This window comes from Microtus pennsylvanicus, chromosome 9 (genome assembly GCF_037038515.1).
Source record: "Microtus pennsylvanicus isolate mMicPen1 chromosome 9, mMicPen1.hap1, whole genome shotgun sequence".
NCBI lineage: Eukaryota > Metazoa > Chordata > Mammalia > Rodentia > Cricetidae > Microtus > Microtus pennsylvanicus.
The window spans coordinates 32,611,275-32,683,363 of record NC_134587.1 but is presented as its reverse complement, the minus strand read 5'-3'; the positions used below and the strand labels follow the sequence as shown (position 1 = coordinate 32,683,363).

Below are 72,089 nucleotides of genomic sequence, written 5' to 3'. Positions count from 1 at the left end.
ACTGGGCTGACCTTGAAGATCACAGAGATCTTCCTGCCTCCTCTGCCTCCCTTGGATTAAAGGTGTAAGCACCTCAATCTTGCCTGAACATTATCTTTATTGACATAAGAGAAAGCGGGGACGAGGTCTTTGTGTTTAAAGGACATGTGCAGAATGTCTTGAGTTGTGGCCCTTAGCTACACCTTGTACAAGGGGTTGATGTTGGTGGACACATGTCACCAACAGAAACATCCTTCTTACTCTGGTCTTCAGAGGCTTCCAAATTCTCGTGATCTAGAATGATTCCTTGCTGCTGTAATTCTGTTTGTTCACGGCAAATGAAGAGATTCCCCCCTCCCCCCATTTAAAAGGTGTTTTTCTTTTAGATAGGAGCATCCTTGGGGGCATCAGTAGGACAATGCATCACTTCTATTAATTGTTCAAAAATTTAATTCAGAAAATATTTAAAATGGACAATAGTTGATATGTAGCTACATATACATACATATCTCTGTATGTAACATGTACATTTACACACACATATGTATATACTATACAAAATGGAATTGTAAGGTAGGAAATAAAAATAGTTTACTTCTATCTTGAGGGGATTCAATGTAGTTGGATGGAAGGTATCTAAATGTTTTTAAAAATTGGTTGTTTTATGTTCAGCATCTATTCATCAACAAAAGTCAATAAAATATCTTCCAAATACAGAGATGAAGAAGGCTTCATTAAATCTTTGGAGAGGTTTTATTTTTTTTGGTTTTTCTAGACAGGGTTTCTATGTGGTTTTGGAGCCTGTCCTGGAACTAGCTCTGTAGACCAGGCTGGTCTCGAACTCATAGAGATCCGTCTGCCTCTGACTCCCGAGTGCTGGGATTAAAGGCGTGCGCCACCATTGCCCGGCTTTAATTTTCACTTTTAATGGGGGATATGAACCTACAAAATGTACCATATGTGCAAGACAGGGGAGTCTCAGGCCCCCCTCATGAAGCACAGCCATACTAGAAAGATGCTGCCTCTTCCACAAGCAAGACCACCGGACTGGCAGAAGAATGCCAGTCCTTGTTTTCCTCAAGGTGGTGGTGACTTTAGGTGTGTTGCCTTCCTGAATCCCTTTTTAAGGCAGCGGCTTTCTCTGGCTTGTTTCCCCAGCCCTTTAGGCTAAAGGAGGAGAGAACAAGTTTTGGTAATTACCCCAGAACGTCTCATGACAGAGACGCAGCAGCCTGACCTCCTGACTACAGGAAACACAGATAAAGTCTTTAAGAGAGGAGTGGTCCAGACTGTTTCCCTTAAAAATAGGAACCTTGAGAGGAGTCTTAATGGATTGGCAGAGCTGCAGGAGGTGATGCTCCAGGAAGGGGTTCCAGTTGGAGGCCATGAGCCAAGAGGTGGAAATCTGGTTGGGTAGCACCGCAAGCGATGACATTAGAATACGCACTGGGGAGAGTTGGGAAGTGAAGCCATAGGGGATTGGAAAAGTCTATAAGAGTGGAATCTCATTTAAATTTGGTAGTCTTACATGCTGAAGTAGAGTTCATAATAACAAATGGGAAGAACGGGTATTAGTAAAGGGTATCATTATGAAGATTAACCAGAGAAGACTAAGACTACTTGGTTCTTAAGATGGAGTTTATGGGAACAGAGCTGAGAAATGGGCCAGTATTGGGTTACCGTGACACAACAGGAGATAGGAAAGAGCTGCACAGAGTTATGAATCCAAGGCCTTCAGAGGGATGAGGTAAAATAAGTGATTTTCTACCTCTTGAGACCTTCTGGTCCCTACAAGTGTCTACATGATACTTAAGGGCCCACCATCTTCTCAAGAGATGAAATAAACATTATGGAAACTCCATTGCACCCTCCTTCCCGTCTCAATTTCAAACATTTCCTGACTCTGCCTTGTTGCATTTGGTTCTTCAGGATGTCAGCACGGCTGTCATGCCAAGGCATGTCCATGTCTAACATCCTCTGCAGGCTGACCACTGTGTCTGGAATAAATTCTAGCCCCTAAGTGCCTCGAATTTCCAGCTCTCCTTTGCTTACTTAATTCATTATGCTTCAGCCTTCTGACTTCTTTCCTGTTTCTTCAGCTCACCTCCAGACATTTCTACCTACTCTCTTCTTTTCCTGAGTGTCTCTCTTAAAAAGGACTGAAGTGTCCAGGGCTTCCCAGGGCGACTAATCTTAAGAGCTGTGTCTGGACTACTTCATTTTGCCATTAAAAAAAATTATGTGTGTTTGTGTGTGTGTGTGTGTGTGTGTGTGTGTGCGTGTGTGTGTGTGTGTGAGAGAGAGAGAGAGAGACAGAGAGAGAGAGAGAGAGAGAGAGAGAGAGAGAGAGAGAGAGAGAGCGCATCTGTGCACACATGTATGTGTGCAAGTATATCCATGCACATGCGCAGACTACACATGTGTAGAGGTCAGAGGACAGATCGCATAAGTTTGTTCTCTTCTTCCACCATGTAGGTCTATGTCTAAGGGATTAAACTCAGGTGTTCAGCCCTGGCAGAGAGCGCCTTTAACAGCTGAGCCAATTCTTCTGTCATTTCTTTAGAAGCCGGGTTGCTGCCTTCACAGTTAGAAAAAGTAAAATGTCTCCAGTTCGGTCTTTATTACTTTTCACCGAACAGCATCTTCTCTGATTACGCGTTTGAAGTTCAGAGTCTGGCCGCCTCACTTCTGTGTTCACACCACCTTGAGAATTAAAGCTGGAGGACATCTCCTTTGTCTTATCTGGCGCTGAGAACTCTGAACCGGCCAAGGGCTTTGAGCATAGTAGGTGCTCAGTAAGTGTTTGTTAAGTGACGGTGGCTGAAAAGAAGAGCGAGTGAGGGTGTGGCAATAGGGAGAAGCTTGCCCATTGCCAAGCAAATGGTACAGGGGACAGGATAAACTGTATAGAGATTTCTCTATGTGAGCTCAGTTGTTGTATTTTTACATACCAGCTTATTGATGGTAGGCAAACGGATTAAAAGTCTTTTGGTAGTAGTGAGGTTGTGGTTGTTGTAGAGGAAAGAAGACTGCCCTGAGATAAAAAAAAAAAAAAGAAGAAGTCTTGGCTAAGGCACTGGGTGAGAGAGCTCAGGCAGCACTGACTCTGGAATTCCGACAATTTCATGACAGAAGCACAGGGCACAAGTGTTGGCGAGGTCAGACGAGTTGAGTTTGCGACACGTACAATAGCTCGTGTTACGCTTGGTTTTTCTGTAGCGTCTCACAGTGCATTATGTTTGAGCGGGGATAGCCTTCTCGTTTCTACTGCCTTCCCTTGCCAGTATAGGATTGATCCTTCAACACACATTGGTATGCTCTGTGGGGTCTGATTCTCAGGCATCTTAACAGATGGAGTTTACAAGTTTATTTTCTAATAGAAATAGGAATTTCAAGACAAGGAAGGGGTTGCAGGAGCTATTTATTTTCACTTTTTAAAAGTAATACCTTCCTGGCGAGCACGCACATAAATAAGCAGGCGACTCCACAGCTTTCTTGGAAGGCGACAGCCACTGTAGGTATGGGAGAAGCTCTCTGGCCAGCCTCAGCTTTCCAGTGCCTGTCTTGCACTTGTGCTGGCACCGTTGGCAGATTTTATTATTAGCGGTGTGTCTTACAAGCCATTCATTCATGGAATATGGCCCTGGGAGAGGAATTTGAATGGGAAAATAAAATTGTCATTGTTTATCAGGGGCTTTGGGAGTACATCCCATAATGGAAGAGCATCCCTAAATAGTGAGAGACCTCAATTCGGGAGAAGAGGTGAAGGGAAGGAGATATCCTCAGTGGGCTCATTCGACACTGAAAAGTGAAGGTTTTGCTGTGTGCCCTGCTAGTTGCCCGGCCAGTCTCAAGCTGGCACTGTGGGTTTGCTGTAGTTGCTACGTCTGAGCTGAGGAGAGCAGACAGCTGCTTGCTTGCATTCCGCAGCCTCACAGTGTGTTTTTGATTTCGCATTTTAAAAACAAGGTGAATGGTCTCAAAAGGAAATCGTTGCCGGCGATTTTCTGTTTTGCCTTTTTCTAATGGACAATTAAACAGCAATCCTGGTCCCATTCCAGAGATTTTCTCATTTCTTAGTACAGCTGTAATTTAGGCACATTGAATAGTGTAATGGTGTTATTAGATATTATCGAGTTTATTTTATTCATGGAAGTATGTGACACACCTTGTTTGCATTCTTTTAGAGGAAATGTCCTGGAATGGGTTTTGTCTTAGTTCCTTTTTGAGTGTGTCATAAGGTATGTGTTGGAATTGGACTTCCTAAGAACAAGAATAGAGTTTCTTTCTTTTCTTCTTCTTTTAACTTTTGGAGCACACACTGGCTTTTAAGCTCCGAGGAGTTTCAATGACTATTGTTGCTTGTTTTCTCACAGAATTCCAAGTCCTACTGTGACACACTTCCTATCTAGTAGCAGATTTTTTTTTTATATATTTCAAACTAGGATAAACTCTAATTAGTTTTCTTCAGAAAATGTTTTGTAAGTTTGTTTTTCACCATCTTGGAGGTACTTGGAGGTACTCTAGGCTTCTAACAAACCAGAGCAAAGGATCACTGCCTTAGCTAGTTGTATGTTGTCAGCGCCACCCTCCCCTTGCAAATATCAAAACTACAATCTAGAGTTTGATATCTGATTACACTTCAGTATAATGTCACGTGTTACCAAATGCTCACAGAGGAGGTTGTGGATCCCAAAAGATGGCTTTTGCAGGAGGCTCTTACACAACTTAATCCAAAGAGCAAGAAGAACAGAGAACATTAGTGTATTGGGGCAGAAGGAATAAGGTAAATCAATTAAATGTTAGAGAATTCTCCAAGAAAATAAGATGGCTTAACCCAACCCAGTCCTAACAATAGCATTCTCATCATTGAAACCAATAATCCCATCATAAATGCATAATGACTTGAAAAAGGACTCTCTTATTAAGTATTTTTTTTTGCCTGATTGGTTTTGAACCAATTATTGAAACCAGATATTGCTTTAAGAATGATAAAGTTTTCTTCCAAGTATGTAAGGAGAATCTCACACGAGCAAGCTAAAAGGAGTCATTTGCAAATAAATTCACCTGCTGAATTTGTGCCTGGAGCCTCCCGTCTTTACCTAATTCATTTTTGGCTCTTGCTTAGCTCTAGCCATGGCGACACACTGAGAAATTCATGCCAAGTCTTTGCGGTTTGCTGGAACAGTGGCACAGGGCCATGGTGAGTGAGAGAGGAGAGAACAAGCCCCCAGGTTTGGGTCCCACTCAGTAAGGGTTCCTCCGATTTGGTCCGTGGCAGGTCCTGAAGACCCATTATGTAACGGGCTAATTGGTACTGTTAGCCTGTTGCCTTTACAGAGATCCAGAAAGGCGATTTCATCTCTCTCTATATTCAGAGATTTTCTCTCTCTATATTCAGAGCTTTTTTTTTTTTTTTTTTTAAAAACACACCAGCAGTCCTGGACTGTGAGTTCAGGATCCATTAATTTGATACTCAAATCTAGATCTGCATTGTGCCTTCAGGGTAGAATCACAAAATTTTTGTGGTGTCCAGAGATCTTCTACAGCTGTATCCAAAGTTCAAAAAGAGATGTGGGTAAGCAGGCAGGTAGAAGGAGATGTCACACTACTCAGAAACCAAATGTTTTTTTGGCAGGCAGGTCTGTTTTGGGCTTCCTGCATCTATTTGCCTGGCGATCTGCAGGGTGGTTGCATTCCAAGAGATAGCCTAGGCTGCCTTCCTGCTCAGACTGGAGGAGGTGTCCCTGTGTGACAGACACCTCTGGCCCTAGTCTCCTTGAGGAGGCCGTCTCTTATCACCTAGTTAATTTGGGGGACATCTGATGGCTACTCCTGTGAGTTTGAATTTATTTCCACTCTATCTTTCTCCAAGAAATAAGGGACTTTCTTTAAAAGAGGGTGTCTGACATTATTTGGAGAGAAATCTCCTTTTTTTGTTGGACATTTCTTATTTTGCTATGTAGAACAAATACAAGCGGAACTTTTCTTCATTCAACAGTGTTGCTTGAAGTTCTCAACTTTGGCTTACTTTGGCCTTACACGTTTTGTTCTTTCAAACTGAATGTTTATTTACGCATCTTTCTTCTTCGCTCCCTCTTATTTTTGTGTCTGCTTACGTTTTAGGATTGGCTAGGAGAACAAAATGAGTTTCGAACAACACACAGAGAGACTAAAACTTAATGAAGTTGTGAAAAATAGCCCTTTCTTTCCTATTCCAGACTGATTTAGAAGGAACTTTGATTTGCCCCATTCTTCTTTAGGCTACTAAGGTTTTCATTCAAGGGGCTCTGTTCATTTGCACCTGATTTCTTTTGCTGGTGCCAAGGTCAAGGGCTTGATCCTCGTAGCGGCTGCACATTTTCCCAAGAGTGTATGGAGAGCTAGCATGGTCACCGGAAAATAATGCAGGAGCTGGAAGGGACCAGGAACTTGAGGGGTGGGTTACACTGCAGAGAGCTCCTGTCATTCCTTATATCTGTACAGAATGTGCCACTCAAGATGTGAGCCTGTCATTCAACCTCCTTGCATCTCTGTCTCCTCATCCTCTGTTGAGTGGAGATAAGATTGCCTCCTTTTCTACCTTACCAGGATCTGAGAAGATTAGATACTGTCCTCCAAGTCCTTATACAAAGGTACTTGCGTTATCCTAAACAAGATTAGTCAACAGATAGAAGAAAAAAAAAAAGCCCAGCATTTAAAGGCTCTTCCCCCAGCGTATTGCTTAATACTTTTGAATACTAGTAGTTAGCAGCCCAGTCCACCGACTTTGGTTTGGTTGGGGAAGGTTCAGTGTGAGGCCTTTCTATTAATTTATAAGGTTAAAAATTATTTGATAGCGAACATTTGTATTAATAGAAACAAAGTGTGCTTTTAATCTGAAACAGGTTTTATTTGAAAAGAAGGTGTAGGGGAAGGTCTCTAGGAACATATATGTCACTGAGGGATATTTGCATATATTTGATCTGCAAGCACGCTCCAGCGATTTTCACAGTAAACCTTGGAGTTTGAAGTTGTGTAGCAAAGAGCCGCTGCCATAGCATGGCAATACAGTCGCTCTCTCCAGCTTTATTGCGGCATACAGCGACAACTTCATTTTTACCGTTAAAAAAAAAAATTCTCTTCACTTAATTCAGACAGTGACCTACAGGCCTCATTCTGACTGAAGGAGCCATTCAGAATACTTCCAGACAAAAGCCGGACTTTTTCCTAGCAACCAGATCAAAGGCAAATCTCCCAGAATAGCTCCCGCCCAGGTTTCCTTTGGCGCTTAGGTTCACAAGGATTCTGAGGCCCGTGGTATCCAGTTCAAACTGCTCTTTCAAACTGAAATGGAAAGGAAAACTCCTGAGGAATTTTCTTAGCCTCGGAAAGCTGGCGAGCCTTGCAACGCCACTTAATCTTGGGAGGACGTGGTGGTCGTTCGCAGCATCTCTAACTTGGTTATCGCTTGCATCTGCGTGTACCTTCTGCCGGGCTCCCAGAGAATGGACGCTCTGTTTCCTCTCTGTCGGTACCTAGTATCAGCTATGCCCAGGAGCCGGCTGATGAAGACTTCCTGTTTGTTTTGAGTCATTCTTAGGGTGATAAATATACTTTAGCTTTCTGCTAAGAGAAGAAAGAAACCAGCTGCCCTGAACTAAAAAGGAAAAATGCAGAAATTCCCTGAATGGCCCTGTTATCATAGAGTTTCAAGGGCGGCCTCAAAATGAGAACTGTAAGACCGGGCAAAGTAAATAATTTCCATACTAAAGCATCTTGCCACAGGCTTGGACCTAGGCTGTTTGTCTTTAATCATTTGGGCAAGCCATACATTTTTCCCTCTTCTAAGAGCAGCAGCATTGTTTAGAAATTTTGTAAAACGTAAACTTACACTACGGGAGTAATGGTGAGCTATATAAATAAACAATTACAGTTGTGGTTTTTTGATCTGACCACAAGCTTTTAATGCCATTTGTGTATGAACATATAATGCTTCTGGATAAACAATAATGTTTACACTGTTGGGTCATCCACTGGCATAGCGAGCCATTTGCATACACGATTGTTTGGGTTCAGATGAACCCAAGAACAAAAGAATATTATAAAATTACTTAAAGCAAGAATGAAAGGAAATTCTTTATAGCTCAAATATCTCTGCTTAAGTAAGGCTGTGGAAATTTTGTCCCGTTTTAATCTCACTTTTGTTCTTTTGTTTCTGAATAGGTTCAGGGTTTGGTGACCAGAGTGTCCTCAGAGGGAGTTTTTACTTATAGTCTAGAGAGTTCAGGATTTTTTTTTTCAAATCTGAATGTCCTGTTCGCCCCCCTCTGATGCTCATCCTAACTTCAGTAGGGGTGCCTAAGAGTTGTGAGCTACTCATTAGGGTCTGTCTTCCATGTGCTCCGAGGGAAAGGCTTACCTCTTTCCTCCAGTCAGTCTCAATGTGATTTCAGCAGCAGAAGAGAACTTTGCTTGTAAGTTTTCCAGTCCAACAGAAAGGAAATGCTTAACAAGTACGGTTCAAAATGAAGTTACCCTTAAGAGTTTCGTGGTGTCCAACTAGTGATGCAGGTATCCAAGCAGGGTAGCCCATGTGGCCTTGTGAGTGGGGTGCTTTTTGCGTTTGTAAGCTAAGGTTTCTAAGACTGTAGAAGTTCATGTGAACAGCTGAGCCCTAACCCACTGGTGCCAATGATTGAGTGACTGGGACATAAACAGAGTGGTTTCTCGAAGCGGAGAATCACAGTGGTAAAGGCTTACTGGAGAAGGGATCCAAAGCTCACATTAAAAAAAAAAATAAAATGACACTGGCTACTTAGAGATGATTGTGCATATACTTATGTATGTAGATATATATTAATCTATACATTCATATATATGCACACACATATACATTAACAAACAACTAATAAAAAAAGAGACCTCAATTTTGAAAGAGAACAAACAGGGATTCATGGGTTTAGAGGGAGAAAAGGAAAGGGGGAAATGATGCAATTATCTTATCTCAAAATGTAAAATAAATAATAAAAAGGTTAAAGAATAATCTGGAACTTGACTTGGGTGGAACCTGTCACAAGAAATATAAAAAAAAGGTGCGAAATAACCTTTACTTTTTTAGTTCTATTTAATGTCGTGTGTCAAGCACTGAAGTGAGACTTTTATGCTCTCGTTGATTCGACACATGTGGATTGTCTTCTCAGCAACAGCACTTGCTCAGACTGGTCTCAACTAGCTGTGCCTGTGATAGCGTATTTGAAGGCTAATCTTAAGGGAAGGAGAAAACTGGAGGCATTTTTTCCACTTAGGAGCAAGTCATAGTCATATTCAGATAAAAACCTGATATTCACATTTTATATCAGTGCAGCCCTACCGTTCACAATTTGCTTTCCCTAGTGATGCTTTCTAGGACCCTTGGCTGTATCTAAGTAGGGAGAGCAGGTGCTGGCAGCCATCTCTGCAGCAAGGCAGCTCCGTCTTATGGAGCGGAGGTCATTCCCCACGCTGTGCAAGAACATCTCAAGAGAATCTTCCTGCGACACACAAGTAGGTGGCAAGGAATATTTCTGCATATGGTAACGTGGAGCAGAGGGAGAATTGAGTATGTCCCATAGCAAATGTCCCTGACTATCCTTGAACCCATCATGACACCAAATTTCTGATCCCAAGAGTTTCCAAAAATTCTGTTTTAAACGGTAAGGAATTGGCATGAGAAACAACAGGGTATTCTGGTCGAGCAATGCCTTTAAAGAGGGGGGTAAACCAAATTATTTATTAGATGAAATTAGGGTGGAAGGGGGAATGTTTTTCACACCCATTTTCACACTTCTGAGGTGATAAGTCCAGCCCTTACAAAGTAAAATGGCAGGTTTCACACTAAACCCACCCAGACAAATTCTCGTAGTACCTACTCATTTAGGTCTTCAAGAATAAAGAGGCACCAAATGAGCTCAGAGCGGGCATCTAACTACTTGACTTTACCCTGTTGTCTTTTTAGGCTCTACAGTTACTTAATTTTATCAACTGGGCTTCAAGCTTGTACTTATCTTAGATTCTCTTGGTTGCCAGTTTTTGTTTTTCCTAAGCTGCTCATTGGCACGAATCTAATTTATTTCTCACCACCTTCCACCTTTCAGGAGGGGTTATTTGGTCCCGATGTGTAAGTACAGAATGCTGTCATCTGAACCAGGCTTAAAGATTAGGCAGGATCATATCTGGAAGCCAAGCAAGTCTAAAACATGACCATCGCCATTTTTCTCCACTCAGGGGGACACCAGCCTCAACTACAGAGCTATTGATAAGGGAAATGCCTGGGACTCATCCAGGAGCCCTGATACTTTCATTCAGTGAATCTTACCCGTTTGCTATCCTGAACCAACTTAGTTCTTTTTCAAACCGAGACAACCATGTCTTGATGTGGTAAAAGCAAGAACTGTCTCTCTTCGCTGTCTATGGTGTCAGCCTTCCCCGGGTTAGTTTTTCTACCTATCGGTTTCTGACTTCCATTATGGAACTGCTGCCTTTGCAACTTTCTGGTCTTCTCACCCTTTCCCAAGCTGTAAGTCTCAAGAGAATGGAGCCTTGGGAGTAGAGTGTGACTTTGTTGGGTAAACAAATCCCCTCCTTTCTTAGTGGTAAGGATAGGACACAAAGAAATTAAGTTAGTTTGTTAGCCTCACAAGATTAGTAAATCTGCAGCTAGAATTTTTGGCTCTTGACTCAGTCTAGAGCTATTGTAATTATACCATACCGAGTCTACTATTGTGATTACTGTCCAAGACTATATGATATGAACTTAAGGAATGCAGTCTCAGAGCTCCTGGCTTGCACTGTAGGCTGTCTGGACAGTCAGCGTAACTAATTATAAGATCAGTAACTAAGTAGCTGGCTAAAGTCCAGGAAACATCCATGGCATCAAATTCTACCCTAGCAGAGTTTGAACAAGTTACCCAGCGCTGCTGGGAAAATCTTATAAACTTTAACTTTTAGGTTACCAGACAATTTCATTTCACTTGTATTGTTATTTTCAATTACAAAACCATTCAATTTTTTTTCTCTTTAAATTGAAAATAATCTTTTCCAATGCAATATATTCTCATCACAAACTTTCCTCCTTTGTCTCTTCACAGATCCTCCCCCATATCCTTCCAGCTCCACGTTTTCTCTCTCTCTCTTTCTCTCTCTTTTTCTTTCTCTCTTTCTCGGAAACAACCAGACAAATAAAAGTAGAATAAAACAGAAACAAAGAAGAAGCACAAGAAACACACGCACACACACACCCCATAAAAACACACTGTTGGCAACCATACTATACAAGCAAAAGATTAGTAAGGTAAAAAAAAAAATGCCCAAAGAAAACAAATTGAGACATAAAAAAAAGCCTCCAAAAATATTACTGAGTTCATTTTGTGTTGGTCATCTACTTCTGGGCATGGGGCCTGCCATTAAGTGTGGTTTGTGTATCCACTGGAGAAACTAAATCCTAAAAATGGATCCCCCTCCCCATTTTATGTGCCGTTGTCGATTGGAAACAGCTTCTTGGTTAGGGATGGGAGCTCCTACTCACTTCTCTTTCAATGCTGGGACCCCATCTGGCTCGAACCTGTGCAGGTCCTGTGCATGCTGCCACAGTCTCTGTGAGTTCATATGTGCATCGGTCCTTCTGTGTCTGGAGGGCATGTTTCCTCGGAGTTCTCTATCCCCTCTGGCTTTTATAGTCTTTCTACCTCCTCTTACACACAGCTCCCTGACTGCTGCGGGAGGGATTTGATAAAGACATCTCATTTAGGACTGACTCGTCCTAGTCTCTCCTCTTCTTCTCATTGTCCAGTCTTGGGTCTCTTTACTAGTCACCATCAACTATAGAAGGAAGCCTCTCTGATGATGGCTGAGCCAGACACTGATCTACATGGCTACAAGCCATTTTATAAAATTACCTAATTTTTAATTTGCTATATTTATTCTACTTCTGAAAAATATATTTACACCCTTTAAGGTTCTTTTGTATTTTAAATGCAGTCTCCCAGGTTCCTTTGTACACCTCCATTTTCTACTCTTTTTTATCTCTATAACGTAGTGCATGGGCTATAGAACCTGTAGGTCTCCGTTGAGCCCAAGGCCTACCACTTAGTAGATTTAAAATGCACACTGTTACTATTTTACATGTATGCAAGCTTTTCTTGCATGTATGTACATGTACCATGTGAGCACAGTCTTCTTGGAGGGCATAATAACCATTGGAACTGGAGTTAAAGATAGTTGTGAACCTCCATGTGGATGTTGATGACCTAAACCTAGGTCCTCTTCAAGAGCAGCAAGTGATCTCAGCTGCTTAGATATTGCTCCATTCTTGGCTTATTAGATTTTTGACAGTGGACAAATTGATTACCTTTTCTGAACCTTGAACCTTGATTTCTTTTTCTTTCTCCCCTCCCTCCCTCTTTCTCTCCCTCTCCCATCTCTTCTTTCTTTCTCTTTTGGGACGTGGTTTTTTTGTATAACAGCCTTGGTTGTCCTGGATCTCATTCTGTAGGCCAGGATGGCTTTGAACTCACTGAGATCCTCACGCCTCTGCCTCCCAAGTGCTGGAATTAAAGGTTTGCACCACTGACGCAAGGTGAAGCTTGATTTCTTTAAGGAACTAAGACAGGTATTTGTATACCTTACATAATAACATATGCACGAAGAACTTTCTGTTGCATGTGACTGGGATGTAGCTCAATTGGATATTGTTAGTCTAGCATGTGTAAAGTCCTGGGCTTAATCTCTATGACTGTAAGTAAATAAAAACAAATAAAAAGTTTCCTAGGTAAACTATATATTAGTAATATTAAGCATTATAATAAAAAATTAGGTTTTCTTGTCTGGGAAAAAAAAGCATCAACAAAATTGAAAATATTTCTAAACTTCTCTGCATAATTTTTCTTCCTGGGTAGAATTCTTTAAAAACCACATTCTTTATTCTTTCTTCTATTTTATAGTACTGTTGAATTTGTATAGACCGGGTCCTGTGTGCTATTCAGGGTCAAAGGTTATATTCTTGCAAACCATGGTCATTATTAGGATTTTCTGCTTCTCATGAAACTCTGTTGTCTGTGCTCCTCTCTTGTATGATGAATTCCAGTCTCTTAGGATAATGAGACAAAGGTCACTAAGCCAGCCCGCTGGCCCAAGAGAATTATGGTCTTTTCTTTCAGAAGAAAACCTCTACAGTCTTGCAAATACAGTTGACAAAATTGTATGAGGCACTGAATAACCTAATTAGGTGGAGTTAGTTGGCGGAGAGCATTTCAGTCATGACTAACATAGTTAAAAGTTAGGACAGGGGTGCCAGTATTTGGGAGAAACCTAACCAGAAAGTTAGAAGGAACCAGATCACTAAGATATGACTTATGCCTCATGAGGTTCCTCAGAACGAGGTTCTTTTTTTTTTTTCATTGTGGTTAAGGTTATTGGTAGGTAGTGCCCTTTATTAAAAGAACAAACAGAAGTTTAGTAGGGAGTCCCGACTGAGCCAGTTATTATAGTAAATAAACTTTTTAGGAAAAGTAAGATGTAAGCCTTGTCATATCATGTATGAAGATCTGCCTATGGGAAGAGACCATCTCTTCTAGGTCTATGTCCCACAGAGGACATGGTAAAGCCATCCTGAGAAGATGGCAAGAAATGATGACTTTTTAGATTGTTGGTGTTCTTGCTTTTAATGAAATGTTTACCTGCTACAAGGTAGTCAGAGCACACGTGTAACCTCCAAGCATCTGTGGTGGGCTCAAAACTAAAACCGCGTAGAAGGCTAGGAGTTTGCCTGTTTTTCAGTACCACAAACATCTGGACATCTGGAAAAGGAAGCAGAGCTCAGGCGGAGTGTCCCCAGTTGCACTCCGTCTTACCAGACTTGGGTTCCTCCAGCAGGACAAGCTGCTCTGAGACTGTGCTCCCCAGCCCATACTTAGTGACCAGCAGACCTGCACGCATTTTATCCTAACAACAACTCTCTGGAGAACAACATTTCAGTGCTTGGTCTTGTTTGGAATAATGCAAAAGGGTAGGTCCTACAGATGAAAATGGGCCAACCTCCCTGGGCCAAGGCCCTGTTTAGGTCTCTGGAGGGTAACACAGACACTTTGAGATCTCTAAGGTGCCTCTTGACACATGGTTTCTCAGAGGTTTGCCCTGCGACTGGTGTGAGTTTGCCTGGATAGAGAATCTCTCTCCTTTTTATTGTTTTGTGTAATATTTATCATCATCTTATAGTCACTGTGTGCCAAACAGTTTTCCATGAAATGATTTATTCTAATAATTAAAAGAAGGCAATATTCTTTTGCTGGATGGCTGTTTTGTCTGAGTTATTAAATACAATTTGATTTTTTCTTTGTACCATTGTTGCATAAAAGATTCATCTTTAATTAGTTTGAGGTGTACTGTGACTTACCTTTGTCTCCAAGTAAAAGATTTTTCTTCTTCAAAAGTAAATGAATTCTGAGTTGACAGGCTAAAAAGAACTGCAGTGAGATTAAATTTACTAATTTTTTCCAGTAAGAAGTAACTGCTAATCTGCTATAACTGAGTATTTTAGGTATTGACCATCTATTAAAAAATACTTATTTGCATTATGTTTCGATGTAAATTAGATGACTCACTTTTTTTTCCATCTCATTCTCTGTGTTTATTTTTAATCCTGTTCTCAAGCAGGAACTAGGTCCAAGTGAAATTAAAGCATTGTTCTAGCCTGATTGGTCTAATACTCTTCAGAGAGCTGAGGCAGAGTCAAAGATTGGCCCCTTTAATTTGTAATTAGACTAAGACACTAAAAGAGTATAGACGCTCAGATTGATTATTACCTAACACTTCATGATTAAACTGGTATTGTTCAGTATTGCCATCAGATAGCTTTAATATTTGATATTAAAGGTTAGCTATAGTAAGGTAAAGTAATTACAAACAGCCATTTCCCCTCCTTTTATCTGCGTTGGAAAGAGGTTTTCACTTCTAGTGGGAAATACTTAGGACAATTAATGTGCTTATGAATGTATATTACTTTTGCTGTATTTACACATTTCTTCTGTAGTTTGAAAGTAGCCATTTTTGCTTTACTGAAAAGCACATTCTGGAAACTCTAGGAAGTATGGATAAATAAGATGGAAAAAAATTGAAATCTCTCGCTGTTGTTAGTATTTTCGTGCACAACCTTCTAAACATTTCATCCCTGTAAAGTAATGTAAATCCTACCGTAATTTCCAAATCTTCCCTTTCAAATAAGAACGCCTACTGGATCTATCTCAGTGTTATCGGGTATTCCGTAATGTGTCTTTTGTCTTAGCTGCACTGTTATTTACTTAATCAATTCTCTATTGTAGAGCATAAGGTTGTTTCCAGTCTTTTCGAGAATATAAATAGGGCTGGCATAAATGTTCCATGTAACCAAACATATGTTCACATGCTTGATTATTTTCTTAGAACATATTTCTAGAAAGGGAATTACTGGCTGGAAAAAAATGTATATAAACTGTAAGCTTTTCATTATAGTAACTAACCGCTGTAACCACTTTCCTTAGAAAGATTATACTATTCAAACATTAACTTGGTTGCTGCTTATTAGCTTACTATTCTCAAACCTCACAGCTACTCCCCTGTGGCGTCCAAACACACTAAGTGGTGTTGCAAGTTGGCAATAAGCGAGTCTCAAATAATTGGCTAGATTCTACAGCGCTTACTACTTCAGATTGATTAATTTGGCATAATTATTTTTCCTTCTCTGCTATTGGCTGGTTATGTTGGGATCTGTCATATGTTTCAGTATTTTTTTTTGTCTGCAAAATGTCTCTAAGAAATTGAAGACAAGAATCTGGTGCTGTGTTCGACTAGAGTATATTAACACTCACTCCAAATTTAGACAATTGACCCCCACCAATCACAGCCACAGCCAGAGGTGGGACTTGCGATGTGGTTAGCAAGGAAAAGGTGCAAAGAGGGCTTTGGGGCACAAGCTGGTCCCTCTTCACCCATCTCACAAGTGTGTACACTCTGCTGTCACTGGCAAAGGTCCCCCCCCCCAACTCAGGTGACTGCTAAGTAGCATCCAGAGAAAAGGCCACACTTTTCTTTACCTCTCTTTACCTCTTTGAATAGGATTTTTTTTTCCTCTACAAATTTTCCTGTGGTGTTTGGTTGATATTATAAATCATTTGATACATTTAGATCGCAAATTATGCGAAAAACATCAAGGCTATAGCTTGGCATTTTCAGTAGAGTCCATGAATGCCCCGTGAAGCGTCCAGAGCGAGCTTCAGTGAGGCAGATAGGTGCCCAGGACATCAGCCGATGCATCACCGTGCAGTCAGCTCTGTCCCTGCTTTTACTATGAAAAAAGTTTCTAGCCTCAAAAGGGAACTTAGTTCTCGGCAACCTTAGCATAAAATGCTTCCTCAGCTTTTCTTAGCTCCGACCTTCTCAAAATGCAAGTGCAGTCAAAGATTAATTTTTCGTGATTGCACTTACACCTTCAAAACTAAGCGGTTTCACTTCCCTGTGAGAAAACAAATTTCTTGAAGTTAGGTTTCCATTTCCCATTATTATCCTTGAAGTGCCTAGTTTTTGATGAGCATGTTTGGGAATGACTGAAAGTGTCCTTCATCTTCCCCAAAGCCAACTGTCAGGATTGCCGGTAGCAAGCTGTGGTGGATGCACGCAGGTGGGCATGGGTCCAAATGGCTCTCCTTCTAGCAGGACTGGCTACTGGCTGCCAGGCCACTTTCTAATTTTTTTTCTCATCTTTGGTGTTCATGGTTATAAAATGATGATACAAATAAAATTTCTCCTTTAGAGAACAGGTTGTTGTTCTTGAGATCAAAGGAAATACAGTGAGAGACTATTAGGTTGACTGGTCAGTCCATTTTAAGTAAGATTATTGTAATGCTGTTATTACTATTTTGGAGGCATATGTTACTGTTCTGTGAACTCTTGTGAATCTATCTCCCTGTGTGTTGGCTGCAATAAAAACCCTAGCTATAGTCAACTTCACTTTCGAAAGTTCTTAATGTTCTTGAATTTTAACATCCAGAGGTTTTATCTCTAATTACAGTGAATACATCTTTTTTTTTTTTCCAATCGGGTCTACTCTTTTTTTTTTTTTTCCTGTTTTGAAACCAGAGCCTGGAGTGTGTACCTGTGTACCTGTCATACCATGGAGCTGCATCCTAAGCCCTCCTTTCTTAGCTGAGAGAAAACATATGCCAGGGTCATGTGGGGGCATACCCTAGAGACTGAAGGCTCAGAGAGGTGGAAAGTCCCCCCTTGGGAACCTGTCCTCGTCTTCTTTCACCTTTGCCTTTTGCCTTTCTGTTTCTCCCTGGCATCTTGTTTTTGTTTTTATTTTGTCTTTTCTTCTTTTGTCTCTCCGGCTCTGAGATCTTGCTATGTAGCTCAGTCTAGTGTGGGCTTTCACCTGCAATCGTCCTGCCTTCTCGGACCATTTTCAAGCTCCACTTTAATCCTTCTACTAAGACAGAGACCAGGATCCTGATTTCTCATATTATCACTTACTTCTCCATCATATGGTACCCAAATAGGGTGGAACCGGGTTCAGTTTTGTTATTGAAAACGTGAGGGGGTTGGTCAGGGATGGACCTTGGTCAGGTAGAGCACTTATCTAGCATGCCAAAGCCCTACACTGAGCGCCAACACTGCATAAAAATCGGGACTAGTGGCTGCGGCTGTACGTGCCTATAATCCTGGCCTTTTGGAGGAGGAGACACGAAAATCAGAATTTCAAGGTCGTCCTTAGCTAAACGAGGAGTTCAAGACCACCCTGAATGACACGGTTCTGTCTTAAAATAACTGAGTAAACAGATAAACAATTAGCTGGTCAGTGGGCATGGCGACTTATGGCGCATCTCTGGGATCCTAGTGCTCAGAAGGCTGAGACAGGAGGATTGCTGTGAGCCAGCTGGGCTACATAGTGAGTCGGAAGCGACTCTGGGCTATGGAGTGAGAACCTATGCCGAAAAGAAAAAAAAAAACACTAAAAAAAAAGGTTTTAAAAAAGTCATTTTTCACTTCCATGTCTGATGAATCGTCTATAGAGCATCCTACGTGACAGTCAGCGCTCTTTGAATAAACACCTTCTATGCTTCGTCAGCTCGGGGGAACTTGAAGAAGGTATCTTCTAAAAGAGAGGGAGCCAATCTACTTTGTCTTTGCTCTTGAATATTGCCAGTTTCCTATCTTCAGGGGCTCAGGAGGGCTCTGTGAGAGAGGACTGATGGCTTCCAAGAAAGGGGGCTTCCCACCTCACCCGCGAGGCAGGAGGATCTCTGTCAAGCTCCTCAGAGGTCTTGCTGATGCATCAGGCAACTGTTTTGGCTCTGACACCCAGGGTGGGGTGAAGGTGGACTTCTGCACTTGACAATCCATGTCTCGGGAGGGCAGCAATGCAGATGGCGTGGATACTTAAAATCCGCTCTTGCCTTAGCCATACGGCATCAAGAAGGAAACCGTTGTTTTGTGACTTCTTCCTCAGAAATGGGTGAGATGAGGAAGAACAGACTAGGGATACTTCCTCCTAACTTCGAAACAGTAAGCATGGCTATCCCCTTCAGTCTTGTGACACACGGTTCTGCTCCGTCGGAACTTTTATAGCTCCGAGAGTCTCTTCTTCACCACAAGAGATATTTTAAACGAGTCTGTGATCTCTGAGTTCTGACTGACTTTTTTCAAAGGTAAGTTTTAACTTCTAATGCAATTGAGAAGAATTATTGAAATTTTACTTTCCAAGAGGCCTGGTACCCTAGAGACCTAATGTTCCTAATGGAAAACGCATAGGTCTCCAGGAACTGGGCCCGATTACGGAGTACTTCCTATTCCAGGCCTGCAGCAGGACGCAAGTTTCAGTCTCTGACCCAAAGTAAACTGTTCTTCAAGATGCTTGTGTGGTGAGGAATCGAGTCCTTTCCTTGTGAAACACTTGTTAAAACCACATGGCCCAAAGACTAAGAGGAACACAGCTGTCCAAGCATGGTGACCCGAAGAAAGCCTTCAATTCACGGTCATGGCTGCCCAGGACATGGCTTTGGGAACCACAGTCTCCCTAGGTCCTACGTTACACATAGTACCACCATTGAAGAAAAGGCGAGAGCCATTCTTAAGTACCACTTCCCAGTCCTGATAAGACTTCACCATGGAGGAAGCTTTTTCTCCTGCTTCAATGAAGTCACACTGCTATCCAGTGTTGCCCCTGAGGCCTCCAATGTCCAACAAGAGGCCTAAACCTCAGATGTAAACACTGGACAAGTAGTTGAGAACTAAAAATAAGTTTTCAAACTCAAAACTCGTGTGCCTCTGGGACTGCAAATCTTTCTTCTTAGCGCGTGGGAGTTGCTGGCCGTCCTGGTGGTAGGCTGTTGTCTCTGTCTCCTGGCAGAGGAGTTTTCTAGGGTATTTTTCAAACTTTCCAGCTTAGCAAAGCACAGGCTAAAATTAAAAGGAGAACTAGGCGTCGGTCAGAGGCAGCGTTGCCCTTGGTGGGGAGGGGCGAGGAGAGGAGATTGCTGACACAGCGAAAATAAGACAAAACGTTTGAAACTTAAGGCTCGGTACTTCTCAAATGCCTCTTTTAGAAATCGCTTAAGTCGTTATTAACATCCACCACCCACCTTCCCTCCTCAGTCTTGACACTTGGTAATAATAGATAATGTTGACATATGTTCCCTGCTGGTCAGAAATACTATACTTCTCTGAAAGGTAACATTTTCAAGCTATGACAAAATGTATTTTACTTGGACAGAACATTAGTTATTGGACTAATGTCAGAATGTGGGCTGTGGGGTAAAAGTTTTAACATTTTAGTTGTGGGAGAAAGTTTGTTGGGAGAACAAGGCATCAGCCCTGGGTGTGTTTATCTTTCACCGATTCTAAAGGTACTGGCTTAGTGTCAAACACTTACGTCCCAAGGAATGTAAAGAAAACATTCCCAGTATGTATGAAGAACAGCTGCCCATGGGCACAGTCATTTCTAAAAGCGATTATACCCAGATTTACTGTAGTATGGGGTATGGAATCGAAAATATTTTTTTCACTGTGTACCAAAGAATTCTGTTTACGGGCCAGTTCTGCATAAGACATATGCCGCAGGTCTGTCGTTTGTTCTCCACGAGACGTACGCTGAAATATGTTTTTAAAAAAAAAGAAGAGAGAAAGGGAGCAGGGAGGGAGGAAGCAGAGAGGAGAGGGGAGACTGATTTCTGATGGACTATGGGCCTCAAAACTACTCTTGAAAGTAATTTAGGGAATGAGTTAGGAAATGCCCCAGCTGGCTTCCAAACCTCCGAAGTCGGAGCGGCCCTATGCAAAACTGGAAAAATTGATTTTGTTTTGAAGGCTCACGCAGACTTAACTGTTGTGGAAGTTGGACAGGGTTTTTATTGAATCTGGTCCTTTGTGTTTTACGACAGTCTGAATGGGTGTTAAGATTCCACGAATAAATCTCCTGCCGTTTCTGAAATCTCTGATACAAACAGGAACTCAGTCAATTTGTGCTCGGCACAAATGTCTTTCAGAATGTTAACAAACATGGTGCATTGATGGGTGGGTTGGCCCATGGGAGAGCAGTCTGCCTTGCTTGGTAGGACATTCTGGTTTGGTTTTTCTTTTGCTTCTTACTGTTGTGGTTACTGAGACGAGGGGATGTTACAGTTTGAATTTGAAATGTTCTTCATCTGCTCGTGAGCTTGAACACCTGGCCTCCAGCTTGTGGAGCTGTTTTAGAGGTTGAGGAACCCTTGTGACTGGAAGTTGGCAGAAGTGTGTCATTCAGGACCAGCTTTTGAAGGTTATTTCCTCCCTGATTCTTGCCCGCACCTCTGTTTCCTGTGTTCCACCATGTGAGGAGTTTATTGTAAGGTTCCTTCCCTGCCATGGTCGATGAGCAGGGTCCTCTAAAACCATGAGCCAAAAATAAGTCTTTCATATCATGGTCTGCTCTGGTGAATATTTTGGTTACCATGATAAAAATTAAAAAAAAAAGTTAACTAATGCAGGGAACAAGTAGAGATGAGCGGGGGATGGTAAAAACGAAACCTTTGGAATAGGGAAGAATCATCTAGAGACTGTTTAAGAAGTGGTATAGCTTTCCACTGAAAGTTTCCACGTCCAAGTCAACAGATGAGATGTCTTAGTCATTTTCCTCCGGCCGCAGGTGAATTACTGAAGGGAACATTGACAGCAAAGAGGAGAACGTAGCTTTAAAACATCGTTTCATCCATTTGAGATGTTCTTAGTATACTTTAAACTCAAATGCAAAATTGGTAGTAATCTAAAATTGGTTTCCAACTGAATACTGTAATTTAAAGCCAGCAAACCGAGGAGGGAGAACCTCTCCATTTTTATAATAAAAATTAGGTCATCACATGCAAAGTAAATACTTTTTGATGGAAATTCGTGATAGAATTTCAAGGATCTTATGTTACATAATTAATGGTGGTGAAGAGTTGTATACTGAGTAATTGGAAGTTTTATAATGTATAGCTACCATTATAGTGATCATTCTGAATTAAATATTGGCTTCTCATTTTGAAGCATGAGCTTAAGTTTTAGTGACTTAATCTTATTCTTCAGATACTTAATGCTGTGGTGGCAAAAATTTATCATGTGGTTCAAGTGCCAGCAGCATCCAGCTCTTTACTTAGTTTGCACACAGTTGCACTTCCAAGCGGGTTGTCTGGCATACAGAGCAATGGCTTAGGTGTGCTCCATCTATACACGGCTTTTCATGCAGCCTGAGTAAAGAACGTGGGTAGTCACTTTGGTAGAATTTACATTCATGATGAAATGGATGCCCTAACAGGGCAAGTTTCCTGGGAAATTTCAATGTATTCTTTATGGGCATTATAAGTTGAGGCAGTCAGTTGTCATGCTTCTTGTTGAGGGCCAAATTCTGCCCTCCGTTTCTTACTTGAGGTTTTCACTGAAGTAGCAATTACCAAGTAGAAGAATACCAATAATGTTCTGCGAAATTTTGTTCTTAAGTTGCTATCCTATAATTCCCAATGCAGTTAATTATGACTCAGTTAAGACTTGGTGATACAGTGTCTTAAGGGCTCTGGAACTCTGTGATCTGCCGTCCAAGACACCAGGCCAACGGTGCTTTTAAAGATCACTTTTAAAGAGGGGAATCGAATCTCCTGAAGGTAAGAAATGGCTTTACTAGCAACTACGTATGTAATGGGCCTTAAAGAGTAGAATTTAACATCTTTGAACTTAAAGAAATTAGATATTTTTGTAGTTTCCTTCTTTGGGGGAGACTGGTTTATACAAGATTGAATTTTCTCCAGTTTGTTAAGAGTACATTGGTATAAGTTGCCCCTGTCTTATTCTCTTAGCATCTGTTTACTGTTAATAATATGTAATTTTTATTTTCATTAATTGTAAAGCACTTGCTCAAGTCCACTGCTTAGCTATTGTTTCATGTAGCTAATCCATTATCTTCCTTAAACTCCATTGTTTATATTTTGTATAATATAATTTTTACTGTAAGAATTCATTTTAGCTTTCAAAAATACTTTGGCTCTCATTTAGCATATGTCACTGTTTAGACATAAAAAATGGGTTAAAAGGTCCCATGACCTTTTGGATAACAATTTAGTATGTGTCACTAAGTAGGCTCCTCATAGGATTTTGTAACTGCACAAATCGAGTTTTAAGGAAAGAGGCAAGGCTTTGCTCATGGCCTGGTGTGAGTCGAACACTTTGTAATTAGTATCATCTGCTGAGATGTCTGAGAATAAGACTATCCGTGCTCTTAAAAGTCAGCACGTGGGGCTTTCCAGACTCCATGATATTCTGGTTAGTCCCTGAGAACCCTGGTGGCCCAGTACAATTATAGTGTACCCCTTTTCAATTAAACATTAAAGTAATGGTAAGCCATAAAATTAGCAATGAAGACCAACAAAGTTTTGGTTTACCTAGCAGAAGGATTTTATTGCTTTCAAATAAAAAAGAATGAGTTTAATTCTCTGGTGTGGGAAGTCCTTCTGTATATGTGTTTCTTTTATTGGTTAGTGAATAAAGAAAGCTGTTTTGACCAGTGACTTAGCAGAGTAGAGTTGGGCAGGAATTCCAAGCAGAGATAGAGGAGAAAGAAGGCAGAATCTGGGAGAAGCCATGTAGCCACCTGCAGAAGACAGACACACCAAAACCTTGCCGGTAAGCCACAACTATGTGGTGATACACAGATTAATAGAAATGGATTAATTTAAGATATAAGAGTTAGCCAAAAATACGTTCAAGTTACTGGCTAAACAGTACTGCAAATTAATACAGATTTCTGTGTGATTATTACGATTCTGGGCAGCTGGGAACAAACAAGCAGCCTCCGACTACAATTCTCTTCTTAGTTTTTGGATGCCCCTTTTAGTGAACACGTAATGGGCCTGTTTGATCTTCTAGCAGTGGAGAACTGCTGATTGAGACTGAGCCTTCAGAGGCAATTTGGAAGACTAGGTTGATTATGTTGATTAAATCATATAAAGTTGCAGTTATGTAGGCCACATTCTAGTTGGAGGAGTGTGTTAGCTGGCTCTATGGAAAAGGGTGAGATTTTGGGATTGGTACATGTTATTGTCTGGCAAAGTTTTTCATACAGATGCACCCACAGTTTGGTGTTGTGTTGCTTACAAGGAGGTTTAGTGAAATTCGGCCCTATTATGCATATTTCAGAACAACAATTTGGCCATCTTGGAAAGAGGTTTGGAGACAGTACTTGTTGAAAGTACAGGTAATAGGTTACCCAGGACGCTACTGTTACATTCTCAGCAGATGGTAAAGTGAGTAAGGAGACTATTACAAGCCTGACTACCATGGCATGTGAAAATGCAAACATGGGAGCGAAGTGTCGACTTGAAGAATGACATTCGTGTTATTGTTTTTTGTGTGTATGTATGTGGTTTATGTTTTATTTGTTTGTTTTGGGTTTTGGTGACTTTCATTCATTGAAATTTGGAAATCACATGAGGAAACCTACCCAGCATGGAAAGGACATTCTGATCTATACAGATTAGATTTGATGATTTTCTAAGATAATAAGAAGAATGTTTTATTGAATTAGCCTAAAAGGAATATATATATATATATATATATATATATATATATATATATATATATATATATATATATATACTGAAACTAGAAAGTTGTGGCTCAAGGAAAATTACATAATTCTTTTCTTTATTTTTTTTGTGTGTATTTATGTATATGAGCTGTTGTATATGAGCTGTTAAAGGATTTGGACATTATTTTTGTCTTCTGTTTCATTTATTCATATCTGACTAATTTACTCATCATTTCCAAATATCTACTTACACGTGTGTACATGTGTCAATTGTTTTGAATCTTTGCTGACTATGAAATCCTCTTTATCTACCATCAATATCGTATTTATACTGGACTAAGCTCATCTTTTAGTTTCTGTGGCAATGATCTACCCTGGTCCATGTCTTCTACTCTCATGTAATTGCAGAAAATGTCCTACTGTTGCCTGCCTCCTCTGGCCTGGTAGAGAAGATATATGTAGGGGGTCCGATCTGGACAGTGACCTAGGTGTTTTCTTTGTATCATAGTGTAGATATAGTTTGTAGTATGTAGTATATAGTATGCAGTATCTCTATATACTGGATCTAACCCTTTTATCAGAAATAAGAGCTAGGAGGCAGGGTGAGTAGTGTTCAGCCGTGGTTCATGATCAACCAGAACTACACTCTCACGCAGATACTGGTTAAGAACATATGTGTTCCTTGCAATCAGATTAGGCTAGGGTTCCAGTTCTGAAATGTAACGGCTACATTTATTCTTTGTGGATAGGAATGATGATTATAGTAGGCTTATTGGGCATTTGCTGGGGTGAGGTATAATAGGACATGATAGACTGCTCAACTAAGTCTCTGACAAAGCATGCATTAAAATGAGCTAGTTTTAGATTTTTGGATGGATTTCGGGAAATTTGTGAACAACTAGTTGGACACATTATTTTGTGAGAATTCTGAGAATGCAGGGAAGGACATATTATTCTTTCCTTGGGAGAGACTATGATTGTGTGCAGCTTGACAATGGGATATCTTGCGAGTAGCTCATTAGATAGTTTCATTGTTTGAATATCACAGAGCGTACATACTCAAACCTAGGTTGTACAGGACAGTCACTCAGCAGGACCTTTCATTTTAATTTAAACGTTCTTCATTTTTGTTCTTATCTCTTGGTATTTTTATTAATTTTTTATTGTTTAAAAAAGCATGTGTCTATGTATGCAGGTGTCCATTGCTGCTAGAGACTTTGGACCCCTGGAGTTGGAGTTAACAGGCAGTTGTGGGCCATCAAACATGGCTTCTGGGAAACAACTTCAAGTCCCTTGCAAGAGTGGTCTGTGCTCTTGACTGCTGAGACATCCATTCCTGTCCTGATTTCCTGATGTTTTCAAATATATTTCATTTTCATAACAATATATTAATGTAGGAAACAATCTCAATCTTAAAGGTCTTTGCCAGACTTCCCATAGTTATGACACATACCCAAGAAAAATGACTAAAAAGTCAGAAATATCAAATTTTACTCACTTTTTCAGAGGTTTCAGGCCATGGCTAGCTGGTTCCATTGTTTGTAGGCTATAGAGACAGAACACTGGTAGAAGGGCATGCCAGAACAAAGCTGCCCTTATGGCAGCTTAGCAGTGTTATGCCCAGGCTGTGGGAATCCCAAAAGACCACCAGGGATAACAACTTGCAGAAATGCAAAAGCAAGATTTATTGTGTGCACAATACAAACAGGCAGGAATGTTGTCAAAGCAACTGAAGCAGTAGCAGCAAGAGGAGGTACCCCATCCTTCTAGAAAAAAAATTATTTAAAGGCAAAACCCAGAAAAGTTATATTATCAGGGTGTGGGGTGATGGGTCCAATCCTGATTGGCTCATGTCTAGGGACTTTTCAGAAATTTTATTTTTGAACCTCACCTGTTGCTTGTCAAGTTTTCTTACCAGCTGACCTTTGAATAATCTGTTATATTCTGAGGTTATCTGTACTTTAGATGGCCACCCTGTTGCTTTTGCCCCTAGCCAATTCTGAGGACTGGAATGTCTTTCAGGAAATGGCTTAGACAAGACACAAGTTGGAGGCGGAGGACAGAATGCAGGAACTTTGGTTTTTTACACCCCTGCTTCTCCTGTTCTAGTTACTATAGTGAACCCAATCATGAGTTCCTGACAGTTAACTCTTAAGTATCTTCAGTCCTGAGGGGTCTGTAGATTTGTGATCTCTGGACCATAAGTTGTGCTATATTCAACCTATCTTTCATGAATTTTGTTTTCTGGTTAAGAATGTAAGACCCAAAAATCAGTAACAAAAGTCGAATTACCAGGGGTCCCAATAGAGTATAGATGAGAGTGGTCAACCAAGGGGAGCTATTAAACCAGGTTTCAAACCAACCCTGGCTGGCCTTACAGTTCTCTTTTCCACTTTAGCCATGTTGTCTTTGATTATTCTCGAATGATCAGTGAAGGAACACCATTCTTCCCCTAAAGCTGCACAGAGCCCACCCTGGTATAAGAAGAGATCTAATCCCCTCCTGTTTCATAAGACTGCCTCCGCCAGGGAGGATAAGGACTCCTCTAGGTGGGAGATGGATTTTTCTATACGCTCTATATCCATATCTATGGCAACACGTAGGCTGGAGTAATATTGATTCTGGGTTACTAGTGCTGAGATTCCCATACCTAATGCCCCCAGGCTAGCACCTAAAAGTAGGCTAAGGGTGAGGGCTGTCATAGGCTCTGCCTTATGTCTCCATAGCCATAAAGGCTGGCTCCATCCTTGCTGCACGAGGTCTAGGAACTCCTGATCAGTGTGATAGGTGTTCTTGGAATGAGCCTGACTAGTACACAATATTCCCTGGTCTGGACTAAGACTTTGATACGCACACAAGGGGTAAAGCCCCATGGAGCAGACCCACCAGATGTTATTGTGTGGGAGCAAGTACTGATCCTGTGTGAAATTGTGAGTAGACAGTGAAGAATTAGAGATGGAAGCTTTGTCTGGGGGACCTTGCCCTATACATAGTCCCTGCCCAGTCACTTGTTGTAGGGTAAGGCCTTGTTTACTCTGTTGCCACCAGCAGTAATTGATGTCAGCCATCATGGAAATAGTAGCCCTAAGTTCTAGGCCCTCAGAGTAAGGAGGAGCTATATCATAACAAAGCCAGCAAGTTTTGGTCAAATTGGGTTGGGAAGCGTTCGATACCATGCGCAATCTATCCAACAGATCTATTAAACGGTGCTCGTGTCCCATCAATGGGTTGATGGTTGACATGATCATGAGGCTAGAGCTGACATTTGTTTGAGGTGGTTGTGGAGTCATCTCCCAGATGGAACTCGGGTTGGCGGGTTAGGGGCCTGAGGTAGATTAATGACCCTGTTGGGTCCTATTGAAAGCTTAATGGTGAGTGACTGGGGTCTGTGGATAGTGAATGTCAGTACTGGGTCATAGCCAGTGCAGTAGAGCCATAGGCTCCTGGTCTTACTGGCAGTCCAATCAGCCTTTTTGCCCTCCTCCTCAGTGAATGTGATGACAAGCTGGTTGCAGCACCCTCCAGCAGTAGCCCAGGGTTGTATGGAGTATCATTCTTTATTGTAGCAGGGTCTACAGTCAACTCGTTTGCTGCCTACAGAGCAAATTCTTATCCTTGCTGTCTTCATATCCCCTGCCCTGTTGTAGGGAGCTGCTTGTTCATTTTCCAGTCACCCAGACTCCTGAAATAACCACATAGAAATTGTATTAACTGAATCACTGCTTGGCCTATTAGCTCCAGCTTATTGGCTGCTCTTACATCCTAATTTAACCAATTTCTATTAATCTGTGTATTGCCATGTGGCTGTGGCTTACTGGCAAGGTTCTGTCTTGTCTGTTCCTGGTAGCAGCTTCATGACATCTTTCTGACTCCACCTTTTTTCTCCCAGCATTCAGTTTAGTTTTTCCCACCTACCTCTATTCTGCCCTGCACAGGCCCAAGGCAGTTTCTTTATTAATCAATGGTAATCACAGCATACATAGGGGAATCCCACATTATGCCCCTGTTATGAGTTAAAAAGCCTTACACCAATAACTACCCCCCCCCAGTACAGGACTTAAGGGAAGTGAACAAGAGGGTTATGGACATACATCCCACTGTTCCCAATCCTTAAACACTTTTGAGTACCCTGCAATTGGCAATGGTACACTGTCCTGTATTTAAAAGATGAATTCTTTAACCTGTCACTGGCCCCTAAGAGTCAGACCTGTTTGCCTTTGAATGGCATGACCCAGAGATAGGGATCAGCTATCAGTGGGCAGCTAACCTGGACCCATTTGCCTCAATGATTTAAGAACTCTCCTAACATCTTTGATGAGGCACTACATAAAGACCTGGGTGAGTACCGATGCCAGAACCCAGAAGTAAGTCTGTTACAGTATGTGGATGACCTATTAATTGCAACCGGGGATCAGGAAAGGTGCCTGAAGGGAACCACTGCATCTACTCTGTTCCCTTGGGGACATGGGATACCAGACCTCTGCAAAGAAGGCTCAGATCTGTCAACAGCAGGTAATGTACCTGGGACACATCCTTGAAGAACGCCAATGATGGCTTTCCGAGGCCAGCAAGGAGACAGTACTAAAAATCCCAACTCCCACTTCTGCCAAACAATTAAGGGAGTTTTTGGGGACTGCCGGGTTCTGTCGCCTCTGGATCCCTGGGTTTGCCAAAATAGCTAAACCTCTGTATAAAGCCACCAAGGGTGACGTCAACTGGACTGAGGAAAGGCAGAAAACATTTGATACTCTAGAACAGAAACTCCTGGAGGTTCCAGCCCTCAGACTCCCAGATGTAAATAAGCCCTTCTACCTGTTCGTGGATGAGCACAAGGAAATAGCAAAAGGGGTGCTTATTTGGGCAGTGGGACCATGGAAGCACCCAGTGGCTTACCTGTCCAAAAAGTTAGACCCTGTGGCAGGGTGCTGGCCTCCCTTTCTCTGCATTATAGCAGTTGTAGTCCTGCTGGTAAAAGATGCAGACAAGCTAACTCTGGGACAGAATCTGACTATGCTCCCCCCCCCCCCACATGCATTAGAGGGGATTCTTAAGCAGCCACCAGATCGGTAGCTGAGCAATGTCCACATGACCCACTATCAGGCTTTACTCCTGAATCCAGCTCCGATTATATTCCAAGTCCCCAAAACTTTTAACCCAGCCACGTTGCTACCTGACCCCAACCACTATCCTCTGTTGCATGATTGTTCTGGAATATGGGCACAAGCACATTGCATCAGACTGAACCTGAAGGATATCCTACTGCTGGCTGTGGGGGACACCTGGTTCACAGATGTAAGCAGTTACATTCTAAATGAGCAAAGGTACGTGGGGGCAGCAGTCACAACGACTACAGAATTTGTATATGCAGAACCCTACCAATGGGAACATCTTCACAAAGGGCAAAGTTGATAGCTCTCATTAGAGCCCTAAGACTGGGAAAAGAAAACAGACAAAACATCTACACAGACAGCAGGTATGCCTTTGCCACTGCTCATGTTCATGGGGAAATCTATAAGGAGAGAGGCCTCTTAACAGCTGAAGGAAAGACAGTCAAGAATAAACAGATCCTTGATTTCCTACAGGCCCTTTGGGAACCCTCAGAGTTGGCTATTTTTCACTGCCCTGGACATCAGAGAGGCTCAGGACTCATACAGAAGGGAAAAAAACCTGGTTGATAGAACTGCCAAAGAGATAGTGATGGCCCCCAGTGTTACAGCAGTCTTAATAGACCCAGGGGCAAGAAACTTACCCTTGGTTCCCAATTACACGTCTGAAGACCTGGCATGGAGCCACACCTTGCTTATGGCTCAACCCCTAGAAGACTGGTGGAAAACAGCCAGTGGGCAGGTCATCCTGTCACGGAACCTAGGGCATGACATACTCAAAATGATTCACCAGTCCTCGCATTTGGGAATGCGCAGAATGTAGGACCTACTGCATCAGGCCAAAGTTAATTCAGAATGACAGTCAAGTTATTGAACAAATTGTGCCCCAGTGTTGTGCCTGCCAATTGACCAATGACATACCAACCCCCTTCAATCCTGGTGCTAGATAGAGGGGGACTCAGCCAGGTACATATTTGTAACACGAGGGCCTGCTCATTGGTGTTTCTGCCCTGCCCAATTCCCACAGCCAGTAAGCCCCAAAGAAATTACACAGAAGTCTATATTAATGATAAACTGATTGGCCCATTTGCTCAGGCTCCTATAACTTATATTAGCCCATTATTACCTATGTTAGCCACATGGCTCGGCACCTTTTTCAGCGGGGTGGGTTACATCCTGCTTCTTCAGTGATCTGGGCAGGACTTGGGAAGAATGGGCTTCCTCCTTCCCAGCATTCTTCTGTTCTCATTGCCCCACCTCTACTTCCTTTCTGGTTGACCCACCTATACTTTTTGCCTGGCCAATCAGTGTTTATTTAAAAACATAATTGACAGTATACAGACAATTCTCCGGCACCACTTCCCCCTCTTTTTTTGTAGCAAAATTAATACAAGTGCAGAAAGTTCCCTTAGATCCTCTTCCTTCTGCACTCACAGATTTCCTTATTATCCATCCCACAAGGCTGAATAATTCATTTGCTATCATGTATGTATCTACATTGACACCTTATTGTGCTCTCATTTCTACTTATTATTTTAGGGTTCCTTCTGGCTGCTGGTACACATCCTATGGCCTGCCAAGTATACCATGACCTGTATTTTTCATTGGAGTGTATTGCTTAGTCTCACCGCCTAAGAACTCTTGTGTTCCTACTGTCCATTCCCCTCACACCTCACCTCTTAACTCTGTCTTTTCATTCTCTTTTGTGTTCACACTTGCCTTTTTAGAATGTCCTATGCTTGGAATTATGCAGTAGCTAGCTTTGTCATGTGGCTTTTTTGGTTAGGAAAATGCATTTAAATTTTCTTCATGGCTCTTCATGGTTTCATAGCTTATGTGTATTTCATGATAAATATTCTTCCTCTGTCTAGATTTATTCCCTTGGTTTAGTTGTTTCCACATTTTGAAATTAAGACAATACCTGCTATAAACATCTCTATCTGGGCTCTCCTGTGCACATGCTTTTCTGACTCTGGGTAAAGAGCAAGTACGTGGCATGGGACAGACCTTTTCCCGTTGTGTTTCTGAAATCTTCAGTGCAAGTATCCTTTTCCCTGAAGATGTCCAATGGTGCCCATCGTGCCTGGATTGGTTATTTCTTACCATTCTTTGCCCCATCTTTGTCATTCAGGTGCCAGGGCCCTACGACTATCCTTAGCAGTCCAAGATCTCAACTAGTGTGTATAATGTCCCAAAGGCTCTACACTGAGTACTTTCCGCCCTTAGTGTCCACTGTCACTTTCTGCCCTGGACCCTAGTCTCTGTGGGTCCTGGTCATTGTTAGGAAACTAAGAAATAAGTCCATCCTACTGAGCTGATGGCTGGCATTGTTATTCCTCCAAGGTATGAGATTTACATTTTAATGGGAGCAGTGCTTTACTCTAGGGTGGGCGGTTTGCGCTGAGGCTTTAAGCCACCTGGCTGATTAGTTACTTGGGGTCTGGCGGCTTTATGAACTGCCGAAATCCTACGCTGTGATTGACTGTTTCCTCTCTTGAATAAGAGCCACACCTGTGAGTTTCCATTCACCTAGAAGGAGGCAACCTTGGGAAAGCCATAAATTTACCTCAGTTCTTCTCTGAGCCCAGTAGGAACGTACCAGTCTTTGCTGCTTAAGAATGGATGTAGATGGAAGCCTCCATTTTCTGTCTTGTTGAACGCACCTAGAAGACACAGTGTGAAGATCTGTGAAGGATGAGATTTAGAATGCATGCTATCACTGAATTAATAGGTAAATCAGATTTTTCAAGAAATCCCTTTGGGGAAGTTTAAACTTTCGTTTATACCATGTAAGCAATTTTCATTTCACTTCTTAGCATTATTTCGTAACATGTACCTTAGTTTTCTTCTTTGAGAAGCACTTCTCAGGAGTGAAATCATCTTGGTAACATTCCGCTTTGTGTGGCATGTGAAAAGAGAATCCTGGAAACACATGTTTATTTTTTCCAGTTCCTGACCACTGTGTTTGGAAAAACTGCCAAGTGTGACTTAAAACTTGCAAATGCAGAAACTTGCTTTGAAATTTGGGCGCATAACGTCTTTGACTGCTGTTTGTAGAAAGGAATTGTTATGTCAACTCTGACTTCTGACCACTCTGCTGCTCAGCAATCAGTTGCATGCAGATTAACAGTGAGACCAGTGAATGGGTACACTAAATGGAACTGACAGTCCTTAATACACAAATACCGAACGGGGGACATTATCAATTTTCCAAGAAGTAGTCTTTATGCGTTTTTACAGGCACACCAGAGCAGACTTAAAGGAAGCATAGTGAAACCTTGGCAGGCTTTCTCTGTTTCTGCAAAGTCCACACCAGGACGGGTGGTAAATAGCGTAGAGTATGGGAAAAAGGAAAGCGGCAGCCCTGTTTTCTTTCAAAGATGAAAAGAGAGCTCCAAGGAAGAGCCCCACAATCTTTGAAATATGTGCATGCTGTTTAATGAGTTTGAACAAATGACCACTGCAGATTTATTATTTCGTCTAACTAGACAGAATGACTCACTAACTACTGTCTCCACTTTTTGAAAAAAGGGTAACTGCTTATTTTATTGAAGGCAAATTTTATTTCTATTTTACCTAAGTTGCTAGTTATAGATAGAGTGGGATAGATGTTAGTTTTGAATTTGCAAAATTAAGAAAGGATGTAACTCTCTCTCTCTCTCTCTCTCTCTCTCTCTCTCTCTCTCTTGCATTCCAAGTCTAAACACATCTGTGTTTATTTTTTTAAAATACAGTAGTTAGTTATTAAATTTTTTCTTCTCAACTCTGCACTCTATCTCAAAGACACTTGTCTGCGAAATATTGACATATTAATTGTTTTTTGTGTTTCGTTAATAGGCATTGCTGCTACATTTTTTTAAATTCTTTTTTTCATTACTTAATTTTTTCCCTTTATTTTACATACTGACCACAGTTTCCCCTTCCTCCCCTCCTCCTCTGTTCCCTCCCCATGCCCAACTCCCATCTACTGGTCAGTTGTCTCTGTGGGTTCCTCCATCATGACCTCGACCTCTTCTGGCTTCTATAATCCTTCCTCCCTTTCTTTAGGAGGACTTCCAGAGCGTGGCCCAGTGGAGCCTGGCTATGGACCTCTGCCTCGGTTTTCATCAGCTACTGGATATAGGCTCTGTGATTACATTTAGGGTATTTTTGACCATCATGATAGAATAAATGTATTTGCAATATTTTCTGTGATCGAGCAGTGGCCATGTGCTAACGTCCTGAAGCTTGAGGCGGCTGCTGATTTATCAGTTGTCTATGCAATAAGAATGAACTTTAAAAACAACCATACCATACTTTAGGAGTTTAACAATACCCTATACAACTGACCTATTATTTTCTTTCTATAGCAGAAGAAAGGACACAAATTCAGTGTGTAGGTAATGATGTATCTTCTTGCTCTCCCTCTCCAAAGCTCTTACTGCCTTTAGCAATTAAAAAACAAAATAAGCAAACAAACTTGTGCTTTTAAGTCTTTACTTTCATCCTTTTTTTGGGAGATAAGAGTTGTTAGGCTGCACCGTGTCTTTATATTACTGGTCCCTAATGAGGAAAAGAAGGCAGAGGGATTTGACTGTGACGACGACCTACTGATACCCATTGCTGTACGTACTGCGGTACTGCTGATGTAACAAAGATTTCTCTTTTCTTTTTCTTTTTTATTAAGAGTTTTTTTTATAATATGGTTTTTTTTCTCATTTTACATAACTATCCCCATTTCTACTCCCTCTTCTCCTCCCACTTTCTCTACCTTCCCCCACCCTACCTCTACATCCACTTCTAGAGAAGGTAAGGCTTCCCATAGGGAGTCAACAAAGTCTGACACTTCACTTTGGGGCAGGACCAAGGCCCTCCTCACTACATCTAGGCTGAGCAAGGTATTCTCCCACTTTCTCTACCTTCCCCCACCCTACCTCTACATCCACTTCTCAGAGAAGGTAAGGCTTCCCATAGGGAGTCAACAAAGTCTGACACTTCACTTTGGGGCAGGACCAAGGCCCTCCTCACTACATCTAGGCTGAGCAAGGTATCTCCAAAGAGAATGTGCTCCTAGATGCCAGTTCAAGCACTAGAGACACATTCTGGTTCCACTGCCACTGGTCCCACAAACTGCCCAAGCCTCACAACTGCCCCCACATTCAGTGGGCCTAGTTTGGTCCCATGCAGGTTCACCCGCTATCAGTCCAGAGTCAGTGAGCTCTCACTAGCTCAGGTCAGCTGTTTCTGTGGGTATCACCATCATGGTCTTGATCCATTTGCCCATATTATCGCTCCTCCTTCCCTTGGACTGGTCTCAGGTAACTGGGCACAGTGCTTCGCTGTGGATCTCTGTATCTGCTTCCATCAGAAGATTCTAAGATGACAATTAAGGTAGTCATCAATCTGATTACAGGGGAAGGCCATTTTATGTGTCCTCTCCATTGTTACTTAGAGTCTTAGAGTCATCCTTGAAGATTCCTGGAAATTCTCTAGAACTATGTTTCTCAATAGCCCTTTAATGGCTCCCTCAATCAGGATATCCCTTTCCTTTCTCTCCCTCACTGTCTTTCCCCATTCTTGAGCAACCCATTCCCTCATGTTCTCCTCCTCCACCCCCTTCTCTCCTCCACCTCCCCTTCCACCCTCCCTTCTCCCCACCTCCTAATTTTCTTAGAAGGTCTTGTCTGTTTTCCCTTCCCAGGGAGACTGACAAAGTTTATTTTACATGTGCTCAAATGCAACTTCTTCTTCCTCTTCTTCCCCTTCTTATTCCTGTCTCCTCCTCTTCTCCTGTCCTCCTTTGTTCTCTTATTCTTCCTCTTCTTTTTCTCTTCCTTTTTCTTCTTCTCCCCCTCCTCTTGCTCTTCTTTTTTCCTCCCCATTGCTCCTCCTCCTCCATCTCCTCCTTTTCTTCCTTTTCCTACTCTTCCTTCTCCTCCTCTTCCTTCTTCTTTTTTTCTTCCTCCTCCTCCATCTTTTTTCTTCTTCTTCCTCCTCCTTCCTCCACTATACAGTACTGGCCAGGCTAGAACTCACTGTGTAGACCAGCCTGGCCTCAAACTTACAGAAATCTGCCTACCTCTATCTCCCCAGTTCCAGGATTAAAAGCTAGTGCCTGCATGTTTGCCTGTATGAGAATGTTAGATCCCTTGGAACTGGAATTACAGATTGTTGTGCCATGTAGGTGCTAGGAACTGAACCCAGGTCTTGTGTAAGAATATCTCTTGTTTAGACCAGCCTGTCTTGGTTAAAGGTGGAAACTTTCAAATGACTATGGACTAATTAAGGACCTTATGAAAATGCTGATTCGGGCTCAGTGGGTCTGTAGTAGAGTAAAAGTTCGGTTTTCTAAGAAGTTTCCAGAGTGGCACACAAATAACACATTCATTGCCCATAGAGGCACTCAGCTGCCTTGCCTCCTTTTCCTAGGTTTTTCCTCCAGAAGTGTGTTTTGTTCTACACGTTTCCTCTTCTCTTGGTAAGGTCTACCATTTTCTAGACTTTTCTGCCTGTGGTAAGGAGATGAGCTGACTTAAGACACCAGGAGTAGGAGAGAAGCCATGTTCTTTTGTGACCAGAGGACATAGTCTCTAAGCACCTTACCAGGAAGAAGGAAACGCCATTAGTTGGCTTCTTCTGACCACATTTCCCCTTTCCTGATTGGCTCAGCTGGGAAGGGAAAGGGAGTCTCTCTGTCAGGGTCAGACTAGCAATCCTGTCCTCTTGCTCTTGAGTAGTTTGCATTCTAGCAGAGGAAGACAAATGGTGAACATATAAATAAATGTCTGGTGTATCAGGTTGGTTGCTCAGGGCTTTGCTGAGGTGGATGAGGATGAACGTCACTAAATGGAACAGCCAAATATTGTCTCAGATGTGACCAAGGGACTTGATTAGCCTAGTGAAAGGTGGGTGCTGACAAGATGTTAATTCTTTTAATTCTCTGCCTTCAAGGCGTGGCCTCTCGTGCTTCTTCTTCCTCTCCTTCTCTGATGACCCACAGCTATAGTGTCTCCTTGGCTGTGGTTCCCAAGTCCACTCATGGTTAGAAATATTCCACCGGGGTCTTCCCAGGTTTGGTCTTTACTTTGCTGTGACATACAAACTTCCCATGGTTAATGACAAATGATAATCTCCTTGAAGAAATTTGCTCGTTCTGGAAAAGAAGTCAGCAAAAAATTAAATACAGGTTATCCTGATGAAGAAGTCAAGGAAGGCGTTCAGTTCCTTCACCGCTCCATGTTCCCTGGGGCTCTTTAGGTTTTTCAAGGTGACAGAATGGGTTCTGGAAATTCTGGGGTGATGGGCTTTTTGGAGGGGATTGCACAGTTCCTGGCAAGGATTCAAGAATTGTTATTTTATTTCTTTAATGAAAAAGAAAACCAACGATTACATGTCAATCTGACACTGTGCCCTAAACAAAAGACACTTAAGTGTTCTTTCTCACTCTGGACCACTGTTCGTGGTGTGGCCGGGAAGTAGGATTCTGGTTTAAATCAGTGACATGCTGCTATGAGCCTCACTGCTATGATCAGTGCGGGTCTATTAGTATGTACACCTATTCCAGCGTTCTGTAATTGTGCCATAAATTAGACTTGTCGCACTTAGATGGGGTTTTCACAGAGTCATCACCGAGTCACGGAAGAACTTGCTCTGAAATCCAGTGTAATAGCTATTTGTTTTAGGATTGACTCTTTGCTATTTGAATATGTCTTTCCTTCTGTTTGCATTATAAATGTATTGCACACATTTCTGGGTTAAGATTAAAATAATGCCCAACTAACAGAGCTAATTTGGCACTGTGACACACTCTGCTTTAAAGGGTTATGCTCGGAGTCTCTTGCTCGGGGATCTAAAATGGCCAGCTGAAATTCGCTTGACTCTTTGATTTCTTCATCTGTAAACTGGGCAGAGTGTTTCACTCCTACAGAGGAGGCTGTGACCGTCAATTAGGTATTTGTTTAAATGGCTTTGATAGCTTGAAAGAATGACCTTTTATAATAACAGGATACATTGTATTTATTCTTGCAGTATTTTCTTGATTCTAATTATAACTTACGTTTTTTCCTAACTCACAGAAGGAGACAGGAAGGGGGAAAATGCCAGCACAGAAAGTGGCCCTTATTTCCATCACAAAAAGATTTTTACAAAGCTGTGGGAGAATGTCACACTACTGCCTAGACTGATCCTGGGTGGGTCTCATACTAACTTACCGTGTAAACACAAGAGAGTGGGTTCCTTAGCAACCTCCTCGACAGTAGGGGAAAACTAGTAGTTGGTATATGACTCTGTCCATATAAACTTAAAACTCAGGAGCCGTCATGAGGAGGGGGCCTTTTTGCAGATCTTTTATTATAATTTCTTCCTTTCCTAAGCAAGGAAATAGGGATTTTTAAGTCATATGACATTCTCCACACTGCAGCTATTATTCTAATTTTATCACATTGATTAATACTTTGCATATGGAATGGTTGTTGGGTGCTAAAATCATCATTTCCAAAACACTTAAAATTAAGATGAATTTTAGTGAGCCGCCCTGGGATTTTGACATCCCTTTTAGTATAGCAAGGGAGTAAGATTTATTTGATGTAAGTTTCCTTCCTCCATGTTATTAGGGTCCCTGTATCTTTTAGTGTCCTGGGGTTTAGAAGTGGGCACTGGCTAACTTAATATACATGAACAAAACCACATATGTAAGTAAGCATGTTATTGGAAAGATATAAGATGGTCATAAGGAAGAAGACAAATAGCGTTCAGAGAGTTTCAGAGCAGTAGAACCATGGGAATCCATGTAACAGATTTAAAAAAAAGTCTTCTCATAATCCCGTGGTAGGCAGAGTACTCAGCTCCTGCATCTTGTCATACCAAGGAAAGCTTCGTACTTCAGAGCCAGAATAAACTGTCCGGGAAGATAGTCCTATACCCGAATCAGGTAAAGATGGATGGACAGGGAATGAATAGAATATTTTGATGGACAGAGCACCAAGATTGTCCAAGATGCATATGGAATGAAAACAATTGCTTGTCCAAAACTAAAACAAACCAATAAATAGCCTTCACCCCCCCCAACCCAAAAAACCATCAAAAAGAAAGTAAAACACAAGGAAAAAGAGACTAGTTATGAAGGGAGGGGTCAGGACAGATGTAAATGCAGGAGAGTCCTGAAGAGCTTCATGAGTGCAGCTTTCCCCTTGGGGAGGCACTGAGAATCTGGTTGATTGGTGGCATGCAGTCTTAGTGCTTAGAAATTTTTCGCTACTTTATTTATCTAGCTATATTTAGATTTTCATATCTCATTCAAATTAGCAAGAAATACCACGATAATGACAGTATTCAGCTGGGCTGCACACACATTCATTTACTCATTAATTCTCTTTATCATATGGCCGTGAACTTAGGTGACTTGTGGGATCATGGTTCCCTAGGAGCTGTATCAGAAGGTGGACTGAAAACCAATCCCTCTATCTCTACCTTTACTTACCAGCCTCTCACCTCCCTCTTTCCCTCTGCATCAGCTAGAGGGGCCTTAGCCTTAATGGTTGAACAAGGAAAAGATGTTGGTAAAGAACTGGACTGAAGGAAACGTGTTATCATAGTAACTAGTAGCTTACTTGTTTGGCTTTATTTAGTCATAGAGATCCCCTCTTGATTTTAAAAACAAACGTTCTGGACAAATTTTGACTAAACAAATAAGAACACCCACTATGGGAAATAATAAAAACGGAAATGCATATAGCTAGCTTCTTAGTTTACTGGTTTTTTTTTCTAAACGTATGCAGTAATAAACATTGAAAAACTGATTTTGGTAGGCTATACCAAATCATTATGTGCTGCCACATTGTCTTGGACTAAAGGGCTTGGGAAGAGTTGATATGTGATCAAAAAAGGCCAAGTGACCCTCTGGGAAGAGTGTATTATGCCCGAGTTTAGGCATCTGTGAGTATAAACTTAAGGATTGGACATCAGGAAGGCCTTTTATGCTTGGGGTAATTTCTGCATCTTCAAATTATCTAAATTTTTAAGATTCTTTTGGGGCCACTTTTAGGAAATTAAAAAAACATTTAAAATAATATTCACATATATGATTTTCCTTTTCTTGAATATGGAATTGGTAACTCTGAAAGGAAAACAATGGAATTCTATTCGTGTGTTAAACGGGTTCAATGTTTTTAATCTGGACTGTGGCGCTTACAGTAAGAATATGAAACTAATGAGTATCAAAAATTGCACAGAATTAATATACTTGACTGTGGATTCTGTTCAAGGCATTGCCTGCTGATTTTGATTTTATGGTTTTCTATTGTGTTCATGCTCAAAAGGCTTATATCTTCCTCTGTTTTAAAAAAGATTAAAGCTAGGTTGCAGAGCATTCTCCTAAAGTGAACCAACTCAGTTCAGAAGGAATTCCAGAAGTAATCTTTCTGTCCTTGATGTGATCATGCTTTGAGCTGCTTCAATAGTCGTTGTGTTTCCATGGGCAAAGGAAATTCTCCCAGACACCTGCTTGCCTTGGTAGCTGATACAAGGGTGCCTCAGAGGAAGATACTTAGGAACATGATTCCTTAAATAAAGAATGCTATCTTTTGACAAAATGGTAGATTGTAGAGCAGGATATATACACACACACATATATCTTATATAGATAATACATATATACACGTATAGATTGTATATATATATATATATATAAGCACACACACATATATGTATATATATAAAATTTTAAGAAATGTTCAACACAAGTCCTAAGCAGACAGGTTCCGGAAAGCAGTCTAGTGAGATGCTTTGGTGCCTCCTGCGCTAGTTCTCTGTCACTTCCGGACCTGGAGTACCAGACTGAAAGTGATGTTCTAGTGAGTGAGCTGCCAGTTCACCTGACTCTCATGTGACTTGCTTTTCTAGAAATGATTCTGTCTTAGAAACTGAGCTAAAATTGTTTTTTTTTGTTTTTGCTTTATGCTATGTCAAACACGGTTTTTGAAACTCTTTTTGCTTTGCATATTCTAGAGTTTCCCCCAAGAAAATCCTTTGGCTCTAGAAGTTCCTTCCAGATAACATGAACCCCAGTGTCTGAGGCGATCCACACGTACATAACTGAGCTCAGCTTGCTTAGCCTCCTTGGCTCGGCAGTTCCAAAGTCTTCACATCTGGTTGCATCTGGGGTGAGTTTGTATAAAAGCAGATTGTTTGAGTTAATCAGTGAACTCAGTGTTCTACCTGGACTTCGGGAAGAGCTGCCAAGGCCTCTCCCAGTTGTCATGCAGGGGCAGAGGTGCCACGTTTTTCTCACAGGCCTATGAATCTAAGTTTCTTCATTCTTAAGGAAGACAATTCTAATTTTCTGGTTTATATTTTCACTACATTTTGTCTAAAACGTCTTGTAAAGAATTTTTAAGACAGATTTTATATTTTATAACTATACATTGACTAAGCATATTGATTAAGAAGGCACATGCCCTCAATTTTGGTCAGCGTTTGCATTGTGGGAATTTAGTTGACTAGCTATCACCTGAAATACCTTGGAGAGAGGCAAAGAACATACCATCAATAATCAAAAAATAGTAACAGCCTAGCATGTGCAAGACTCTGGGTTTGATTCCTAGCATCACACATATGCACAAAATTCAGTAACTATCTAAATAATAAGACATAAATTCAGTAATTATCATAAATGACCACTAGAAGCGCCACCCATCGTCCCCTAAACTGTGGGGCACCACTCTGTATCAGGTCAGGTGACTGAATGTGGGGGCTGTGGAAATTTTGGAAACGGTAAAAGATTTCTGAATGTACCAACTTAATATTAATATTCATTCAAAATGGTGCATGATAAATCCATGGTGTTCCCAGAAGCATGATCCCATTCTGTGCACGGTGTGACAGCATTTCAGGCCTGGTTCTTGGTTCTTGTGTATTCAGCATGGACACTTCTCGTTGTTGGCACATCCCATCATACCCCAGCTTACCAAGGGCTCAGGCACCGAGGCTCCTAGTCAGGACTACTGGGTGCTGTCATTTGGAGCACCTGTGCTACGTCCACAAAGCTTTCTGCTTTCATAGACGCCTAATGATTTAATTCTATTTAATATTTCACTACCACCATTCCTCAGTATATAAGTCGCAAATTAGTGCCTCTTCAGATTGTATTGTGTTGGAATATCCGATTTAAAAAATTACTGTTCGAGTGGCTGACAAGTCAAAAAATTGCTAAAATGAATTTTAATTTGGACTTAAGGCGGAAATTATACAATTTCTGAAATGGCCCTAAAATGACCTCTGTCATTTTTATGTATTTCTGAGAAGTGGCGTTCTCTGCATTGATGATCATAAAACTAAATTATCAGTCTCTGAAAATATTGAAGATGTTGTATGTCCTGCATTATCAAGTATTCATCCAAGTTTTAGCTCTTTATGTAAAAGCAAAATAAGTATGCCTATCTCATTAGTATACAAAAATTATTTCATATTTAAGATTATATATATCACATTTTAAAGTTCATTTCTTTATTATTTATTATGAGTGAATGTTCAGGTTGTATCCCTATTATGTATAGTGATATACCTCAGTTTCTTGGGCAAAGGCTGTCCCAGTGGACAAAGTTTAAGAATCCCTTGGCTATACTACCTGAAGCAATTATTTGACAAAACCTAAATCATGGTTCATTCATGGTGGATCCAACTCAACTGTTTTCATGTTGAAATGCAGAAGCCCCAAAGATAGGAAATACTGGACTAAATCTCCCTCTATTTCTTACTGTTTATGTGATATTGACATAGTTACTTCATAGTTTCCTCTTGTCCACTTCATAGAAAAATTAACGTGTTTAGTATATTGCCTGTCTAAAATGAGAGTTCATTAAGTGATATTTTTCTTGTGAGTGTATCAAATTTATTATATTTGTTACTAAATGTATTTCCCTACTTGAAAATTACTTCTTATAGAAATGTTTAGTCTGTTTTTGGATATCAATTAAGAACACAGTAGACATTGGTAACCGTCTTAAAATATTAGGACTCATTCATTAAATAATGCTTAAATCCAAGCAGGGACAATTATCAGTAACACACTTGCAAATTCAATTTAGATTTTTTTTATAAATATGCTTGACATTTATTTTAAAAGTATGGCTTATAATGCGTATCTAGTTTTCTGTCTTTGAAAACAAACATTTTAGATGACTAAGTATTTCATGTTACCCAGAATAGGAAGAACGTAACCAATTTACATATCTCTTATTGGTGGGTATTTAGCTTGTTTGTAATTTTTTTCATTATGAGAAGCATTGCCACAAACATCCTTCTACATGTGTATTTAAAGTATAATTAATATTGTATTAAATGTATGAATATTTTAAAAGGAATTTCGTTTAAGTGCTTTTCTGAAAACTTGTAGCAATTTATCTGCACTTAATGCAAGTTTTAAAAGTTTTGACTTCTCTAAGGGAATGGACGGAGGGCCTGCTGTCCTTGCCTGGGCCCCACGCTGAGCAAACTCTGAAAGATGAAGGGAGTTTTTGAACCACAGGCTGATGGGAAAGTCAGCACCCAGGACTGCTTTGCATACATGTACATGTTGTTTCCCTCACTAGAATGTCACAAATTATAGCAAACGTAGCTTACTATCCCACCAAGTAAAGCATTTGTTTTATAACACACACATACACACGCACACACACACATACATAAAATATTTTGACCTGCTAATACCCCAAAGTTCAAATGAACAAATTCTCGCCAATTTTCACCATGTTTAACACACATATGCACAACTAACATAGCTTGCTGTGGCATATCTTGAATCAAATAGCTGTTTTATTCCGGAATGAATTGTAAGGGTTAGCAGAACACAGAAGGGATTAAGCAGAGAATTACACAGTTGGCTTTTGGAACTACAGGAATTTAAAAATGGATAACGTCAGAGCAGAAGAGCCATTCGTGTTTCTGCTCTCATTCCAAATGTCAGAGGCCACCAGAACGACAACAGGGATGGATCGTATTATTTGCACAGCAACTTGGTCCTTCATATGAGGTGTGTGTTTTTTGATGACTATCTACAAATACTTTTTTAGCCAGTGTGTGTTTACTGAATGTCATGTGCCTGTGGTCCAGGGAACATATAGCACATGTGACCTGACCTGAGGATTCAGTCGTTGCTTCTTCAAACGTTTTTTTCAAGTCCCAAGTGGATGCTGGGCCTCACCCTGAGCATATCAGTGAGAAAAAGAACCTACAAATTGTTGGGGGAAGACAGCAGTACACAAAATTAACACGTTTCACAATACACTTGGAGGTAATCAGTGTCAGCGGAAAAGGAGATAGAGGTGAGGCATGAGTTATGTGTCACGCTTCCTCATATACTTTCAGAAACACAAATTTGAAGGAGGCAAGGAGCTCAGGGGGCACCTGGGACAAAGGTTTTCCAGGGTGTCTGCTTCTGGGGGGTTAGTTCAGGCATATTTGGTCGACTGGTATATCGATCTTACAGACTGTGACTTGGATTTAAAATGTCTGAGAAAGATGGAACTGAGGACATAGCTCACTGGTTATTTGCCTAACTTGAGCAAGACCATGACTTCTGTTTCTAGATCAAACGAAACGAAAATTACCTCACAAAGATGCTTGTGATCTGAGAACAACAGCTTGTCACATGTCACATGTGGGAGGGAGAGACGACGCTTGGTGGTTTACATTTAAATCTGGTTCTTGAGAAGTCTAGGAACGTATAACTGTGTTATACAGCAACCTTACTTAGTGTAAGGTATCTCTCCTTCTCCCCATAAAAACCAGGACAAGTGGCCAGTGTCACTCGGGGTAGAAAGAAAAGTCCTAGTGTCTGGAGAATGAAAACTCAGCGACAGATCTTGGTGCTCAAGCCGAAGATCAGAAAAGCAAAGAGGCCAAGCCACTAGGGAGCTGTTCTTACCTCTATGAAGTCTTCAAACTTAAAGAGAGCAGGTTCCTGTCTCATCCTGCCTTATAATTCTTTCTAGAGCTGCTATGTAAGGCATGCACCACCATTGCCCAGCCTCTATGGCTAACTGGTGTGGCTGTTTAGCGTTCTGATCTTCAGGCAAAATTTATTTATTAACATACAAATGAAATATCACTACAAGTGGCTACTCAACTTCAAGAGTCCAGGGAGCTTGACTCCTAGCCCTTTCCTCTTGCCACAAGCTTCAAACTACTAAGCATATCAGCTGGGCTGGTGTCCTTTTTTATTGTACTAGTGACCTGTGTGCATTCACGGTCTCCATCCACATTCACTGTAGCTGAACAGTTGTAAAGAGTGTTTCCTCCTTCAGTATTATTTTTCTTCCTCTTGGTATCATGCTCTGCAGGACTGAGGGCATTTGATTCTGGATGTGAAGGTTCTGCTTTCTGGGTAGCCAGTGTGTTGGGGGCGGAGTCTGATGGGGAGAAAGGATTTCAGGAAAGTTGTTTGGATACAATGGCCAAACAGTATATAACGCCACTAAATCCTGTTTAAATACTGGATAGGCAATGAGATGGTATCACCTGCATCTGCAATGCAAAGGGAAACCAATATGTATTGCTTCCTTATTTTTGCTATTTCTCTTAAGAGTTTATTTATTTGTTTTGTGTGTCTCAGTGCTCTATCCGCATGTATGCCTACACGCCAGAAGAGGACATCAGTTTCCACTATCGACAGCTGTGAGCCACCATGTGGTTGCTGGGAATTGAACTCCGGACCTCTGGAAGAGCAGCCAGTGCTCTTAATCCCTGAGCCATCTCTCCAGCCCTATTGCCTTTTTATTTAACAGACGTCCTTTCCCAGTCCTCATCTGTTGCTACCCTCCAACATTTTATATCAGCATGATGAAAAAAAAGTTTAAAAAAATGTGGGATAATCCTGGACCTTTCGAGAGTGGTTTCACATAGCTCACAGTGTGAACAACTTTAAATAAGTCATTTATTGTTCTGGTTCCAAAAAGGGATATACAATGAGGACAGAGCAAAGACAGTAAAGACGACTCTAAACAAAAGTTAGTGAACAAAGGCTTATTCTAATACTTTCTAGGATTTCTAAAAACTGTAGTTGATTGAGAAAATGTTAGAATCCCATTCTGCTTCCATGTTCAGCCTTATACAAGTTATGGCTGGGATGTTAAGTTACTTAATGCCTTCAGCTCATTGATATTAGTATCTTGAGCAAAAAGAATAATCTTTGTTTGTATGTAAGTTAATAGTGATTATTAACATTAAAATGTATTTTATGTATATGCAGGTGCTTTGGTAACCAAGTTAGCTATAGCTGAAAAATTGAATTATTACTGGGGCAGTACTTTACCATCATAGGTCCTTCTGTTAATATTGACTCTGAGGGACAGGTTTACTGTTTTCATAAATTTAACTTTCGCAACGCAGGGAGCATAATATCTGAACCATAAGAATAAAAATTCATATAAGAATAAAGTGTGTCCCAGAATATGTTAGAAGACGCTAAGTAACAGCTGTGCAGCGGGGTTCTCATTCTTCCTATAGTGTTTCTCTCAGATGCACAATCTCCAAATAAAAGCCAGAGAGATGACGAAGCGGGTTATTCACATTTCCTGGAATGTCCGTTGCACGCTCTTCATCCGAACCGATGAATCCCTCAGGTTTTGATTCTAATCATAGTGCAAAGGCTTTCTTTCGTGAAAAGCTTAATAGAAACCAGCAAATATGATGGATAGCTCACAGAAGAAGGCCCGGTTCTCTACATACAGCTGCCCCTCCAAGCAACTTGCAGTGTGTTTTTATATTCTACATTTAAAGATAAAAGATTGAGTCTCCAGAAATTATTTGTATTTTAGCAGGCAGCACAAAATTGGTATTCATGCTTGCTGATTTGATCTTTATTAATTTGCTCACAATTGACTTATATAGGTGCTCATTTTGAAACTAGCTGCAGATGATATGAAAGTATTTCTAGAATCACAACTGAAAGCATATGGACCGCACGGCTGTATAGCTAAGAATATCATCTACCTGAGTTGAACACAAGCGGAGGCTGCTGAGATTTGGTTCACTGGACAGTTGGGTTAAAGACATATCACAGTTGGTTTGGCTATGACTGTACACTTGGAATATCTCCTAGCAATTGAATGGGTGCTGTGTATGACGCTACCTAGCATGGCTAATATAACTCATGTGTTAATTCTTTTCCAAGACACCAACCACCCAGGGGATGGTATTGGTGATCTTCGCTAGATTTGAGAGGGGACATGAGAGTAAATAAGAAACAAAAGGAAACCAAGTGACGTATCACACCATGTCCTGTCCCCTAGGCTCATCAAAGTATTTGAGTACTCATGGAAAACTAACTTGTGCCCTACTTAAGAGAGTCCAGTGATGCTTTGGGCATTAGACTAAGTATCCCCAAGGTCTTCCACTTTGCTGAGTGTCTGTATCATGGTAGGTGTGAATGGTCTAAGCCAGGGGTTCTCAGGATTACAGTGCCTCAGAGTCACCTGGGGAGCCTTGAAGCTCACGGTGCTTGTCTTTCTCCAGAGTTGCTGCTCAGGCCACCGTAGGCCTGCGAGCTTTCATTTCCAACAAATGATGTACCCCAGGGGATGCAGATTGTAGGTAGGAGGCCTGTAGTTTGTGACCCATTGCAACCAGCTGATCTCCGCATATGAGTTTTATAAGTGATCCAGTCAAACTGCGTACTTCAATAATCATGAATGAACTGGCCCCTCTCTTCTTCTTGCATACACCAACAACTCATGAACGTGTAGTATAGTAAAAGTTTTGGAAGTGATCAATGAAGAATCATGCATAAAAGACTCTACCTCTTGCTTTCAAGAAGCACAGAACCTGTTGAGAGATCCACACAAATAACTATGATGTTCTGATCACTCAAATTAGATCAGGGGGAATTGAGAATTGAGAGGAAACTTAAAGTTGTTGGTTCATTTCTTTTTTTTTTTTATTAATCTCTACTCACTCCTGTGAGGCTGTATCAACTTATTTTTTTCTGATGGCACATGGACATTAAGAGGTCCAGAGCTTCTTTTAACATCGGAATTACCAAATGGCCAAGCTAGATTTGTCAATCACAATGCTACACTGATTACAATACAGTGTTGCTTTTCGTAGAGAAAGAAGGAAAAAATAAAAATGATGCTCCCAAAACTGTGAGTGACACTTTGCCAGCTGAAATACAAGGGCTTCTACTATAGTCATACAGCCAAGATACTTGTCCTGAGTTTAGATGCAGGGCTCCAGGGTGGAAGTTATCTTAGACATTGCTGTATCACTCCTGTATCTATAAATCTTCATGCCATGCGAGCCATTTAGGAACAAAGGCCTATGAAGCAATGCCAGGTTTGTATGAGAGCAATGCTGCTCTCATTCAGAGGAACATAATTGTTGAGGGGCACATCCATAAGGCTGTTATTATTAATGTTTGCTGTATGTTGATAATTTAGTGTAAACACTTAAACACGAGTTAAAAGTTACTCTGTATAGTTACCATGATAGGGACATTGCGTGCAAGTCCCTTATTTAGTCTTTAGCCCCCAGACTAGCTCCCAGGAGAGGTACTTCCTCTCCCACCCTTGTTCTCAGAAAGACTGGCTTGTGGAATGAAGGTCACGGAACTGCCAAACTGGAGAATGACTTTTCTGGTCCCAGATGACTCGATTGTGGACATGCCTGTCATGATGCACATGGCTTGCAGTCTCTGCAAAGGCCAAAGGGATCCCTCCTATTGGTGTGCTCGCCAGGTTCCCTCACCATGTGGCCTGTCCTTCTACCTCAGCCTCCGTTCCTCTTTGGTGTCCATTTCACAGGTTGCCTCTTTTCTTCAAGGCTCCCTAACGTCCACTTTTTCTTCTCAGTCTCTGCTGGAGCTCATCAGCATCTAGGGATCATCTTGAGAATTTGCATAATTCGGTCTTGAAGGAAGGAACAAGCTCCTACTTCAGAAAGCGTTTAGGACCACGTGACCGGTTTAGTGTAAACACAATAAACACGTCTTTGTTAAAGCAAAAATTAGTTCTTTGCCTTTTAAAGTTGTCAGAGCAACTGTTAAAGTTGGAAGGCTTGCAGGCTGAGAGTATGACTCAGGGTTTGATCCCAGCAGTGGCGGAGAAAAAAAAAAGAATACTTGCAAATATCAATTTAAAGAAAGGCTCAGAATGACTGTTTAGTTTACATCATCTATAACTGATATTTCCATTTGTATCGTCCCCCTTGGAAATATTCTTTTGCAACTGTTTTTGCTCTCCTGTTCTTAGTGACTCTGGGTTGTCCTTGTCTTGAACCAAGAAATGGCATCGGCTTGCTTGAATGACTCACAACTAAATTTTGACTCTGGGTTGACTTTAAATGTAAATTCTTGTCTGGAAAGTATTCTGAGCTTCGAGGACAACAACTACCCTGCAACTATTTCTTTTTTTTTCTTTTTTCTTTTTTTGGTTTTTCGAGACAGGGTTTCTCTGTGGTTTTGGAGCCTGTCCTGGAACTAGCTCTTATAGACCAGGCTGGTCTCGAACTCACAGAGATCCGCCTGCCTCTGCCTCCCGAGTGCTGGGATTAAAGGCGTGCGCCACCACCGCCCGGCTCCCTCCAACTATTTCTATTGGTAGAAAAAAGCGGCCTGTGGTGATGTTACCCAGTTTATTCCCCGAGAACAACGGGGAGACTCAAGGAATCAGGGATGAGGAGTGACATCAGACTGCCACATCTTCATTGGCTTGCTCTCCTGTATTTGAAGATAAAAGAAGGCAGTGGTGACAATTAATATATGAGTGTCATCTAGTAAATTTGGTTGCAAGTAAATTAAGACATTCTATTAGACTATATAGGCAAAGGAATATTTTAGCATTAACACCCCAAATCTCAATGGCTAACCCACAGTTCATTTTGGGTTATACAGCCTTGCTGGTTTGGGGCTCTCTCTGTGGGGACCCAACATTCTCTGCCTATCCTCTCTACTACACTTTCCCTCAGAATCAGCAATTTAGAGTTTGCCCACCAAGAGGAAGGGCGAGAAGATTATGGATCGGCTTTTAAATACTTCTTTCTCAGAAGACTGTTTGCCCCAATCCTTAGGACAGAAATTCTTAGTCCCCTCCACTGCAGAAGGTTCTGAACATCTAAGAAGGGCCAGGACTAAGGGAGCATTAGGAATATTTGTAACAGGCACCATAGGAAAATATCCCTCTAAGTCCTTGCCTGAGACGTAGGTGCAGCTAAAGATCCGTTTACGAGTTGTGGGATAATAGATTTTCCCACCTTGAAGCGAATTACTAATATTTACCCACAAGTTTGCATGGTAAACTTTCAAAAATTTTCTCATACAGCATGTTGGCACAGAGACCGTGTAGGGAAAACAGACTAATCCCCTTCTAATCCAGAGTAAATAAATGCACTTTTACGAGATATTTTATAAGGCGTTCAAGAACTTTGCGTTAAGGGCCCAGAACTGGATCCTTAATGTAAGGGTAAGTATAAAATAGTCAAGTGTAAATTTATACATTTCTCATTTTTGTTTTGTTTAAGGTTTAGCGTAGGAATTAAAAATTAAAACAGAGTCCAGATAACAATGATAAATTCAGAAAGAGTCTGTGGGAAGCTGGGCCTGCACGCACAGGGTCAACCAGAAATTGTCAAGGGACAGGAGGGGATCTTTCTTTGAACACATCTGTGTGTGTTATTCTGGCAGCAACTTTGATATCACTTTCTCATTAGGGGAGGATGGTCAGTCTGCAGGCCTTAAAAAAAACCTCCTGTATGTCTGTGTACAGTCTTGCCTCTAAGTTTTCAAGGTAACAGAAAGTAGTTTAATTGTGTGGACAATTAAAAAACAACCAAAGTAAAACTTGTGCTTTTATGACTGCAGTGCAGTGCTATCAAAGTGACAGGGTGTCTGGAGGGGACCCTTGCATGCACATAGATTAAATGAGTCCATTAGTTGATTGTTCCTGGTATGAAGATAAGTAGAGAAAAGTCTAATAATGCTGGCGTTTAAGTGGACCTAATTAGGCTTCAAGTTTAACACTCCATTAAGATGAATGGGGAAGGGTCACCCTTGCTCAGGCTGTGGCATTGTCTTAGTGTGTCTGGATATTGCCTCTGAAGACAACAGTCTGTCAGCCCACGTTCTCACAGCCACCCCTGGAAAGCAGACTGGAAATTTAATTCTTTTCAAATGAAATCTCAGGTTCTGGAGGCCACAGCCAAATCCACAGGGAGAGCTTAAATCCTCAAGTTCTGCAGCTGTATTAGTCATAAACAACAACAACAGTAAAGATAATTCTTTCCCACGTTTACAGAAACCTTCCAGCGCAGGCTTCAGCCTTTCCCCGAATAGGATCTGGTGAGACTGACAACCCCCAGTTTACCCCATGAAGGACCTTGGCTGGAGAGAGGGCGAGTGACTTGGCTGGGGCTGTTGGTGCGTGTCACTGCGCAGCCAGAAATAACATCGAGGGACGGCATGGTTTTCTTGCTGTCGTTTGTCATCCTTCACGAAAGACAGTAAGGCATGATGAATTCACACGTACCTTTGAAAAGCCTGAGAATCAAAGTGCAGCGCAGCTTGATGGACAGGTTTTGGGGAAACGATGATGTGAAAGCTGCTCTCAGCCATGTGGAAACTCGGCTGAGTTAGTGTGTGAGTAGGTTAGGAGCTTTGATCGTACGGGCTAAGGTAAGGCACGTGGATACAGCCTGCAACGTGGAACTCTGGGACCGGATTTCTAATTGTCCCCCCCCCCCCCCAAAGAACACTAAGTTTGTCTCACGTCTTTCGGTGACTGGCTTCAGAAACTTATCTGGAGATTGCTACAAGAAAGCCACGGTGTCTTGAGAAGAATGTCTGGGTGACGAGCCTCTGGCTCTGATAATATCGCCACATTGTTAACTGTGATGCGATTTCATGGCTGGTACTTTACGGCTCTGGCTGTGCGGTAGACTTGGTACATTCTTCTGGATAAAGACTTTCCTCTTGCTGAGTTCCAGCGGCTCACTTTCAGAACTAATATGCCAAATATTCTCTGCTTATCAAAGATCTGGGTTTGATGGCTTTGCAAGCTTGTAAGACGGGAGAAGTCTGGGTGTGGAATTGGGGCCGCAGAGATCCAGCAGAAGTCGAAATCATCCCATTCTACTCATGGAAACCTGGTTATGGATGCAGTTTTAATTTAAAAGGCGTCAGTGATTTTTAAATTAAAAATAAACCATGCGAGGGATTTGAAGTTGGATTTAAGAAAAAGCAGTTCTGTAGTGGGGCATTGGTGACACACGCCTTTAATCGCGGCATTTGCGAGGCAGAGGCAGGCAGATCTCTGTGTGAGTTAAAGGCCAGCCTGGTCTACAGAGCAAATTCCAGAACAGCTAGGGCTACCCAGAGAAACCCCGTCTCAAACAACAAACAAAAACAGCATTCTCAGAACTGCTTTCTGCTATGTGCTAGGACTCTTATCTCTGATCCCTCATTGGTGACTCACTGTAGTGGACTTTTGTATAAAGAGGCAGTTGAAAATGGGGCGCCTTCCCCGGCAGCAGCTTTCTTGGGCCGTTGCTTCCTTCCTTTCTGTCTTGCACTGTTCTCTTCCAGTTGCTATTAAATCTGGACGTTGAACAAATGGCATCTATTTCACTCTGCTGTTTGACAGCCTCCAGATACCTTTAGCAAGCGTTGATGTTAATCCTTTGGTTTTCTTGTTGTCGTACACGTTAGGACATAAGGAAATCTTCAGAACTGCCATAGCTTCAAAGTTTCCCCTTAGGCTGCAGAGTCACATGAGTTTAACTTAACTTTATACGTGTTCAGTGTCACTGCCTCGTTATTCTCTGATAATTCATCTTACTTGAAAATGGGTAAGTTTGTATTTTAAATGTAGTCTTTCTACAGCACGTTCTATCTTTTAAATTATTTTTGTTTTATGGGAAAATCAATTTAATTTGCATGTACTTTAATTAATTTTGAAGTTCATTTATAGTTTCTCTTGAATTGGTCTTTTAATACTATTTTTAATGATACATTGACAAAATAATAAATGGAAATATCAAAGGGAAATAAAATGAAAAAAACAAGATTAAGCTGGGTTAAGTTTACTGTCTAAAAATACATTAATGTGGTTAATATATATATATACATATATATATTAATTTAATTTAAACCTGCAAGCAGCCACCTAAAAGAAAGATCAGTTATCTCTAATAGCATGGAAAACATTTTTAGAATATCTCAATTAAATGGAAGAAACTTGGTGATTCCTGGTCTGGGTTCTGAGATCAATTTGTCCCATTAATTCTCATAAAAGGACTTTTCTTTATGATACAATAATTACTGCCTTTAGCAGCAGGGTCCTGCCATGAAGTGCAGGCTGGCCTGGAACTCTCAATCCTCCTGTCTCAGTTTCTCCAGTCTTGGGATTGCAGGCATCTAGATAAAACTATAAAGTGCATAACGATAGGGTGTCCGGTACGGAGTTCCACACCAAGTGTTGCAATTTTACAGCTGCATGTGTGCTCCCCTGCTTGGGCTCCCACCTTCCGAAGACGTCAGAGTCCTAACCCCTGCTGGCTGCTATGTGGCCTTATCCAGAACTTGAGGGAATAAATATCTGCATTTGCCACCATTCACCTATTAAACCAATAACTGTTCAACAATTTGTAAATGTATAGATTAATTCTATGTACTGATTGAGAGGAAGAATGGGTTCTTTAGAAATTTAGCAATGAAGCTATGATCATCTATGAAATAAAAGTGAAGTCAGCAGCTCTAGTCAGTTAGCCTCAGCTAAATAGTGAGAGTCTTATCAAAAAAAGAAAAGAATGAAAAAGACACAAGAAACAATTCCACTGAACATTTTATTCCACTTCTATTTCTATTGAAGCCTGTATTTCTGCATAAAAGTGTATTTACTGTGCGACTGAATGATTAATAATTTACCATCAATAGACCTGTTGTATACATTTGCCACTACTATGCATCTATTTTATTTTCAATAACGTGTGACTTTCTGTGGTAGTGGGTATCTGTCTATAAACAATTACTCAGAAATTAGTTATAAAAAGAATCTGTATGGGAGAGACCATTATTACACAAAGAATTTATAACTTTCTCTAGGAAGTTCCTGTCCCATCTGGGTGTAGTGGCTCACATTCTTAATTCCAGCCCCTTAGGAGGCAGAGGCAGAGGCAGGCAGATCTCTGTGAGTTCAAGGCCAGCCTAGACAACATAGTTAGTCCCAGGACAACCAGAGGTATTGTGTCTCAAAAAAAAAAAAGTTTTTGTTCCCAAGTGTCATCACTAGGAAGGGGCATTTCACAGTTACTAATTTGTGTTCCAGGACTCTTACTACATCCACTTGTGAATTCTCCCCTCTTGCTTACTTTTATTTAGTCCATTTCTTAGGACGCATACCCACAATACCAAGCCTTATCTTCCTCAACCATCTTGAAGAAATCAAATAAATACAAGGCTCCCTGAACCTGGAGAAGGAGAGAATGAAAAATGAGCCAAGAAGAAAAATTGTGTTCTGAATTTAGTAGGGGCGCTGGCCTACTAAAATGGTTGCAAACCAGTTTCTGTCTCCTAAGTCAGTTTTAGCTTCCCTCCCTACTTCATCCTCAAGGCGAGATAAAGACGGCACTTGTGGGTCTCACACCCATCACAAATTATGAAATTTAGGAAGGTTTCCAAACAAATGGGAATCACATGCTAGGAGCTTCCTTGGGGGGAAAAATCCTCGTTCTTTTCTAATTATTCAATAATTTATTCGAAAGACATTTACTTTCTAAGAACAACGATTGCTTACATTTAAAAAGCAGAGATAAAAACCTCTCAGGTTTTCAAAGTAGAAATGAAGAACAAGAAAAAACCCATAAGAAATTAAACCCAAGCCAAACCATGGTAAGCAGTCCACTGGGCCATGGCAAGATGGAGCACTTCAAAGCTCACATGTTTACACGAAGTGTCCACCCCGTCTAGGCTCATCTCCACCGTCAGAAATATAAGGGTTCACGTTGGTAAGAATGCCCCACGCTTGCAACATTCACAGGCTCTCCCCCACCCCCAAATTTGAGCAGAAGCACTCCTTTCTAAAGCACAGCATCTGGCCTCTTCGGGTGCTCATTTGCATGCCAATACTGGATTGCTCTCCCAGCGCACAGCTATTTAATAGTGGTGCTGGTGTCCGAGCTCTGGGAACAAACCAAATGGTTTGGGTGTGCTTTTGTGTGCACTGCAGGTCGTTGCTACAGTGTGTTTATTAAGAATAGTACACATTCATTATAACAAGATTGCTCTTTTGCTCAGGGGCCATCATGGCACATTCTGTAAATGAATTAACAGTAGCATGCATGTGTGTATTATGGGCCCAGAAGATGCATTTGTTTATTAAATAAATCTGTAACACAGAAAGTATAGTTGAAAGGAATTGAAAAAAAAATAATGAGTGTGCACGTACAGTAGCTGTGTGTGTGTGTGTGTGTGTGTGTGTCTTTGAAACCTTAACATCTTGGCGAGTTTTCCTCCTTTGTTTCTTTTAAAATTACAAGAGATCAGGAGGCCAAACTGTGGACTCACAGGCTGCAAAAACTGATGTAAAAAATAGAAAAGGAATTTAAATTACAGAAGTGTAAAACATTTCCAGAAGTGGTGTTGCAAATTATTACCTACCTCTCGAATGATTTAATATTAGATTCTTTTGTTGTTCTTAGAAATGCCTTTTCTCTAAAATTATTATTATTATTGTATCTATTTTTGGTTTTGGCTGAAATTTAGCTTGTAATGTACATATAATTTTTCCCCATTGAACTTTATGGCCTTTTGAGATACAAACTGTGCTGTTCAGATACAAATTCAGTAAATATCGATCCTCCTTTTTTTCCCCAACATTTTTGTTCAGGTGTAGCCAGCACAAGTATGTTTATTAGCGCGAGTCTGTTGGATTTTATTGCAACTATAATGATTTTGCGACAGTCTGAAGGCGGTTCACAGTGGCGCTTGACACTTAGGATATGTTTTCAGATGTGACTACTTTCCATTTCCTCAGTTTATACTTGCTGTTTTTAAGGTGGAATATGATCGGTTGAACACTTAAAGAGTGGCAGAAAAGAGCAAAATGTTTAAAAATATGAAATGCTAAAAGATGCCAAAGCCTCAACAGCGCTACATGGAGGCCCAATTAAATGAGCCAAGGAAATCAGAAAAAAGAAAAAGAAAGAAAGAGAATAAAAAGGTGAGAGTCCACAAATTCGCAAGTTCTTATATGATTTAAAGAATAATTAAAAACTGATTCGATACTTAACTTTTAAAAATCTTTCTAATAAATCCACGGTACTGATTGGACCTTGACAAAATGTATAAAAAGGGAAAGTCTGGTTCAAGGAGTAGATTAGGATTTCCTAGATTTTTTAGCCTAGCAGAAGATCCCTGACACTATTTAAAGATACCGCCCTAATTAGAACACATGCAACACGGCGAAGTGTGTTTTGTAGGAAACATGGCAGGATTTAAAGCTATTCCCCACGCAGAGAACACACGGAGCTGCTGGAAGCGGGACAGCTCTGCTCCCACATGGCTCCCTAGACACACTGTTTGTCCTTAAAGAAGGTGTATTCAGCTCGACTGATTATTGAAAAGAAAAAAAACCCGACCATTTTAACAATTGATTTAATAATTATGAAAGGGAGAAGAAATTGTTTGAAACCCACTTTCTTTCCTTTCATCTTTTTTTTTTAAGCTCTATTTTTCCGGGGCATTTTATTTATTCTGCTGCTTGTGGAGAGGCCAGCCAATCAGAACGCCTGCGCGGGCCCAGGCCCAGGCTCAGTGCTGAGCTCCAAATGCGATTCGAGTCCTGACAGGGGGATTATAGGAAACAGATGACTTACGCTTCTAATTTGTGGCCTTAAATTGCAAACAGAATTTCAGGAGTCGAGCAGAGTAATAAATGGCAATAGAAAAAGCCACACACAGCCAAATCAGTATGTGGTGGTTGTAGGTTAAACTAAATGGGAAAAGACAGGTTATGATGGCTCAGTGTATTACAGAGAAGAAAGTCTTAAATTACTAGTGCTGAGAGGTATTGCTCCATGGCAGACAGTATTGCATTGTGTAGTCTACAGATATCACGGGCAGAACAATAAAAGCGCAGCTTTTTCCCCTAGAACCTGTTGCTGGAGGAATCTTGGGCTTTTCCTCTTAGAAATGGAAGCCGCGTTTTATGCTTGTCTTGACCTCCGTTGTATACTTGGCCCCTTAACATCTGTTTTCTACCGTTGCTGTTTTTCACACCAAATTAAATGTCGAGGAGTCAGATAAAATAAGTTCAAAATATGTCCAAATTATTTTTGTTGACTTCTAACAAATGTCTCAGTAACTCTTTCCACAGGGGGAATGATACCATTTAAATGCCAGCATTGAAAATTATTTTCCTTTCAACATTTTACGAGGCAAAGAAAGGAATTTTGAGGTGTACTTAAACTCGGAAAATACTACATTGGCCTTTTTGGTAACTTGTAGGCCTGTTTCAGACTTGCTGTAAGGCAATGTCTCATGTAAAAAAATTATGGGCATTTGTTGGATAAAAGTTCCAGGAAAATTGTTTAACAATAGCATATAAAGAGCCATTATTCAGAGCTGTTTCATGTTAGAATACCAGGCTGTATAAGGAAAGTCCGCTGTGTAACATGCATCTGATAATTGGTACTTGTTTACTTTAATAATCCGTGAACTTATATGTTTATGCAAATATAATATAGGAGTTAAGATGATAAGACGTTGCTGCCAGAAGGCTGACTATCATGAAGCAATGGTAAAAAGAAAATAAGAGAATGGCATGTTTTCAATTTCTTATCACATACATACATACATACATGCATGCATATATGCACACATATATTTAAAATAAATCATCTGTCTTTAAGAATACCACCTACTTTTATGTTTAACGTATCTATCAGGGACTGACAGCTGCTTCACAGTAAGGAATTGTAAAAATAATTTCCTCACTCTGTATTATGCTGTCGCTCTCAGAGCAGGGCTGAGCTGAGTGCAGGCCACAGTGAAGGACGGGGTGTAGGGCCGTGGACAATTAACAGCTTTTAAGGAATACTTTCCTGATGAGGAAGGCTTTCATTGCACTAAATGTTAACTTGAATTGTTTGCTTTGTGTGCTAAGGAAAATCTATTAGTTGATGGACACTGGGGGAATGTAAAATTTTCATTGTGATACGAATCAAGTTTGCTGATAACCTTGGAAGATGATTGCTAAATGGATTTTGATTAATCCCCTGCAAAAATGATGCTTCGAAGGCCAGGTGTAGCCGGTGCCATGGTGGCATCAATATAGGCTTATAGCTATTTCTTTGTGTATGCTGTCGGTTTTGTTTTTAAATCACCTGGCAAAAAGAGAAAATGAACCATAGCTAGAAGGTTTGACTCTAACACACAAGCCTCTTTTCATGCCTGTCTTTTTTTTTTCTAGAAATGCCCAATTATTATTTGTGTCACAGTGAGAAGACTGGGCCTTTATGGGACCTGAACCTTTTCAAGGAGCAACGGCTTTTGTTTCTGTACCCCATCAACACTGATCACCTAATTAAATCTGATATCTTTGGCTGAAGCAAATGATTTGTAATAGTTTTTTTGGAGTATACTTAATTAGTTTCGATGCCTTTTGCGAGGTAACTGTGGGGGTATTTTAAAAAAATGGGGTGAAAACAAGAGGCGTTTCCATTTAGTCTTGCGAGTGGTGGGAGCGGTGACTGGGAGGGCAACCCGGCCTGACCAAGCCATAAAGCAAGGTGTGGTTCCAAGGAAAGGGCTTGCGGATGGGTCATTCGTTAGCTGGTATCCAAGCAGGCCTAAACTGGAGAAAGGCTTTGTGTCAAACATAGGTCTGAATGTCTGTCAGGCCTCAGATTCCACACCTTGATCAGCTCAAGACACCGACACCGTTTTCATTAACAAACAGCAACGGTCTTTTGTCTCCTTCACGTTAGAACATTTCTCCAGGGTTGAATTCCCTCTCTTCTGCCGCTCTTCGGCGAGTAAAGGGAGCTTGTTAAGTCGCTTAGATATTTTGACTGCGGATGCTCTTTGGCCATTTGCCTGTGGTAACAGTGTCAAAGCATAACTTGGTATAATTGCTGTGTTGCAGGCAAAAGAGTGTCCTGTCTTTATGCTCAGGCTGCTGAACAAAAAGGACGTGTCATTTTGGAAAATCCTCTGAACTATCCTCAAAGTTCAGGCAGAATTTAATATATATCATACCTGTTAACTCTTATTCCTTGCCTGTAAAACAAGGGGGGATGTAGCTAAGTCAATTACATGATGTTAAATGGAATGTTTTGCGTGTGTGTGTGTGTGTCTGTGCGTGTGTATGTGTGGTGTGTTGAGATCGAGTAACAATAAAACAAAATTAAACTTAAAAGTGGTGGTAGCAGCAGAACTAGGTTCTTAGTAATTTAAAAAGTAGCTCAAAAGCATTAAAAATTTTAATTAACCATCGAGTCACAGTTTATATATAATATGGAGTATAAATGACAGTTTTGATAGACGTCTGTGTAACAGGGACATGCATAATTTAATGCATTAGCAATACCCATTCTGCGTGTGGAAATTAAGATTATAATATCTTATAAAACTTTAAAAGTATACAGCAATCCAAAGTATGCTTGTTGTAAAATGTACTTCTGATACCACGATGCTGTGTATATTCTGTGTTTAGTACATATTCTGCAGGAAAGCCTGAAAAGTGTGATTTGGGCTTCCCCCCATTAAATAATATGAAATTCAGGGCACATGGTAATGAATGATAGAAACCCACAGACTTCCCTCTCGTCGCTTCCATACAAGATGCATGTATGTACGACTTCAAGGGTGAGTCTTACAGAGTGTGCGCCCGCTCCGCATTTCACCGCACAGGTTTGCACAGGGCTGCCAAATGCTGGCATTCTTTAGTCTGAGAAAAACGATCTTTCCGGTTAAGTACGTCCTCCCTATGCCTCCCAAACTGTACAAAGCTGCGTGCTGCTGGCAGGTAATGACTTGTAATTAGCATGGCAGGCAGGTAATAACTGGAAAGCACCTGCCAATTGTTCCTGAGCGTTTGCTCTCTTTCAAAACTCAGGATGAGTGGGAAGTCATAGGGGGCTGTACGAATGCAAATAGAGTATAGGGGAGGGACACGACCCAGGGGTCTCTTTCCGCATAGCCCATCTCCCTATTTGTTTCGTATTTCACCCCCAGGCTCTCTTTGAGGGCCTCCAAAGAGGCACAGAGAATTGGCAGGTTCCTTTACCTGCCTGCTGCTCCGACTGGGAGAGATGGTGCCTGTTGAGACATTCTAAGCTGTTTTGGAAGCCAACCAATCTTCTCAGATTTAGCCTGTACGTTAGAAAATTGGGATTGAGAGAGTACGGTGGTTCAGCCTGTTTGAAAAGAACCACGAATTACTCAAAGCCAGATTTCACTTCCCTGTTACGGCCTACTTCGTTTTCTTTCATGAGTTTTTTTCCCCCAACTCCATGGAGAGCTGTTGATGTTGAAGCAAGAAAAATTGGGCAAGGATCTTGTACAAAATAGAGGTTGGACCAGTTGTCTAAGTATTCTGTAACCATCTTAAGCCAGTATGAATGCACACATACACGCACACGCACGCACGCACGCACACACACACACACACATCTCTATGCTAAGTTAGTACCATAGTTGAATACTTAGGGTAGACCGGGAGTAAGGGCAGGTTGGGCAGATGTGGCCTCTAAAACTGAGGGTCATGTATTCTTCTCCAGCTAGTTGTCATATATAAATACAGAATGGCCAGATTGTCAGAGCTTTAGTTGGAGTCGCCGAATCTTAAATTTTATATAAATACACCCATATCCTGAGAAAAGTTTAAAAAGTTAACCCTTCGTCTGAGTAAAACAAACTAGCAGCCTGTTTGCAGCGTACAGGCTAATAGGTCATATTCTGCTTCCAATTAGACTCCCCCCTCTCTTCTGTTACCTTTATTTTTTTTTTTTCAAATCCCAATAGTATATTACAGGGGCAAACAGAAGCGGACTTACACATAGAGTGAATGCTGCTTCTTTTTAAAAAGTTTCTCATGACTATTACATCCCAATGCTTAGAAGTGGGTCTTCCAGGGGAATTCGCCCGCCAGGTCTGTTTGCTGATGAGTTTTGTTTCACTGCTGAAGAGATTCAAGGGGCAGCATTGAGGAGTTCTTCCAAAGGCCTGCTCTACAGCCTCTAAGCCTGAGCTGTGAGGAAGACACCGTGAAGCCAACCTGCTAACTCAGGCTTCTTTCAGGCCAGCGAGGCACAGGCTCCCAGAAGGCCAGGCTAGGAGCTGCTGTAGCCTTCGCCGAGACACTCTTTCCAACGGCAGCTCCTTCTGCTAAGAGCGGGATCCTATGTTCCTTTGCCAAATCTTCAAACATTCAGATGACATTGAAAAGCACATTTTAGTCACCGGAATCAACATTCAGACACATTTTCTATTTAATATTGACATGAGTTTAAACCCTTTAATGTCTTTCCTGAATATTTAAAGAGAAGTTGGAAGCTGTCTTTTCATTTTCATTTTGAACGCCATCAAATATTTCACGTTTTGACATCTAGCATAGTAGCACAATTAAGCGAAGAGTTCTCTTTTTTTTTTTCTGAAACGGGGTCAATCACAAAAATGTAAAGCTAGCTTTTCCATGTGAAACCTGAAGGTCAAATTTGCGATCACTTATGGCTTAGCCTTGAACAAAATTATGAAAGTTATTTTTCTTAAGCTCGGTTCTTTTTCTTCTATGCACAGATAAGTAATTGTTCAGCAATGAAAATCAGTAGCATTAGCCACAGTTAAACAGAGTGTGTTGGTTAGTACGGGAGAGACAATAACAATAAGGGTGCTTCTGAATGTACCATGAGCAGAAAGCATGAGCCACAGAGAGAGGAACAGATTCCGGACGGGACTCAGCAATCTTAAAATCATAGTGTTAACCATTTCATTTTTTTTCCTTCGCACATACTGCAATCTTAGAAAGCAGATTCTAAGTGTATTACACCAACCCCAAAATTACCTGCTTATTTAGTCCTTTGGAGCAAGCAAATAGCTTTAGTTTTAGAAATCTGCTGTTAGCCTGAGAAAACTGGACCTTTATAAAGGTGAAGTTGCAGCTGGGTGTTGCACCCTTTAATCCCAGAACCCAGGAGGCAGGCTGATTGGAGTCCAAGACCAATCTGGGTTATAAAGTAAATTTCAGGACTACACAGGAATCCTGGCTCAAAAGAAAGAAAACAACAAATAAAACAAAAAACAACAAGAGCAACAACAACAACAAAAAAACCAAGCATGTAAGAACTCCCTAGGCAGTGCCACAGAGCAGAGAACAGCAACCAGGTCTGTCTGATGAGAAGATAAAGCCCTTGGTGGGGGTCAGATCGACCTGTTAAGTAACCAGAACACTCTATGAGGATTTATAGAAAGTAACTGGAATTATGTCATGCTTTAAAAAAGTGCTCATAACATCATTTATACCCAGGTTTATGAGTCCTTTTAAGCGTTTGTGCATCTTCTCCAATTAAATTATTATTTTTGTTGAAGGCTAGCTCAGCCGGGCTGGGGTAGAAGGGGATCAGAGCTTGAGGATGTACATAAATTGTCTTAATTTCTGAGAAGTGCAGGCCTGGCAATCACTTGAGACAATATCGTTGATATAGCTGTCAGGACAGACTCCTTCCAAGAGAGTGTTCTTTACAGAATATCACTGTGCCACTTTGTTCGGAGAGATGTCTTTAGTAGTATTTGATTAATGCAATGCAATAAAAGAGATGCTCACCAAAGTGTCTGTACATGTCTTGTTGAGTATGCTTGATTCATTAGATGTGGTTCCCCATTCTTCCCTCTCTCCTTAGTTCATTTTTTATCATTTCAATAATATATCTATAAATATGAAAAAGTTGGCACTTTCAAAGTGTTTGACATATATAGAGCTATTAATTCACAACTCGAAAAAATTGTATCTTTCAACCTGTCATTTTAGAGCTCGCAGAGTTTATTACTGTAAGTAACCTGTGTTAGAAATTAGATTTTGAACTTTACAGAGAAGATAAATAAGCTCACGGACTCAAAAGATAGAGAACAATGCCTAGACATAGTTCTAAGAGAGAACTGCACAAAAAAGTCCCTCTTTAAGGACTGTAACCCCTGTCAACATTGCCCCATGACTGATGCTGGTTACTAGTTCCAACCTATCTTGTTTTCTCTCTAGGTACCAAATACAGAGCAAACCTCTCATAAACTGACCCATCCTAAGACAGTTCCAATACATCGATGCAGTGGGCTGTGGTATAAACCTCACACTTTGTGCAGCCACGGTGAAGATAATTTTATCCAAAGTTATTCTGAGGGCAAAATAAAAGTTGGGGTGACTTCTGTCTACATTTTACCTACTGCTATTTTAGCTGCAGGAAGCTGTTTATGAAATAAACTGGATTTAGATGAGGAAGCTAAGACAGGGGTAACACGGGCCAAACACGGACCAGATTACCATTTGAACTGGCCTTCAAACTCAGCATTCTGGCTCTGGGAACCTTTGACCTCCTCCAGGACTGCTAACCGTGGGTGGTTCCACCATTGGGCTTTTGCCTATATGTAATTCTTTGTGAAGGTGTCAGATCCTCTGAAACTGGAGTTACAGGCAGGCATGAGCTGCCATGTGAGTCCTTTGGAATTGAACCTGGGTCCTTTGGAAGAGCAGCTAGTGGTCTTAACCACTGAGCCATCGCTTCAGTTTCTCCTTGGAATGTTTCTGTCCTCACTTCTTCGGTCCCACTTTAAATCCTTTAGCACATAGGTCTGACAGTGTGGCCTCTTTGCATCCATGCTCCTCTCTTTGGTTCAGTTAGGAACATCGTGGCCAGTTATCTGGGGAGCAAGTCTGGGTGCTGATGGGATGAGCTCTGGCTCACGAATGATTTGGGGGATTTGGGTGCCAAGCTAGAATCCAGTGTGAATAAACCTATGGCCGGGGCGGAAGGTGAGGCCCGAGGACATGTTTGTGTTGGAGCCTCCCCGTGTTCTGCCTGACTCACTCTGACTCAGGAGCACAGTCATGAGCCATCTGCACACACCCAAGAACAGGATCCTGCCGTGAGTGACTCTTCTTCCACAGGCCTTGCACAGAGCTGATGCTGGCCTTTTCACTGGGAGATGAGGAAGGAGTATTAAAGAAGACATGGCCCGAAGTCTCAGCTTCCCTCTGTCGGGGGAAGACTGTTAAAATTTCTGGGTTATGATGGACACCCAATGGTTCTTTCCCTCCTTCTGTACCGCAGAGAAGGGGTGGGTTTCGGGCTTAGCTGGGCCCCAGCCTGGCTCTCAATAGTGCATTTACCAATTCTAAGACTGTGGGCAACTCACTTATTATTCTTGGGCTCATTTTTCCTTGGAAAGCTATAAAACTTAGAGAATGAGATGGGCGCCTTTTTATGCACTTATGGGAAGTTAACACGGAAGTTTTAACACCATCGTCGATGGTCACTTAGCCAATTGCTCCAGTCTAAGAATGGCTGGTGCAAAGCACTAATTAAGAATGATAATTTTATTAATCTTTCAATCTCTTTAGTGTCAAGTAGGAGGAAGAGAGGGCCTGGAATATTTACTAATATTTTTTTTCTAAACAAGACTTTTTAAATTATGTGTAAAATTTAGAAAACTATGAAGGCTATAAAAGAAGAGAGGTGTCCAACACTGTGGGATGGAAGCACACTCCTCGTTTCCTAGAGAGGAGAAATCATGGGAACATGGACCTGCCTGCTCTGTACACAGAGCCATCCACTCCTGTCCTCTCCCAAGACCTTTCAAGTCGTTGAGTTCTGTTCCTGCCAGGACCAGCTGTTGTTCATTATAGATGCTGTCCTGCTAGGCAGGGCCAGAAGAGGTAGACCAGGAACAGACCATGTTGCTCAGGAATGTGTATGTTGAGAACAGTAAAGAGAACGAAAGATAAGTCATATTTCGGAGGGTTCTTCTGTTCTTGGACAGCGAGAAAGGAAAGTTGGGTTGTAATCTTAGGGGAGGCAGGCCTATCACTTCTACTCAGTACGTTGGCAAGCTCTCCCCTTTGAGAAATGAGGGGCCCGAACCCCATCATCTCTCAAACTTCACTTCAGTTTGCATGCCATGGCCTTGGCTTTTCTGAGTAAACAGTCAGTGAACCCCAGGTTGCAAAGCAGAACAGGGTCCTTTGCTCATCACTGTAAATGTCCACGATGTCAAAACGCAGGACGGTAAAAAGTGAAGTTGAAAAATGAGGAAGGGGTGTGACAGGGTGTAATCTAAACTGTTTTGAAGGGTGTGCACTTTTTAGGATGCTGAAGTTCAGAGTTGGACAATATGCCTTCTGTTAGCTTCTACATTTGGTTTGATACATAAAGCACGCACAGCTTGTTCGGCTTAAGTTATCACGTTTTCCTGATAAAGAACAACCTTGGGTGGGTGTTTTACTATTGGGGGTCCAGGAGAGAATATTTCACTTATCAAAGGGCCAAGAGTCTCCAAAGGAGGACGAAGAGAAGAACCAGTGGCTTTAAAGACTTATGATTATATTCATAATAGATCATATTATATTTATGATTGAAACTTATATATGCTTCCAAAATATACAAAACATAGGAAAGTATATAATGAATCTTTAAGGTCTCATGATCATGGGCAACCTCTGCCTCATCATCCTTACATTCAATCAATCTGATCTGAACCTGATTCCTATGGGGTAAGCAACCTCACCCCAGTCTACCTGTGCGTACTTCCAAGTGCATCTCTGGGAGTAAGGACAACTTTCAGGGCAAGTGAAACAGTGACATCCACAAACCTTCACAAAAGTTCCTTCATGTTGCATAGCAGCAGGTCAAGGCTTAGGCTTCTTGACTTAACACATATATCTTAAACAATTTGCTTCAATGTCGGTCCTAATAAGGCCACAGATAACTTGATGACCGTGCCTCTTAAGTCTCGTTCAATCTGTGAATTTCCTTCTATATTTCTTTCCTTAACAGCTGTTTGAAGAAGAAAAATGGGTCAGTTTGTTCTCTGTAAATTTTCTGATTTTAAGGATTAAATTTCTGTCCTGTCTTTTGATATGTTCCTTAGTTCCTTCCTTTTCCTATAAATTGATACCTAGAGTCATGGTTTGATTCAGGTTAAAAGAGTTTTATGTGATATGTAATAATGATTATATATAATAATAAATAATTTTTTATGCTTTAGGAATAAAAAATATATTTCTATCAGGAGGCAAACAATGCCCAATTGTCTCTTTTTTGTGATATTAGTAGCTGTCTTTAATCATTGTCCAGATTCCTTAATTCATTAGAGTTTGTAATATGTTAATTCTATTAATATAATCCCTTTTTAACCTAGTAGCTGAATATTCCTATTATGAGAAACTTCTACTGTTTGATTACCCTGAGGGAATTTATGTTCATTACTATTTGTATAAGAAATTCTAGAGAAATACTGGATTTAACCATTTGTTTACTTGCTTGCAGCTTGTTTGCTAATATTTCTTAAAGGAAACTAATGTAAAGTGTGTGCATATTTGAGAACAATACCATTTTGAACTCCTAGGTTTGGAAATACGGGAAACATCACAGAGTCTTGCAGCCAGCCCAGGGTCTGTAACGGGTCTGTACCAGCTAAAGTCCTTGAGCCGAAAGGAGAAGTGGAAATAAGTCCTCATCCCCTAACCCAGAAGTTGTCTCCAACAGATAGCCACTTGCAAATGAAATTGTTTTTTTTTTTTTCCAAGGGAGTCTCATGGGGTGGTGTGTGTGGGGGGAGATACTGCTCATAGGAGCAGGCTCCCTGCCCAGCAGTAGATGGCCAACACAAAGCAAGCTCAACAGCGTCTTTGGAGGTTCTTTTCCTCATAACGTTAAGTCAGAGATTTGTGTTTGGTTGGTTTTTACCTTATAGGTCCTTTGTGTATATATCATGGCTTCTGGTTTTGTGGTTTTATGGGATTCCTGTGTATACTAATGTGAGTGTGTTTCTGCTTCTATCTGCATTTCTTGAGTTTTTTTTTAAATAGGAGTTCTTTTTGTTGTTTGTTTTGTTGTATTCCAATTTTTTAAAAATCTTATTTTGTTTTATTATTATTTCTTAGATGCCTGTTTGTTTTCTAATGAGAGACAGAAAGGGCGTGGACCCAGGTGGGAGGGGAAGCTGTAATCAGAATACATTGTATGAAAAAAAGAATCAATTTTCAATAGTGAAAGAAATATGTGGGATGTGAACGTTCCAGCCAGAATGATGTAAGTTTGAGTCTAGAGTTACAAAGAGTATGTCTTCTGTCTGTCCCAAGGCTAAGTCCTGCTAGTTTGGGCTCCTGGGGAGTCTCTTCTGTGGGTTATGTTCTGAGATTTTTCTCACTATGGTAGATTAATCTCTGCTGATTCAATTTCCTTATCTACAAAACAGAATCTGAGACAATGAGGCTATGGTACCACATGGGAATTAAAGGAGATGATAGTTGGGGAAGACTTGATTCTTTGTAGACATCTAGTTTTCTGGCTCTCTGGGTTTAGGCTGAAGGGATACACAGATTCAGAGTTACCAAAGCTCAACACTTGTATCCTGTGTATTAGTTACTTTGCTGATGCTTCTATCTTGACAGTATCTTCTGAAAAACAATCATGAAAATGTAGCTTTCTGCTTCTGTTTGTGAGGGTGCTATACTAACAGCTTTCACAGAGGTCTAGAACATTCTGTAAGGTAGAAGAGGAAGTCTCTAGTCACAATGCATTGTAGGGGAGACAAGGAAATAGTCAAGAATGACAAAAGTTGGTGCCAATGAGCCTATAAACATTTCTGTGGCGTGAGAGACTACCTGCAGTCAGAGGGATTGGGCTTCAGGGGTGCGAAATCTCGCGAAGAGGAAGGCTACCCACTGGAGGGGTCTGACAGTTCTCGGGGGAATCCTGACGCTAGGACTGCCCTCTCCTCAGAAAGGGAAGCTGATGGTGACTCAAAGCCTTAACAATATACACGGAACTAAAAGTACCTCTCCCCCGTCTCTGGGTCCAAACACCAGCCCTGGAGCCTGGCTTCATTTGCTATATACACCACACAGGGTCCAAGACTGTGGTTCTGCTCAGCCTCTAGGCCGCCCTTCTTGCCTTTTCCCTGATTATTCCCACTTATTTTGTAGTGTGTCAGGAGTTATGGCTCTAGAGTGTCTTTCTCAGCCTTTTCCCCAATTGTCTCACAGAAATTAGGACTTCGACTATGCTTGCTATTACTGTCTGCACAACTTGCCTTAACCAGGCTGACTATAGTGCCTCATACCGACTCCCTTCACTGAATTCGTATCACTGTCATGGTGAGGACTCTTATTCATCTCTGGAACCTCAGTGTAGTGTCTAGAGCACACTTACTGATTAGGAGACAGTCCACGGGTGATTGAAACCTTACCCAGTCATTTGTAAATTTAAATTTGGACACGGCATTTAGTGACCTGGATGTGGCCAGTGATGCCGCTGCGACCATACCCGAGTTAGCCTGTATGACCTTTGTAGGAAGGACCGGAGCAGGATTACCCCTGGGTGGGTAAGCAGCAGGCTGCCAGGTAGGCCTGGCTAGCTGTAGGAGCAAAGTCAAGCTAAGGGCCTGGGTGGTATGTACTGTTACATTCTTAGACGGCCCCTGTGGGAAAGGCAGGAGATTTATTTATTTATTTAATTTCTCTCAATTATGGGGACTGAGCAGAGGTGAGTCACATAGGGGTTAAGTAGCTTTAGAAACATGCACTTGTATGAGATTGCCCATAGAAACGTCCACCGTAGACAGGCATCGTGGCCCGCACAAGAAAAAGCCACCTCCCAGTAGCAGTCTTTCGGACAGAGGCACAGGGAACTTGCTCATGTCAAGGTTCTTCCAACTGTTATCTGCGCAAGCTATTTTTTTTCTGACACAAACAACTGCCTACCTGGTGTTCGAATTTCTCAACAGATAAGACACGCTTGTGCTCAGGAAGGAACTTCTGCAGGCAGATAGCTCAGCCAACTTTGCTTGTTAATATGGGAAGAAAGGCATGCCGCAGAAAAACAGGAAAACCCACTCCGGTGTCGGCACCTGAGGTGGGGGAGGGTGCAGTTTCTTCCAGGCATCCTAACAGCAAGAACACAGTGGTGTGTTCTTGGAGCAAGGAATGTTCCAGATTTGAGTCCTTTCTGTAACAACATGGGGAGGTTAAAAAATACCCAGTATTATTTCAGACAGTGGTAGACATGAAAAAAATAGCATCATTGCCCTAAAATCAGATTGGTCTCTTATATTTTGTAGGGTTTAGCAGGTGTCTATGAATGCTCATTCAATCAAATATCCCCTTTCATAACATGTTTCTCCAACTTTTATTCTGTCATGTTTTTATGCGCACTATTTTATAGACCAATATCTCTGTATCTATTGGTCAAATCTGTTCAAATACAGGGATTCATAAGTGACATTTAGACTTCTGATTCATATGGAATCTCAATAAGTTATACCAAATAAACTTTTAAACTATACTATTAGGATGTCTGATAATTTTTCTTAGAAGTAAAAATGTCACAATTATTTTCTCTGCCTTATGTTTGGCAACATCCCAGTCTCACGGCACAGGCATTATGTAAAATAAAAATTTGAAAGTTTTCATATTTAAAATTTCCTTATCCTGTACATGGATGCAGGAAGAATCCTGGGAAACTTCATCCTTTGCTTCTTGCCATTTTGTTTTTGATGTCTTATTCTTTTCTTTTTTCTGTTTTCTTTCATTTCCAAATTCTATTAAACAGTTTGCCAGATGGGGTATTAATAGTGCTAGTAAAGTCCTTTGTAATACTCTTTGCAGTAATTCTTTCTTAAGGACCAGCAAGAATTATTCAATGTAATTTGTGACCTCAGAGAGTGGTCACAGGAGTGGGCAGTTTCAGTGGGGTCGGCTGGGGCTGTGCTGGGATCTGCTGCTTGGATGGAATGTGTTTGACTGCCTTGAGTTATTATGGGTGTTGTCTTGTCTGCTTCCTTTTTTCTTTTTCCTTATTTATTTTTTTCTGATGAACAGCTTTCCCCCAAGAACTTCAGATGGGGCTTGGAAGGGAGGGGTGTACATCAGAGGTGATCACATGGCCTTGAGGCTCTTAACTGGAGGAAGCAGGTAGGAGGTGGTGAAGGAAGAGATACCGAGGCGTTTCCAACAGGGGCACAGGGACACGTGGGAACGTTGGTTCGTTACTCAAGTGCTCTTCCAGGAGGCCATCGCCACGTGTAATTTGTGGCTCTATGTAGCCTCAGGAAAAGAGCAGTTTCTACGATTTTTATGAACTTGCACTTTGGAAAGGTTGAGGGATTGATCGACAAAGCATACATACACACGGACTGTTCAAAGCTCTGATTGTGCCTCCAGTTTAGCTAGATATGATGCCACAGTTGGCGATCTGTGGGTGCCTGGACAAGGGACTCTATTTAAAACCAATGTCAAACCAGTCGAACAGACAGCTAAGTATTCTAGGCTGAAATAGGAAGCAAAATTTCCCAGTATAGTTCAGGAGCAGATCATAGCTTTACAAACCCAAATCCAAAATCAATTCACCCTAAAACCTTCGTTTTGTTATGAAGTTTAAATGACTCCACACTATATTCCCTAACTTAGAGATCGATACAAGCTTGATATTGTTAAATCTCACCGTTAGCATCCCCTTCATCGTCTTTATTCAAAATTTATTCTTCATATTATTTTATGAAATCTGAGGTACTATTTACTAATCTTTTCCCTTCTTTCTCTCAGAGGGTGAAGTGTGTGTATGTACATATCTGGAAAGTTATGAGTTTGTAACAGTACATTTGGCCAACTGTGTGTAGCATTGGAAGAGCTGGTGAAATTATAATCAGAATTCTGCTCACTCAACTTTTCAGAAAAAAAAAAAAAACTTGACAGAAATAGCCAAAAACCCAGAGTCATGGATATTTGTTCCTATTATTTTTCTATTAGTATAAATTAAGTTAGAACTTCATTACAAAATTTTAATAAAAATGCAATATGATTAATTGTGAAAACTGAAAAATTTTGATACTTCTGTAGGTGGTTGGTATTATGGATTGGTTCCCTTAACTGCTATACTAAGACAGCTTAAGAAACACTTTAAAGTGAGAGGCACGTAGGATATCAAATCCAAAAAGGGCAGAGTTCTAGCAACTCTGAGAGGACAAATGGTCCAGTATAGGCAGAGCCCACATAAGAGTTGCATCACTGTTCAGACACTCAGAAATGGGTGTACTTTCATTTTCTCAAAAGTTTCACTAAGGAACTTTCCCCCTCCTTATTCTGTGTTAAGACTGCATTCTGTGGACATTTTATAATTCTAAATGATTTCCTTAGCTCAGGAAAGGCCCTTCTCTCCCCCAAGATAATGCTGAGGAGGAAAGACTTAGGTTTTTTTTTTCTCTAAGACACTACCAATAACACAGTAGCTGGCGTCATGGGAAGACAACAGAAGACTCTGTCTTGGGCAGTAGGTATTTGGTTATGTCAAAACACCATTCATTTACAGTACATTTTAGCGTTCCCATGGTTCTTTAGGAAGCCCTGACTTCCATTTTGAAAACAAAGTTAAAACTAGACTATGGAATCAGAAAGGATGGTAAAAAAGCTGTTAGGATTGTTAAGTCCGGGCTGCTTCTCGCTGAAGTCCACCATCATCAGCCTTACTCTCTACCTCAGGGTAGACACTCTTTTTCAGTACCTCATGAAACAGGAGAGAGGTTATTGCGAAGCTCGTGGTAGGAGCCAGCGCTGGCATTGGCAAGTAACTGAGAAGGAGGCAGATGACAGGATCCAGCTGCCTGCTGGACGTTGGGCTGGGAATAAGACAAGGTGAAGAAAATGGATTCTACAACCAGTAAGAAGTAGCTCGGCACTTGAATGTGGACACTTCCAGATTTCCTTCTTTTTGACTTCCATGAATAGAGAAGAGGGTAAGAAAGAGAAGCAATTCAGAAAGGGGTGGGGGAGGTCAGAGAGTAAACTGAAGATTTCCATGGAAATAAGCTGTTTCTCTTACGACTTAAAAAAAAAAAGCCACTTTTAAGTTATTGCTTTCAGTTTACTTCAATGCAGTCACTGAAGTGGCTTAGAAAGAAATCTTTGATATGCCAGATCAACCAAAAGTTTTCAAATATCCTTTTGTGACTCCATTTATAATGCAAATAGTAAGTTGGCATTTTGGGTTCATTTCGCCGGTCTCTGAAGTGGGTTAACATATACAGGACGAGGAAGTGAAGGCGGTCCCAAAGAGAGCACATCTTTGATAGTTCAATAATAACAAAAAAAATGTATTTAGGTCTTCTCTAAATACTTTTCACCTCCAAAGGGGGGAAAAACTGAGGGGGAAGATGCCTAAGAAGAATAAATTGTGGTTGCCCTCTATGTTCAGTGAGTGATGGAAGATATTGTTCTATGAATTACCCACTACTTAACTATTCCTTAACTCTAGCCTTTATGAGCCCATAAAAGAAGGCTTTGCTTATGTGCTTAGGAAAGGCCATATCTTTATGTGCTGTCAGAACTGAATTTAACATACTGTTTCAATATATGTCTAAAACCCAACAGATATTTTGCTATAGAAAGCAAGCTGGGCAATCACCTTAAACCCCCGTTTACATTTCACTTTTGCCCATACATAAACACGCGCTAGTTGAAATAGTTTTAAAAAGCGGGCAACTGACGCTTGAGGATGATGGAAAGTGACTGAATTGGGCTTAAAATAGTATTGCCACTGTAAAGTTTCACATGAGGATCTCCAGTCTTTCTTTCTTTTTTTTCAGATATACTAAAAAAGCCAAAATTAATTAATGTCAGAAACGCAAACGAGGGCTGGCAATGAAGACACGACTGCTGGGTGGGACGAGAGGGCCGAGCCACCGGCGTGGCGTACACAAACCC

The 72,089-nt window shown here is 41.1% G+C and overlaps 1 long non-coding RNA gene across 2 annotated transcripts; it reads left to right on the top strand.

The window, feature by feature from the left end:
- Positions 1-18,569: 18,569 nt before the first annotated feature.
- Positions 18,570-57,698, top strand: LOC142856764 (uncharacterized). 2 transcript variants are annotated; one of them, XR_012911722.1, is made up of 4 exons: positions 18,570-18,674; positions 40,147-40,301; positions 55,179-55,343; positions 57,594-57,698. It is a non-coding gene; the product is annotated as an uncharacterized LOC142856764 (long non-coding RNA). The 2 variants fall into 2 exon arrangements; XR_012911721.1 differs by lacking the exon at positions 18,570-18,674 and adding an exon at positions 19,628-19,695.
- Positions 57,699-72,089: the final 14,391 nt, after the last annotated feature.